General features: G+C 51.1%; 1 protein-coding gene across 1 annotated transcript; it reads left to right on the plus strand.

Moving 5' to 3' along the window:
• The first annotated feature begins 15332 nt into the window (after positions 1-15332).
• LOC142246835 (uncharacterized) lies at positions 15333-19737 on the plus strand. The gene is made up of 3 exons (XM_075319884.1): positions 15333-15338; positions 15406-15456; positions 16105-19737. The coding sequence occupies exons 1-3, from the start codon at positions 15333-15335 to the stop codon at positions 19060-19062; spliced, it is 3015 nt and encodes a 1004-aa protein (XP_075175999.1). The 3' UTR covers positions 19063-19737.
• Positions 19738-67099: the final 47362 nt, after the last annotated feature.

Genomic DNA, 67099 nt, shown 5'->3' on the forward strand with positions numbered 1-67099 from the left:
GGGTCCTGATCACCCCAGGACTGATATATATATATATATTATTGCTTAGATACTGGTCATCGTGTTTCATGACTTTAGATATAAATGTCCATCCGTCTCAAGAAGCAGCGCCACTGCTGTCTGCAGGCTGTGTCTGGTATTGCAGCTCAGGATCATTCATGCTGATTGTAATCCACCTGATATCAGGTCGCTTCATGTAATGTACTGTGTCTAATGGAGTTGGGGATCTTGTGATGCGGTGTTCATGTGGCAGGACTGAAAACTCCACTGCAAAAGCACCCACCATTACCCCTGGATTCACCGCACAAGAAAATTGTGTTCATCACTTGAGGATCCGTGACCAGGTGAAGACCCGAACTCATCCTCAGGTCTGCAACTTCTGACTGCAAGAAGTGCATTGACTTGATGCCAAATTGTGCCTATCCCTCTCCTAAACCCAACTCTCATCTCCTTGTTTTCCCCCCGCTTCTCTATGTTTTCCCCCTTCTTGTGTCGCCCTCTCTTCTCCTTGTTTCCCCCTTTCTTCTATTTGTTCCTCGCTCTTATCCTTGTTGCCTCTTTTCTCCCTTTTTCACCTTCCCTTCTCCTTGTTTCCACCTTTCTTTTATTTGTTCGCCGCTTTTCTCCTTGTTTCACCCTCTCCTCTCCTTGTTTCGACCAATCCTCTCCTTCTTCCCCCTCCCTTCTCCTTGTTTCACCCTCTTCTTCTTACGCCCTCCCTTTTTCTTGTTTCCCCTTCTATTCTCCTTGTTCCCCCTTTCTTCTCTTTGTTCCCCACTCTTCTCCTTGTTTTGCCCTCTCTTCTCCTTGATTCAACCTCTCTTCTCCTTGTTTCCCCCTTTCTTCTCCTTGTTCCCTTTTCTCCTTATTTCACCCTCCCTTCTCCTTGTTTCCCCCTCTAGTCATGTTTCTTCTTCTTGTTCTCCCTCTCTACTCCTTGTTTCGCCCTCTGTTCTCCTTATTTCGCCCTCTCTTCTCCTCGATTCACCCTCTCCTCTCCTTGTTTCACCCTCCCTTCTCTTTGTTGCCCCCTCTCTTCTCCTTGTTTCGACCTCTCTTCTCCTTCTTCCCCCTCTTCTTGTTTCGTCCTCTCTTCTTGTCCCCCCTTCTCCTTGTTTCCTCCTCTATTCATGTTTTTTCTTCTATTCTTCTTGTTTCCCCCTTTCTTCTCTTTCTTCCCCGCTCTTCTCCTTGTTTCGCCCTCCCTTTTCCTTGTTTTCCCCTCTCCTCTCCTTCTTTTCCCCTCTCCTCTCCTTGTTTTCCCCTCTCCTCTCCTTGTTTTCCCCTCTCCTCTCCTTGTTTTCCCCCTCTCCTCTCCTTGTTTTCCCCTCTCCTCTCCTTGTTTTCCCCCTCTCCTCTCCTTGTTTTCCCCCTCTCCTCTCCTTGTTTTCCCCCTCTCTTCTCCTTGTTTTCCCCCTCTCCTCTCCTTGTTTTCCCCCTCTCCTCTCCTTGTTTTCCCCCTCTCCTCTCCTTGTTTTCCCCCTCTCCTCTCCTTGTTTTCCCCTCTCCTCTCCTTGTTTTCCCCCTCTCCTCTCCTTGTTTTCCCCCTCTCCTCTCCTTGTTTTCCCCCTTTCCTCTCCTTGTTTTCACCCTCTCCTCTCCTTGTTTTCCCCCTCTCCTCTCCTTGTTTTCCCCCTCTCCTCTCCTTGTTTTCCCCCTCTCCTCTCCTTGTTTTCCCCCTCTCCTCTCCTCGTTTTCCCCCTCTCCTCTCCTTGTTCCCCCTCTCCTCTCCTTGTTTTCCCCTCTCCTCTCCTTGTTTTCCCCCTCTCCTCTCCTTGTTTTCCCCCTCTCCTCTCCTTGTTTTCCCCCTCTCCTCTCCTTGTTTTCCCCCTTTCCTCTCCTTGTTTTCCCCCTCTCCTCTCCTTGTTTTCCCCTCTCCTCTCCTTGTTTTCCCCCTCTCCTCTCCTTGTTTTCCCCCTCTCCTCTCCTTGTTTTCCCCCTCTCCTCTCCTTGTTTTCCCCCTCTCCTCTCCTTGTTTTCCCCCTCTCCTCTCCTTGTTTTCCCCCTCTCCTCTCATTGTTTTCCCCCTCTCCTCTCCTTGTTTTCCCCCTCTCCTCTCCTTGTTTTCCCCCTCTCCTCTCCTTGTTTTCCCCCTCTCCTCTTCTTGCTTCGCCCTCTCCTCTCCTTGTTTTCCCCCTCTCCTCTCCTTGTTTTCCCCCTCTCCTCTCCTTGTTTTCCCCCTCTCCTCTTCTTGCTTCGCCCTCTCCTCTCCTTGTTTTCCCCCTCTCCTCTCCTTGTTTTCCCCCTCTCCTCTCCTTGTTTCGCCCTTTCTTCTCCTTGTTTTCCCCCTCTCCTCTCCTTGTTTTCCCCCTTTCCTCTCCTTGTTTTCCCCCTCTCCTCTCCTTGTTTTCCCCCTTTCCTCTCCTTGTTTTCCCCCTCTTCTCTCCTTGTTTTCCCCCTCTCCTCTCCTCATTTTCCTCCTCTCCTTGTTTTCCCCCTCTCCTCTCCTTGTTTTCCCCCTCTCCTCTCCTTGTTTCCCCCTCTCCTCTCCTCGTTTTCCCCTTCTCCTCTCCTCGTTTTCCCCCTCTCCACTCCTTGTTTCCCCCTCTCCTCTCCTTGTTTCCCCCTCTCCTCTCCTTGTTTTTCCCCTCTCCTCTCCTTGTTTTCCCCCTCTTCTCTCCTTGTTTTTCCCCTCTCTCTTTCCATGATGCTCTCCATCTCTGTGAATGAAGAAACCTCCCGGAGTAATGGTCTACAGGAGATTTCGGGCAGTTCCTACAAGTTGCAGGAGATTTGCTGACTCTTCTGGGCGTCTGGAGGGTCTCATGTCCTCGGCACTGATCCACAACTTGCTCTGTCCATAGGGTGCGTGAGTCATAGCCATAGGGGTCAGGGCTGGTCTCTGTTGGGCCTGGTGGCTGGTAGAGTATGGAAGACATTGTAGAAGGTGTAAAATGATAGAACATCACTCAGACCCCCATTGCAGATGGAGAAAAGACCCCCTAGAATATCCGTACAGACTGAGCTGAGGAAATCCGGACACAGGAGAAGGAAGGACCCGAGCAACTGTGGAGGATATTTCCCTCCTTGGATATCTGTGATGAAGTCTCCATGAGGAATCGGCCAGCTGCAGAGGGCATCAGGGAGGAGAGGGCTCTGCGACGGCCGGAGGGAAAGTGATGATGGTGATGATGATGGTGAGTGTCAGGGATTCTGCTGTGTTTGGTAACACTATCTTTGTGGTTTCTAGAGCGGATTCACCTTATAGTGGAGGCCAAAGATCTGGAGGCCAAAGATCTGGAGGCCATAAGTCTGGAGGCCATAAGTCTGGAGGCCATAAGTCTGGAGGACAAGATCCAGGACGACGACACAGCATGGACACAAGAGCTGACTCTCTTTAAGAAAAGCACAGCGCTCCTCTGCGGAGTGAGAACCCCATGATGAGCCTTGGCCTGAGATCGCAGGAGTCCACGGTGTCCGAACCGGATGAAACAGGTGAGAAATGTAAACTGGAGGAAACTGGGGGCGCAGAGTGCAGACGGGTCCCCCCAATCAGCGCCGCTTCATCAGCCAGCGAGTCGTCTCTTAGTGGCCCCAGCTGCCTCACACACCAGCACCTGAAGCCTTCCTGCAGCGGGCGGAGAGGTGTGCACAGTGCCTGAAGCCTTCCTGCAGCGGGCGGAGAGGTGTGCACAGTGCCTGAAGCCTTCCTGCAGCGGGCGGAGAGGTGTGCACAGCGCCTGAAGCTTTCCTGCAGCGGGCGGAGAGGTGTGCACAGTGCCTGAAGCCTTCCTGCAGCGGGCGGAGAGGTGTGCACAGCGCCTGAAGCCTTCCTGCAGCGGGCGGAGAGGTGTGCACAGCACCTGAAGCTTTCCTGCAGCGGGAGGAGAGGTGTGCACAGCGCCTGAAGCCTTCCTGCAGCGGGCGGAGAGGTGTGCACAGCGCCTGAAGCCTTCCTGCAGCGGGCGGAGAGATGTGCACAGCGCCTGAAGCTTTCCTGCAGCGGGAGGAGAGGTGTGCACAGCGCCTGAAGCCTTCCTGCAGCGGGCGGAGAGGTGTGCACAGCACCTGAAGCTTGCCTGCAGCGGGCGGAGAGGTGTGCACAGCACCTGAAGCTTTCCTGCAGCGGGCGGAGAGGTGTGCACAGCACCTGAAGCTTTCCTGCAGCGGGCGGAGAGGTGTGCACAGCACCTGAAGCTTTCCTGCAGCGGGCGGAGAGGTGTGCACAGCACCTGAAGTCTTCCTGCAGCGGGCGGAGAGGTGTGCACAGCACCTGAAGCCTTCCTGCAGCGGGCGGAGAGGTGTGCACAGCGCCTGAAGCCTTCCTGCAGCGGGCGGAGAGGTGTGCACAGCGCCTGAAGCCTTCCTGCAGCGGGCGGAGAGGTGTGCACAACACCTGAAGCTTTCCTGCAGCGGGCGGAGAGGTGTGCACAGCGCCTGAAGCCTTCCTGCAGCGGGCGGAGAGGTGTGCACAGCACCTGAAGCCTTCCTGCAGCGGGCGGAGAGGTGTGCACAGCGCCTGAAGCCTTCCTGCAGCGGGCGGAGAGGTGTGCATAGCACCTGAAGCTTTCCTGCAGCGGGCGGAGAGGTGTGCACAGCGCCTGAAGCCTTCCTGCAGCGGGCGGAGAGGTGTGCACAGCGCCTGAAGGCTTCCTGCAGCGGGCGGAGAGGTGTGCACAGCGCCTGAAGCTTTCCTGCAGCGGGAGGAGAGGTGTGCACAGCGCCTGAAGCCTTCCTGCAGCGGGCGGAGATGTGTGCACAGTGCCTGAAGCCTTCCTGCAGCGGGCGGAGAGGTGTGCACAGCGCCTGAAGCTTTCCTGCAGCGGGAGGAGAGGTGTGCACAGCGCCTGAAGCTTTCCTGCAGCGGGAGGAGAGGTGTGCACAGCGCCTGAAGCTTTCCTGCAGCGGGCGGAGAGGTGTGCACAGCGCCTGAAGCCTTCCTGCAGCGGGCGGAGAGGTGTGCACAGCGCCTGAAGGCTTCCTGCAGCGGGCGGAGAGGTGTGCACAGCGCCTGAAGCTTTCCTGCAGCGGGAGGAGAGGTGTGCACAGCGCCTGAAGCCTTCCTGCAGCGGTTGGAGAGGTGTGCACAGCGCCTGAAGGCTTCCTGCAGCGGGCGGAGAGATGTGCACAGCGCCTGAAGCTTTCCTGCAGCGGGAGGAGAGGTGTGCACAGCGCCTGAAGCCTTCCTGCAGCGGGCGGAGAGGTGTGCACAGCGCCTGAAGGCTTCCTGCAGCGGGCGGAGAGGTGTGCACAGCGCCTGAAGCCTTCCTGCAGCGGGCGGAGAGATGTGCACAGCGCCTGAAGCTTTCCTGCAGCGGGAGGAGAGGTGTGCACAGCACCTGAAGCTTTCCTGCAGCGGGAGGAGAGGTGTGCACAGCGCCTGAAGCTTTCCTGCAGCGGGCGGAGAGGTGTGCACAGCGCCTGAAGCTTTCCTGCAGCGGGAGGAGAGGTGTGCACAGCGCCTGAAGCCTTCCTGCAGCGGGCGGAGAGGTGTGCACAGCGCCTGAAGCCTTCCTGCAGCGGGCGGAGAGGTGTGCACAGCACCTGAAGCCTTCCTGCAGCGGGCGGAGAGGTGTGCACAGCGCCTGAAGCCTTCCTGCAGCGGGCGGAGAGGTGTGCACAGCGCCTGAAGCCTTCCTGCAGCGGGCGGAGAGGTGTGCACAGCGCCTGAAGTCCTCCTGCAGCGGGCGGAGAGGTGTGCACAGCGCCTGAAGCCTTCCTGCAGCGGGCGGAGAGGTGTGCACAGCGCCTGAAGTCCTCCTGCAGCGGGCGGAGAGGTGTGCACAGCGCCTGAAGTCTTCCTGCAGCGGGCGGAGAGGTGTGCACAGCGCCTGAAGCCTTCCTGCAGCGGGCGGAGAGGTGTGCACAGCGCCTGAAGGCTTCCTGCAGCGGGCGGAGAGGTGTGCACAGCGCCTGAAGGCTTCCTGCAGCGGGAGGAGAGGTGTGCACAGTGCCTGAAGCCTTCCTGCAGCGGGCGGAGAGGTGTGCACAGCGCCTGAAGCTTTCCTGCAGCGGGAGGAGAGGTGTGCACAGTGCCTGAAGCCTTCCTGCAGCGGGCGGAGAGGTGTGCACAGCGCCTGAAGCTTTCCTGCAGCGGGCGGAGAGGTGTGCACAGCGCCTGAAGCTTTCCTGCAGCGGGAGGAGAGGTGTGCACAGCGCCTGAAGCTTTCCTGCAGCGGGAGGAGAGGTGTGCACAGCGCCTGAAGCTTTCCTGCAGCGGGAGGAGAGGTGTGCACAGTGCCTGAAGCCTTCCTGCAGCGGGCGGAGAGGTGTGCACAGCGCCTGAAGCTTTCCTGCAGCGGGCGGAGAGGTGTGCACAGCGCCTGAAGTCTTCCTGCAGCGGGCGGAGAGGTGTGCACAGCGCCTGAAGCCTTCCTGCAGCGGGCGGAGAGGTGTGCACAGCGCCTGAAGGCTTCCTGCAGCGGGCGGAGAGGTGTGCACAGCGCCTGAAGGCTTCCTGCAGCGGGAGGAGAGGTGTGCACAGTGCCTGAAGCCTTCCTGCAGCGGGCGGAGAGGTGTGCACAGCGCCTGAATCACTGTCTGGTGCACAGGAGCTGACTATTCATCCAGTCTATTCTCTCATCTGTGGCACAGGGAGAAGAGCCACATCAGAATTAGCACTGGGTGTATTGTCGGGTAACATAAATACAGCTGTATATATCACAGGGTCCACCATTCACAACAGGTGATGTCACAGCTCACCTCCTCCTCCTGTAGAATGACTGATAACACCTCTATATACAGCTGATAACACAGGGTCCACCATTCACAACAGGTGATGTCACAGCGCACCTCCTCCCAACTCCTGCTCAAACAGTAGATAACACAGGATTGACCATTCTCAATAGGTGATCTCCCAGCTCACCTCTTCCTCCTGTACAATGACTGATAACCCCTCTATATACAGCAGATAACACAGGAACCACCATTCACAATAGGTGATGTCACAGCTCACCTCCTCCTCCTGTATAATGACTGATAACCCCTCTATATACAGCAGATAACACAGGAACCACCATTCACAATAGGTGATGTCACAGCTCACCTTCTCCTCCTATACAATGACTGATAATCCCTCTATATACAGTAGATAACACAGGATCCACCATTCACAATAGGTGGTGTCACAGCTCACCTCCTCCTCCTTTATGACTTTTACACTCGCTCATTAGATGCTTCTTTACAAATGATAGGGTCAGTGTCCGTTCATTGCTGCTAATCTATCGGTAAGTAACAGGAAGTTCTAGTCTAATAAATCTACAGCGGCCGGGGGGAGATTTTTTATTTTTTAAAATAAAGATTGTAATATAAAATAAAATATTACGGAAGAAGCAAAGAAATGTGAACGGGCGGCAGCCAGCATCAGCGCACTGCAAACACACAATAAAGAGCACAAAACCAGAAATAAAACCCCAAAGAAAAGCACTCATCATTCATCACTCATCATTCACCATTCATCATTCATCACAAATCATTCATCACTCATCATTCATCACTCATCATTCATCACTCATCATTCATCACTCATCATTCATCATTCATCACAAATCATTCATCACTCATCATTCATCATTCATCACTCATCATTCATCATTCATCACTCATCATTCATCACTCATCATTCATCATTCATCATTCATCACTCATCATTCATCACTCATCATTCATCATTCATCACTCATCATTCATCACTATATCATTCATCACTCATCATTCATCATTCATCACTCATCATTCATCACTATATCATTCATCACTCATCATTCATCCCTCATCAATCATCACTCATCATTCATCACTATATCATTCATCATTCATCACTCATCATTCATCACTCATCATTCATCATTCATCACTCATCATTCATCACTATATCATTCATCACTCATCATTCATCATTCATCACTCATCATTCATCACTATATCATTCATCACTCATCATTCATCACTCATCATTCATCACTCATCATTCATCACTATATCATTCATCATTCATCACTCATCATTCATCACTCATCATTCATCATTCATCACTCATCATTCATCACTCATCATTCATCACTCATCATTCATCACTATATCATTCATCATTCATCACTCATCATTCATCACTATATCATTCATCACTCATCACTCACCATTCATCACTCACCATTCATCATTCATCACTCATCATTCATCACTCATCATTCATCACTCACCATTCATCACTCACCATTCATCACTCATCATTCATCACTCACCATTCATCACTCACCATTCATCATTCATCACTCATCATTCATCACTCATCATTCATCACTCATCACTCATCATTCATCACTCATCATTCATCACTCATCACTATATCATTCATCAATCATAACTCACCATTCATCACTCACCATTCATCATTCATCACACATCATTCATCACTCATCACTCACCATTCATCACTCCCCATTCATCACTCACCATTTATCACTCACCATTCATCACTCATCATTCATCACTCACCATTCATCACTCACCATTCATCACTCATCATTCATCACTCATCATTCATCACTCATCACTCATCTCTCACTATTCATCACTTACCATTCACCTTTCATCACTCATCATTCACCACTCATCACTCATCTCTCACTATTCATCACTTACCATTCACCTTTCATCACTCATCATTCACCATTCATCACTCACCATTCATCACTCATCATTCATCATTCATCACTCATCTCTCACTATTCATCACTTACCATTCACCTTTCATCACTCATCATTCACCATTCATCACTCATCATTCATCACTTAACATTCATCCCTCATCATTCATCACTCATCATTCATCACTCACTATTCGTCACTCATAATTCATCACTCACCATTCATCACTTATCATTCATCACTCACCATTCATCACTTATCATTCATCACTCACCATTCATCACTCATCATTCATCACTCACCATTCATCACTCACCATAATCACTCACCATTCATCACTCATCATTCATCACTCACCAATCATCACTCATCACTCACCATTCATCATTCATCACTCATCACTCACCATTCATCACTCATCATTCATCACTCACCATTCATCACTCATCATTCATCACTCACCATTCATCACTCATCATTCATCACTCACCATTCATCACTCATCATTCATCACTCACCATTCATCACTCATCATTCATCACTCACCAATCATCACTCATCACTCACCATTCATCATTCATCACTCATCACTCACCATTCATCACTCATCATTCATCACTCATCATTCATCATTCATCACTCATCATTCATCATTCATCACTCATCTCTCACTATTCATCACTTACCATTCACCTTTCATCACTCATCATTCACTATTCATCACTCATCATTCATCACTTAACATTCATCCCTCATCATTCATCACTCATCATTCATCACTCACTATTCATCACTCATAATTCATCACTCATCACCCATCACTCACCATTCATCACTCATCATTCATCACTCACCATTCATCACTCGTCATCATTCATCACTCACCATTCATCACGCACCATAATCACTCATCATTCATCACTCACCATTCATCACTCATCATTCATCACTCACCATTCATCACTCATCATTCATCACTCACCATTCATCACTCATCATTCATCACTCACCAATCATCACTCATCACTCACCATTCATCACTCATCATTCATCACTCATCATTCATCGCTCACCATTCATCACTCATCATTCATCACTCACCATAATCACTCATCATTCATCACTCATCATTCATCACTCACCATTTATCACTCATCATTCATCACTCACCATTCATCACTCAAATGTTGCGCCCTATGTTGCGCCCTATGTTGGGCCCTGTTATGCCCCATGTTGTGCCAAATGTTGCGCCCTATGTTGCATCCTATGTTGTACCCAATGTTGGGCCCTATGTTGCAGCCTATGTTGTATCCTATATGGTGCCCATTGTTGTGCCTTATATTGTACCCTATGTTGTGCCCTATGTTGCGCCCATTGTTGTGCCTTATATTGTACCCTATGTTGCGCCCTATGTTGTGCCCTATGTTGCGCCCTATGTTGTGTCCTATGTTGCGCCCTATGTTGTGTCCTATGTTGCGCCCTATGTTGTGCCCTATGTTGTGTCCTATGTTGCGCCCTATGTTGTGTCCTATGTTGCGCCCTATGTTGTGTCCTATGTTGCGCCCTATGTTGTGCCCTATGTTGTGTCCTATGTTGTGTCCTATGTTGCGCCCTATGTTGCGCCCTATGTTGTGTCCTATGTTGCGCCCTATGTTGTGCCCTATGTTGTGTCCTATGTTGTGTCCTATGTTGCGCCCTATGTTGTGTCCTATGTTGCGCCCTATGTTGCGCCCTATGTTGTGTCCTATGTTGTGTCCTATGTTGCGCCCTATGTTGTGCCCTATGTTGTGCCCTATGTTGCGCCTTATATTGTACCCTATGTTGCGCCCTATGTTGCGCCCTATGTTGTGTCCTATGTTGTGCCCTATGTTGCGCCCTATGTTGTGCCTTATATTGTACCCTATGTTGCGCCTTATATTGTACCCTATGTTGCGCCCTATGTTGCGCCCTATGTTGCGCCCTATGTTGTGTCCTATGTTGTGCTCTATGTTGCGCCCTATGTTGTGCCTTATATTGTACCCTATGTTGCGCCCTATGTTGCGCCCTATGTTGTGTCCTATGTTGTGCCCTATGTTGCGCCCTATGTTGTGCCTTATATTGTACCCTATGTTGCGCCCTATGTTGCGCCCTATGTTGCACCCTATGTTGCACCCTATGTTGCGCCCTATGTTGCACCATATGTTGTGCCTTATATTGTACCCTATGTTGCGCCCTAGGTTGCAGTTCTCCAGCCGCTGCCCAAGTCCTCTAAAGTCTGCTGTGTGCACTGATTATACTAAGATCACATTTCCCATCTGTTTTCGCAGGATCCAGAGCAGGATCCGCTGGAGCCTCGGATGATCTCATTACAAGCACCTCCAGCAATGAGCGAACGGAGAGAGCAAAAACAAATATCCCGCAGGTATCCACAGGCTCCATAATATAATCCACTGTCTCTGTCGCGGGCGGAGGAGGGGACGCTGCGCTCTCCCACTGCTCGGGTCCGGCCACTGCTGCTGCTGCGGCTGCCGCTGCTCGGTGGTGGCTCGAGCTGTGGGCCGGATCCCGGGGACTCGAGCGGCGCTCCTCGCCCGTGAGTGAAAAGGGGGGAATTGATTGTGGGAGTTTTTAGATATTGTTCGTGACGCCACCCACGGTTGTGGTGATATTGGTGACACCACCGCTGCTCTGGACGGGGATCCCGGGAGCGGTGACAGGGAGCAGCTTTGTTGTTAGTTCTCCCCTCCGTGGGTAGGGGGTTGGTTGTCCCGGGGCCCGGTGATGGGGTAGGGATGGATGACAGGTGGGTTACAGGGCCTGGTGAGGTGCAGGGTCGCGGGGGCAGCGCTGTGCCGCAGGGCACGGTGGTACTCACTCAGCCAATGATGAGGACACAGTTGTCGGTAAAACACACGGCTGGATGGACGGGTCCCACAGACGGCTGCGGTGCTGTTTCTCCCTGCAGGTTGGTGGTGACTGCCTTTCCCTGCACCCATGCACATTTGATGGTTCCAATGGGTTCCCACCGGTAACCCGCTCCCCGGCTTGGATATGGGCCGGAGAAGCCCCTTTTGCCCGCAGGCGCTGGCCCTGGGAAACGGTTGCCTTGGCGGTGGCGGTGTCTCCCTCACACGGTTGGACTGTTGCCTTCTGTCGGGACTTGTTTGCTGGGGAACCCAGGAGGTCCCCTTCGCTAACGAATTCGGCAAATTCACGGCGACTCCTAGCCTTGCCGGGGTCTGTAAGCCCCTGCCAATGGTGCTGGCTTCTCCTTGTGTACCGGTCCGGTACCGCCGGGCCACCGCCCGTCCACTCTCCTTACGGTAAACTCCGATAGGCCACTCCTGCAGACGGTCACCACCGTCTGCCAACCTTGCTGCTCCGTCCGGGCCACACACCCAGACTAACTTCAGGCTGCTCAACTGCTACTTCACTTGCTCTCACTTACTACTCCAAACTAGACTCTGACTGTTTTCCCTCCTCCAGGACCGTGAACTCCTCGGTGGGTGGAGACCAACCGCCTGGCTCCACCCCCTGGTGTGGACATCAGCCCCTGAAGGAAGGCAACAAGGGTTTTGTGTCTGACCTTGATGTGCCTGCTGGGAGTGTGGGGTGTATTGGTGTTGTTTTCTGTAACCCTGGCTGGTCCAGGGCGCCACATCTCCATCCTGTGCATCTTCAGCTGTAGATAAACTATAATCCCCACCCTGCAGATGTCAGGACCTGATGGGAGTTTCTCAATCACTGGAGACCACAGATGGAGATATTTACAGGCAAAGTGAAGGTGGAGCATGAATGTCACACATGATCGAGGGCGCACCTGGGGATTGGTGGTGTGCGGTCGGCCCTACCATCAGATCTCACACACAAGGAGAACATAGAAATCGAGGGTGCACCTGGGGATCTGTGGTGTGTGGTCAGCCCTACCATCAGATCTCACACACAAGGAGAACAGAGAAATCGAGGGCGCACCTGGGGATCGGTGGTGTGTGGTCGGCTCTACCGTCAGTTCTCACACACAGGGAGAACATAGAAATCGAGGGCGCACCTGGGGATCTGTGGTGTGTGGTCAGCCCTACCATCAGATCTCACACACAAGGAGAACATAGAAATCGAGGGTGCACCTGGGGATCTGTGGTATGTGGTTGGCCCTACCATCAGTTCCCACACATAGGGAGAACATAGAAATCGAGGGTGCACCTGGGGATCTGTGGTGTGTGGTCGGGCCTACCATCAGATCTCACACACAAGGAGAACATAGAAATCGAGGGTGCACCTGGGGATCTGTGGTGTGTGGTCAGCCCTACCATCAGTTCTCACACACAGGAGAACATAGAAATCGAGGGCGCACCTGTGGTGTGTGGTGTGTGGTCGGCCCTACCGTCAGTTCTCACACACAGGGAGAACATAGAAATCGAGGGTGCACCTGGGGATCTGTGGTGTTTGGTGGGCCCTACCATCAGTTGTCACACACAAGGAGAACATAGAAATCGAGGGTGCACCTGGGGATCTGTGGTGTGTGGTCAGCCCTACCATCAGATCTCACACACAAGGAGAACAGAGAAATCGAGGGCGCACCTGGGGATCGGTGGTGTGTGGTCGGCTCTACCGTCAGTTCTCACACACAGGGAGAACATAGAAATCGAGGGCGCACCTGGGGATCTGTGGTGTGTGGTCAGCCCTACCATCAGATCTCACACACAAGGAGAACATAGAAATCGAGGGTGCACCTGGGGATCTGTGGTATGTGGTTGGCCCTACCATCAGTTCCCACACATAGGGAGAACATAGAAATCGAGGGTGCACCTGGGGATCTGTGGTGTGTGGTCGGGCCTACCATCAGATCTCACACACAAGGAGAACATAGAAATCGAGGGTGCACCTGGGGATCTGTGGTGTGTGGTCAGCCCTACCATCAGTTCTCACACACAGGAGAACATAGAAATCGAGGGCGCACATGTGGTGTGTGGTGTGTGGTCGGCCCTACCGTCAGTTCTCACACACAGGGAGAACATAGAAATCGAGGGTGCACCTGGGGATCTGTGGTGTTTGGTGGGCCCTACCATCAGTTCTCACACACAAGGAGAACATAGAAATCGAGGGTGCACCTGGGGATCTGTGGTGTGTGGTCAGCCCTACCATCAGTTCTCACACACAGGGAGAACATAGAAATCGGGGGTGCACCTGGGGATCTGTGGTGCGTGTTCGGCCCAACTGTCAGTTCTCACACACAGGGGGAGAACATAGAAATCGAGGGTGCACCTGGGGATCTGTGGTGTGTGGTCGGCCCTACCGTCAGTTCTCACACACAGGAGAACATAGAAATCGAGGGTGCACCTGGGGTTCTGTGGTGTGTGGTTGGCCCTACCATCAGTTCCCACACATAGGGAGAACATAGAAATCAAGGGTGCACCTGGGTATCTGTGGTGTGTGGTCGGGCCTACCGTCAGTTCTCACACACAGGGAGAACATAGAAATCGGGGGTGCACCTGGGGATCTGTGGTGTGTGGTCGGGCCTACCGTCAGTTCTCACACACAGGAAGAACATAGAAATCGGGGGTGCACCTGCGGATCTGTGGTGTGTGGTCGGCCCTACCATCAGATCTCACACACACAAGGAGAACATAGAAATCGAGGGTGCACCTGGGGATCTGTGGTGCGTGTTCGGCCCAACCGTCAGTTCTCACACACAGGGGGAGAACATAGAAATCGAGGGTGCACCTGGGGATCTGTGGTGTGTGGTCGGGCCTACCGTCAGTTCTCACACACAGGGAGAACATAGAAATCGGGGGTGCACCTGCGGATCTGTGGTGTGTGGTCGGCCCTACCATCAGATCTCACACACACAAGGAGAACATAGAAATCGAGGGCGCACCTGGGGATCTGTGGTGTGTGTTCGGCCCTACCGTCAGTTCTCACACACAAGGAGAACATAGAAATCGAGGGTGCACCTGGGGATCTGTGGTGTGTGGTTGGCCCTACCTTCAGCTCTCACACACAGGGAGAACATAGAAATCTAGGGCGCACCTGGGGATCTGTGGTGTGTGGTTGGCCATACCTTCAGCTCTCACACACAGGGAGAACATAGAAATCTAGGGCGCACCTGGGGATCTGTGGTGTGTGGTCGGCCCTACCGTCAGTTCTCACACACAAGAAGAACATAGAAATCGAAGGTGCACCTGGGTATCGGTGGTGTGTGGTCAGCTCTAGCATCAGTTCTCTCACACACAGGGAGAACATAGAACTCGAGTGCGCACCTGGGTATCAGTGGTGTGCGGTCGGCCCTACCATCAGTTCTCACACACAAGGAGAACATAGAAAATGAGGGTGCACCTGGGTATTGGTGGTGTTTGGTGGACCCAACCATCAGTTCTCACACACAGGGGGAGAACATAGAAATTGAGGGTGCACCTGGGGATCGGTGGTGTGTGGTGGGCCCTACCGTCAGTTCTCACACACAAGGAGAACATAGAAAACAAGGACGCACCTGGGGATCGGTAGTGTTTGGTGGGTTCAACCGTCAGTTCTCACACATACAGAGAGAACATAGAAAACGAGGGCGCACCTGGGGATTGGTGGTGTGTGGTCGGCCCTACCGTCAGTTCTCACACACAAGAAGAACATAGAAATCGAGGGCGCACCTGGGGATTGGTGGTGTTTGGTGAGCCCAACCATCAGTTCTCACACACAGGGTACACCTGGGGATCTGTAGTGTTTGGTGGGCCCAACCGTCAGTTCTCACACACAGAGGGAGAACATAGAAGATGAGGGTGCACCTGGGGATCGGTGGTGTGTGGTTGACCCATCAGTTCTCACAGACTTTCTTCTGCTTCATAGGACGACATTGAAAGTTTTCTAGAAGACAAAATAAAGAAGACCTTCCTTCAGGTAGGTGCCTTCATGTCTCTGGGCGTAGGAAGAATAAGAAAGTCTATAAAAGGGAGCATTTTCAGCAAATGATGCCGATCCGGTGATCACCACATGGCCGGGAGAAAGTCTCAGCCAGATGATGGAAACCGAGGCTGTTCCCATTTACTGACATAAAGCAGAGATCCTAGAAATAATCTCCAGTGGGCAAAGTCTATACATTCCCATTCGCCTCCTCTCTTCAGTGCTCACGACTCTCCTCCATTCCTCTTCTCTGGAGGGATGATGTTGTCCATGCTGGGCAGCAGATCATACAGTGTCAGTGAGTGGCAGGAGCGCAGCGTCTCTGCAGAGTCTCCACAGCAGAGTCTGTGCTACGTGAAGACAAGGAGGAGTAAACGCCGTCCTACCTCACAGTCAGTGATGGCAGGGTATGTGGCAGCTGTAAGTACAGCAATGTCTGAGGAGGAGAACCCTAAATCTGGTCCCTGCACCCCATAGTGTATGGCTGTGTATACACAGCGCAGGCGCAGAACATTTTGAGACCCCGTACGGCTAGGAGCTTCATGACTAGTAGGGTCGCGGCTCTTGTTTACTGGTCCAATAGTTTCATGACTGGTCTGTTACTAGGTCACAGATTTACTTCCATCTTTTCAATCTTTTTCACAGAAGTTCGGGTATTGGCTGACGATCCCGGTGATCTTACTGGTGGTGGTGATCATTTCAGGTCTGGGGGCAGTGGAGGTGGCAAATAGAGGAAAGAGCGAAAATGTCACATCACCTCCTGCCACTCCCAGCCACTATCCGGTGAACAGCACGGGATCTGTAGGGATCAGCCGGACGGAGACTTCAGCAACCCTCCATACATCCTATAATACCACCACACAGGGCAAGTTCTCATCTAGTCCGAACCCATCAACATTACTTCCGGAAGCTTCCACTCAATATCCAGATTACAGCACAGGAGCTGTAGGGATCAGCCGGACAGAGTCCTCAGCAACCCTCCATACATCCCATAATATCACCACACAGGGCAAGTTCTCATCTAGTCCAAACCCGTCAACATTACTTCCAGAAGCTTCCACTCAATATCTGGAGTACGGCTCGGAATCTATAGGGATCAGCCGGACAGAGTCCTCCCCAGCCCTTCATACGACCCATAATACCACCACACAGGGCAAGTTCTCACCGAGTCTGAACTCACCAACATTACTTCCAGAAGCTTCCAGTCAATACCCAGAGTACAACACAGGAACTGATGGGATCAGCCAGAGAGTATCCTCCACAACACATAATACTGCAATGACTGGAAATTCCTCGTCTAATGTAAACTCATCAACATTACTTCCGGAAGCTTCCACTCAATATCCGGAGTACAGCATAGGAGGTGTAGGGATCAGCCGGACAGAGTCCTCCGCAGCCCTCCATACAACCCATAATACCACCACACAGGGAAAGTCCTCACCTAGTCCGGACTCACCAACATTACTTCCAGAAGCTTCCACTCAATATCCGGAGTACAGCACAGGAGGTGTAGGGATCAGCCGGACAGAGTCCTCCGCAGCCCTCCATACAACCCATAATACCACCACACAGGGAAAGTCCTCACCTAGTCCGAACTCACCAACATTACTTCCAGAAGCTTCCACTCAATATCCGGAGTACAGCACAGGAGGTGTAGGGATCAGCCGGACAGAGTCCTCCGCAGCCCTCCATACAACCCATAATACCACCACACAGGGAAAGTCCTCACCTAGTCCGGACTCACCAACATTACTTCCAGAAGCTTCCAGCCATTATCTGGAGAAGAACACCACCACTATAGGGATCAGCCAGACAGAAGCGATCACAACCCATAATACCATGACACATGGATCTTCTAGTCTGAACTCCTCAACATTACTTGCAGAAGTTTCTAGCCATTATCCAGAGCACAACACCAGCACTGTAGGGATCAGCAAGACAGAAGCGACCACCACCCATAATACTGCAATGAATGGAAATTCCTCGTCTAGTCCAAAGTCACCAACATTACTTCCGGAAGCTTCCACACGATATCCAGAGTACAGCACAGGAGCTGTAGGGATCAGCTGGATGGAGTCTTCCACAGCCCTTCATACAACCACCACGCAGGTAAAGTCCTCACCGAGTCCGAACTCGCCAACATTACTTCCAGAGGCTTCCAGCCATTATCCAGAGTACAACACAGGAACTGTAGGGATCAGCCATACAGAAGCCTCCACAACGCATAATACTACAATGAATGGAAATTCTTCATCTAGTCAAAACTCGCCAACATTACTTACGGAAGCTTCCACTCAATATCCAGAGTACAGCACGGGATCTGTAGGGATCAGCCGGACTGAGTCCTCAGCAGTCCTTCAAACATCCCATAATAGCACCACACAGGGAAAGTCTTCACCTAGTCCAAACCCAGCAACATTGCTTCCAGAAGCTTCCAGCCAATACCCAGAGTACAACGCCAGCACTGTAGGAATCAGCCACACAGAAGTGACCACAACCCCTAGTGCCATGACTCATGGATCCTCTAGTCCGACCTCTCCAACATTACTTCCAGAAGCTTCCAGCCATGATCCAGAGTACAACACAGGAACTGTAGGGATCAGCTGGAAAGAGTCCTCCGCAGCCCTTCATACGACCTATAATACCACCACGCAGGGAAAGTCCTCACCCAGTCTGAACTCGCCAACATTACTTCCAGAGGCTTCCAGCCATTATCCAGAGAACAACATGAGCACTGTAGGGATCAGCAAGACAGAAGCCTCCACCACCCATAATACCATGACACATGGATCCTCTAGTCCGAACTCGCCAACATTACTTCCAGAAGCTTCCAGCCATTATCTGGGGAACAACACCAGCACTGTAGGGATCAGCAAGACAGAAGCGACCACCACCCATAATACCATGACACATGGATCCTCTAGTCCGAACTCGCCAACATTACTTCCAGAAGCTTCCAGCCATTATCCGGAGAACAACACCAGCACTGTAGGGATCAGCAGGACAGTTTCCTCCACAACACATAATACTGCAATGAATGGAAATTCTTTGTCTAGTCCAAAGTCACCAACATTACTTCCGGAAGCTTCCACTCAATATCCGGACTACAGCACAGGAGCTGTAGGGATCAGCTGGATGGAGTCCTCCACAGCCCTTCATACAACCCATAATACCACCAAGCAGGAAAAGTCCTCACCTAGTCTGAACTCACCAACATTACTTCCAGAAGCTTCCAGCCAATATCCAGAGTATACCACCATCACTGTAGGGATCAGCCACACAGAAGCCTCCACAACCAAAAATACCATAACACATGGATCCTCTAGTCCAAACTCATCAATCTTACTTCCAGAAGCTTCCAGCCATTATCCAGAGTACAACACAGGAACTGTAGGGATTAACCAGACAGAAGCCTCCACCACCCAATATACCACATCAAATGCAAATTCCATGGCTAGTGCCTTTGCATCAACATTACTTCCAGAAAGTTCCAGCCACTCCCCAGGACACAGCACCAACACTGTCGGGATGAACCAGACAGAAGCATCTACTCCATATCAGTATACAACCCATGATACCAAAACAGGAGAAGATTCCTCCTGAGACATGGTCTACACATCGAGCACCAGAGATAATGTGACCTCATTACCAGGAATAATTACTGAGGGATCAGATCCTAACACCATGACCCCGGTAACCATTCGTAGTGAGATGAGCACGCGAGATCCAGACAATAAAACTCTGACATCAACCACAGAAGAAAATGTCTTGTCTGCTCCTATAGTGACCAGTGTGGAAGGTTCTAGCAGCCTGCACCTGTTAGATTTACTTCCGGAAAGTTCCAGCCACTTCCCAGAGAACAACAACATTACGGTATGGATCAACCAGACAGAAGCTTCTCCACCAGATCGCACCACCCAGAGAACCACCACAAACCCCAGGTCCGCCCAATGAGATGCAGCTGGACGTTTCCATAGGGGCGGCCCCATGAGATGCGACCAGATTTTTCCAGAGCAGCTGCCCTATGAGATGTGGCCGGAAGTTTCCGGAGGGGCTGCCCAATGAGATGCGGCCGGACGTTTCCGCAGGGACTGCCCCATGAGATGCGGCCGGACGTTTCCGCAGGGACTGCCCCATGATATGCGGCCGGACGTTTCCGGAGGGACTGCCCCATGATATGCGGCCGGACGTTTCCGGAGGTTCCCCGATTAATCTGATGATAAATATCTGGTCAGGATGGGGGACAGCAAATCCATTTTGGTACAATTTTTTTTTAAAAATTCATTGCATTTTGCGAAATTGAAGAGTCGTCGATTTATTTTGGATGAATTGTGTAAACTGATGGCTGTCATGTTATAGATGGACATCACAGAGAAGAAGGATCACAGGACTCAGGAGTGGCCCCTTAATGTGGGCGGTGCGACTCCTGATGAGTTAGAGGAGAACAGTCAGGATTTGGACAGGGATGAAGCCGAGGATTATATGTAGGATGTAATGGAAATGTGTAGCTGTCCTTGTGGTGGTAGTGACACCCGAAGCCTCGGTCTTGCTGGTGGTAAGGACCAGTTATGGTGGTTCTGGTACTAAGACAAATCTAGAGGTGGCAACCATGAGGGTGAAGGAGCCTCTGACATGTCTAAAGTGTGAGGGATGATAATGATCTGCTACTACCGTGGTCAGCTCTGGAGTAAGGGGCCCTGTGCGATGTCGGTGGGATCAAATCGAAATGACGCACATCCGGCGTCGCTGTTGATATCATAGTGTGTAAAGCATTTTTGATACAATTAACGAGCACAAAAGCGTCGTAATCGTATCATCGGTGCAGCGTCTGTCATTTCCATGATTTGGGAAAGACCGATGTTACGATGTTGTTCCTTGTTCCTGTGGCAGCGCACATCGCTGTGTATGAAGCCGCAGGAGTGAGGAACATCTACCTGCCTCCACCGGCAATGCGGAAGGAAGGAGGTGGGAGGGATGTTTACGTCCCGATCATCTCCGCCCCCTTGCTTCTATTGGCCACCTGCCGTGTGACGTCGCTATGACGCCGCACGACCCGCCCCCTTAGGAAGGAGGCGGGTCACCGGCCAGAGCGACGTCGCAGGGCAGGTAAGTGCGTGTGAAGCTGCCGTAGTGATAATGTTCGCTACGGCAGCTATCACCATGATATCGCAGCTGCGACGGGGGCGGGGACTATCACGCTCGGCATCGCATGCATCGGCTTGCGATGTCGTAGTGTGCAAAGTACCCCTAAGATTTTATTGGTTACCAACAAGCAAAAACATATTGTGCATTCCCAGCAAGAATACAAAATGGTACAAGCATCAGAGTCTCACCCTTCCGCTGGCCTGCCAGGGATTAGAGTCTTCATGACTTTGGGGCTTCCAGGGCCACGATCCAAGTCCAGCAGCACTCAGCTTTTGCCGGTCACCCACTTCCACTCAGAAGAGATAACGTCAAACTTAGAAACCTGACCGAGCACAGCAAGGTATGTGGCCAGGTGACCGAGTAGTCCCAACCTGCGTTCTCCAAGCGATTTCGTGGGCTCAGTGTTGAGCAGTGAAGCAGTTCTGTTATCCTCACGCTGGAACCATGGATCCTATGCTGAATTCCTGTACAATATCCAAAGTGATGCAGTTCTATGTTTCCTTGGCTGGAACCAAAGCTCCTCGGCTGAGAAGAAAGGCCCTTTTATAGCACTCAGTTCTCAATTTAGGGCATTAGGTCCTACAGTATTGGTTGGAGAAGGCTACTCTCTCATCAGTCGCAAGTTCAATACGACTGCCTAATTTTCCACTGAACTATGTAGTAATAGGGGCTGAGAGAATCCACCTTTACAGACAATAGGGCTCCGATCAGTCTGGGAAGAGACAATAGTTAACTTCTTTTGATTTAACAAACAATGGGACCCATAATTCTGGCCTAATCAAGAACAGTTCACCCCCCACACACAATATACATACTATACAGTACAGTACATACAATATATATATATATATATATATATATATATATATATATATATATATATATATATATGAGTGTGTGTGTATATGCGTGTGAAAAATAGGTTGATCCAGCAAGTGCACAGCAAGTGCACAGTAACAATAGTAAAGAGTAAAGTCTCAGGCATAAATGGGATTAGGTTTTGTCTGAATAATATCACGGGGTAAATGAAGATGAAGAAAGGACAGGGGCCCCTAGGCTGGCTCTCAGACTTGAGTCCCTGTGCTGTCCCTTATCTCGGAGGTAGGTTTGATGGTAGCCAGGTCCAAACCCCCAGTGTGACCCTAACTCCTGTCCAAACCCTGATCTTACTCCCCCCTCTCCAACATCCTTGGGCCGGGTCAGAAAATACAAAGACCAAACCCCACAAAATGACATGGACAAGGGAGAACGGAAGCTCGTACACAGCGCTCATAACACAGAGGAGAGACAATGTCTACCGGGGAGCAACGAAAAAAGGGGGGACGTAACGCACAACAGGGGAACATTCACACCACTAAGAAGTGCAGCACGGGTCACCATTCACAGGAAAAGCGCCAAGTGCGGGATCGCTGGAGTAAAAACTGAAGTTATCATCGGCACCTCCTGGAATGAAGCCGTGCCTTAAAGGGAGGAGATAGCTGCACTTAGGAATCAGCAACCTGAGCTCTCAGCTCCTGCTCACCAGTCTGCAGGAATTAACTCCTGCAGAGCTGAACACCAGTGAACCTGAACCAGCCAATGAACCAGGGTGCTTGTCAGGCTCTGTGGTGTGAACAGCATCTGACAACGCCGTGCCAGCAGGTGTGTGCAGAGCCGAACATCACATGATTAAATAAGATGCAAACACTACAACGTTACAGATAAAAAATGCAGAGAATCAGAAGCTGGGGCTGTAAACACCAGGTGCAAGAAAACAGTAACAGCAGCAAAGGCACAGCCACATATAAACGTGAGTAGGTTTTATTGCAGGATAAAGTCAGATACAAACACTAAAACACTGTAAATTATAGTCGTACATTTAAATCTCATACGATACTTATAGATGAAAAATCCACAGAATCAGAAGCTGGGGCTGTAAACACCAGGTGCCAGAAAACAGTAACAGCAGCAGAGACACAGCCAGATATAAATGCGATGAGGTTTATTCTCAGGACAAAGTCAGATACAAACACTAAAACATTGTAAATTATAGTCGTACATTTAAATCTCATACGGTCCTTATAGATGAAAAAGCCACAGAATCAGAAGCTGGGGCTGTAAACAGCAGGTGCCAGAAAACAGTAACAGCAGCAAAGTCACAGCCAGATATAAATGCGATGAGGTTTATTCTCAGGACAAAGTCAGATACAAACACTAAAACACTGTAAATTATAGTCGTACATTTAAATCTCATACGGTCCTTATAGATGAAAACTCCAGAGAATCAGAAGCTGGGGCTGTAAACAGCAGGTGCCAGAAAACAGTAACAGCAGCAGAGACACAGCCAGATATAAATGTGATGAGGTTTATTCTCAGGACAAAGTCAGATACAAACACTAAAACATTGTAAATTATAGTCGTACATTTAAATCTCATACGGTCCTTATAGATGAAAACTCCAGAGAATCAGAAGCTGGGGCTGTAAACACCAGGTGCCAGAAAACAGTAACAGCAGCAAAGTCGCAGCCAGATATAAATGCGATGAGGTTTATTCTCAGGACAAAGTCAGATACAAACACTAAAACATTGTAAATTATAGTCGTACATTTAAATCTCATACGGTCCTTATAGATGAAAACTCCAGAGAATCAGAAGCTGGGGCTGTAAACACCAGGTGCCAGAAAACAGTAACAGCAGCAAAGTCGCAGCCAGATATAAATGCGATGAGGTTTATTCTCAGGACAAAGTCAGATACAAACACTAAAACATTGTAAATTATAGTCGTACATTTAAATCTCATACGGTCCTTATAGATGAAAACTCCAGAGAATCAGAAGCTGGGGCTGTAAACAGCAGGTGCCAGAAAACAGTAACAGCAGCAGAGACACAGCCAGATATAAATGTGATGAGGTTTATTCCCAGGATCTCGCTCGAAATCATCGGTAAAACTTGACTTTTATTAATTTTACATTTAATAAATAAAAAAAGAATCCACAGAAACCGAAGAAAAGGCAGAAATGCTGCAAATACGGACGGTCCCCACCATCACCACATCAGGACTCTGCCATTATACCAGTATACAGCGGCGGTGTACACACCGAGCACCGCCGCCATAAAGATGAAGAGCGCCTTCATGTGCGAGGACTTCTGCAAAAACAAGAAATCCACCATTATTAACCCTGCGGTGATCGGAGGAGTAGCCCATTATGCATGGATCCACCATAGATGAGTCATGGAGTGACCCCTTAGATCTCCACCATACACGCATCCAACAGAAATAGATTTCCCCGGGTGAGAAAAGTATGTGCCCCCTGCAGGAGATTATATGATGTCCTGGAGCCCCATTGCTTCTGAGGGGCTGCGTATGTGGCAGGATGTATACACATATTAAATACACAGTATATAACAAAAGTGAGTACACCCCTCATATATCTGTAGATAGTTTATTCTATCTCCTCCTGGGACCCTGTGATACAGGGTACAGTGTCAGTGTGCAGCATGTATACAATGTACAGTGTCAGTGTGCAGCTTGTATACAATGTACAGTGTCAGTGCGCAGCTTGTGTACAATGTACAGTGTCAGTGTGCAGCTTGTATACAATGTGCAGTGTCAGTGTGCAGCTTGTATACAATGTGCAGTGTCAGTGTGCAGCTTGTATACAATGTACAGTGTCAGTGTGCAGCTTGTACACAAAGTACAGTGTCAGTGTGCAGCATGTATACAATGTACAGTGTCAGTGTGCAGCTTGTATACAATGTACAGTGTCAGTGCGCAGCTTGTGTACAATGTACAGTGTCAGTGTGCAGCTTGTATACAATGTGCAGTGTCAGTGTGCAGCTTGTATACAATGTGCAGTGTCAGTGTGCAGCTTGTATACAATGTGCAGTGTCAGTGTGCAGCTTGTATACAATGTACAGTGTCAGTGTGCAGCTTGTACACAAAGTACAGTGTCAGTGTGCAGCATGTATACAATGTACAGTGTCAGTGTGCAGCTTGTATACAATGTACAGTGTCAGGGCGCAGCTTGTGTACAATGTACAGTGTCAGTGTGCAGCTTGTATACAATGTGCAGTGTCAGTGTGCAGCTTGTATACAATGTGCAGTGTCAGTGTGCAGCTTGTATACAATGTGCAGTGTCAGTGTGCAGCTTGTATACAATGTACAGTGTCAGTGTGCAGCTTGTACACAAAGTACAGTGTCAGTGTGCAGCTTGTATACAATGTGCAGTGTCAGTGTGCAGCTTGTATACAATGTGCAGTGTCAGTGTGCAGCTTGTATACAATGTGCAGTGTCAGTGTGCAGCTTGTATACAATGTACAGTGTCAGTGTGCAGCTTGTACACAAAGTACAGTGTCAGTGTGCAGCTTGTATACAATGTACAGTGTCAGTGTGCAGCTTGTATACAATGTGCAGTGTCAGTGCGCAGCTTGTATACAATGTGCAGTGTCAGTGCGCAGCTTGTATACAATGTACAGTGTCAGTGCGCAGCTTGTATACAATGTACAGTGTCAGTGTGCAGCTTGTATACAATGTACAGTGTCAGTGTGCAGCATGTATACAATGTACAGTGTCAGTGTGCAGCTTGTATACAATGTACAGTGTCAGTGCGCAGCTTGTGTACAATGTACAGTGTCAGTGTGCAGCATGTATACAATGTACAGTGTCAGTGTGCAGCTTGTATACAATGTACAGTGTCAGTGCGCAGCTTGTATAACAGTGTAAATAACTCAGCACAGACATTAAAGTCTAAACCACTGACAGCAAAAGAGAGCACACCCCTAAGTGAGAATGCCAAATGTGATACTCTTCATCCTCCATGACGACATCCCGGAGCCAGTGGATGTTACAAACCTTGCGCTCCTCCACCTTCTGTTTGAGGAGGCTCCGCAGATGCTCCATAGGGTTTAGGTCTGGAGACACTTGGCAGGTCCAGCACCTTTACCCTCAGTTTCTGTAGTGAGGCAGTGGTGGTCTTGGAGGTGTTTGGGGTCATTATGATGGAGTATGAATGGAGAGGATCCTGCTGTGGTTCAGTGTGTCCCAGGACATGTTGGCATTCATGGTTCCCTCAATGATCTGTAGCCCCTAAAGCCAGAAGCACTCACAGCCCCAAACCAGGACCATCCACTACCATGCCTGACTGTAGGCAGGGCACACTTGTCTGTGTCCTCCTAACCTGGAGCCGCAGAACACGATCACACCATCTGACAAAAATATGTTTATCTTGGTCACATCAGACACAGGACGGCTCCAGTAATCCATGCCTTAAGTCTGCTTGTCTGCAGCAAAGTGCGGCTTTTTTGTGCATCATCTTTAGAAGAGGCTTCCTTCTGGGATGACAGCTATGCAGACCAATGTGACGCAGTGTGCGATGTATGGTTTGAGCACTGACAGGCAAACCCCCCCACGCCTGTAACCTCTGTTCTGTGTGCGGCGTATGGTCTGAACACTGACAGAGGACAGGTCTAGGAGGAGGAGCACAGAGTAATGTAGAAGGCAGAGGACAGGTCTAGGAGGAGGAGCACAGAGTAATGTAGAAGGCAGAGGACAGGTCTAGGAGGAGGAGCACAGAGTAATGTAGAAGGCAGAGGACAGGTCTAGGAGGAGGAGCACAGAGTAATGTAGAAGGCAGAGGATAGGTCTAGGAGGAGGAGCACAGAGTAATGTAGAAGGCAGAGGACAGGTCTAGGAGGAGGAGCACAGAGTAATGTAGAAGACAGAGGACAGGTCTAGGAGGAGGAGCACAGAGTAATGTAGAAGGCAGAGGATAGGTCTAGGAGGAGGAGCACAGAGTAATGTAGAAGGCAGAGGACAGGTCTAGGAGGAGGAGCACAGAGTAATGTAGAAGGCAGAGGACAGGTCTAGGAGGAGGAGCACAGAGTAATGTAGAAGGCAGAGGACAGGTCTAGGAGGAGGAGCACAGAGTAATGTAGAAGGCAGAGGACAGGTCTAGGAGGAGGAGCACAGAGTAATGTAGAAGGCAGAGGATAGGTCTAGGAGGAGGAGTACAGAGTAATGTAGAAGGCAGAGGATAGGTCTAGGAGGAGGAGCACAGAGTAATGTAGAAGGCAGAGGACAGGTCTAGGAGGAGGAGCACAGAGTAATGTAGAAGGCAGAGGATAGGTCTAGGAGGAGGAGCACAGAGTAATGTAGAAGGCAGAGGACAGGTCTAGGAGGAGGAGCACAGAGTAATGTAGAAGGCAGAGGATAGGTCTAGGAGGAGGAGCACAGAGTAATGTAGAAGGCAGAGGACAGGTCCAGGAGGAGGAGGACAGAGTAATGTAGAAGGCAGAGGACAGGTCTAGGAGGAGGAGCACAGAGTAATGTAGAAGGCAGAGGACAGGTCTAGGAGGAGGAGCACAGAGTAATGTAGAAGGCAGAGGATAGGTCTAGGAGGAGGAGCACAGAGTAATGTAGAAGGCAGAGGACAGGTCTAGGAGGAGGAGCACAGAGTAATGTAGAAGGCAGAGGATAGGTCTAGGAGGAGGAGCACATAGTAATGTAGAAGGCAGAGGACAGGTCTAGGAGGAGGAGCACAGAGTAATGTAGAAGGCAGAGGATAGGTCTAGGAGGAGGAGCACAGAGTAATGTAGAAGGCAGAGGACAGGTCTAGGAGGAGGAGCACAGAGTAATGTAGAAGGCAGAGGACAGGTCTAGGAGGAGGAGCACAGAGAAATGTAGAAGGCAGAGGATAGGTCTAGGAGGAGGATGAGCACAGAGTAATGTAGAAGGCAGAGGATAGGTCTAGGAGGAGGAGCACAGAGTAATGTAGAAGGCAGAGGACAGGTCTAGGAGGTGGAGCACAGAGTAATGTAGAAGGCAGAGGACAGGTCTAGGAGGAGGAGCACAGAGTAATGTAGAAGGCAGAGAACAGGTCTAGGAGGAGGAGCACAGAGTAATGTAGAAGGCAGAGGACAGGTCTAGGAGGAGGAGCACAGAGTAATGTAGAAGGCAGAGGACAGGTCTAGGAGGAGGAGCACAGAGTAATGTAGAAGGCAGAGGACAGGTCTAGGAGGAGGAGCACAGAGTAATGTAGAAGGCAGAGGATAGGTCTAGGAGGAGGAGCACAGAGTAATGTAGAAGGCAGAGGATAGGTCTAGGAGGAGGAGCACAGAGTAATGTAGAAGGCAGAGGACAGGTCTAGGAGGAGGAGCACAGAGTAATGTAGAAGGCAGAGGATAGGTCTAGGAGGAGGAGCACAGAGTAATGTAGAAGGCAGAGGACAGGTCTAGGAGGAGGAGCACAGAGTAATGTAGAAGGCAGAGGACAGGTCTAGGAGGAGGAGCACAGAGTAATGTAGAAGGCAGAGGATAGGTTTAGGAGGAGGAGCACAGAGTAATGTAGAAGGCAGAGGACAGGTCTAGAAGGAGGAGCACAGAGTAATGTAGAAGGCAGAGGACAGGTCTAGAAGGAGGATGAGCACAGAGTAATGTAGAAAGCAGAGGACAGGTCTAGGAGGAGGAGCACAGAGTAATGTAGAAGGCAGAGGACAGGTCTAGGAGGAGGAGCACAGAGTAATGTAGAAGGCAGAGGACAGGTCTAGGAGGAGGAGCACAGAGTAATGTAGAAGGCAGAGGACAGGTCTAGAAGGAGGAGCACAGAGTAATGTAGAAGGCAGAGGACAGGTCTAGGAGGAGGAGCACAGAGTAATGTAGAAGGCAGGGCACAGGTCTAGAAGGAGGAGCACAGAGTAATGTAGAAGGCAGAGGACAGGTCTAGAAGGAGGAGCACAGAGAAATGTAGAAGGCAGAGGACAGGTCTAGGAGGAGGAGCACAGAGTAATGTAGAAGGCAGAGGACAGGTCTAGGAGGAGGAGCACAGAGTAATGTAGAAGGTAGAGAACAGGTCTAGGAGGAGGAGCACAGAGCAATGTAGAAGGCAGAGGACAGGTCTAGGAGGAGGAGCACAGAGTAATGTAGAAGGCAGAGGACAGGTCTAGGAGGAGGAGCACAGAGTAATGTAGAAGGCAGAGGACAGGTCTAGGAGGAGGAGCACAGAGTAATGTAGAAGGCAGAGGACAGGTCTAGGAGGAGGAGCACAGAGTAATGTAGAAGGCAGAGGACAGGTCTAGGAGGAGGAGCACAGAGCAATGTAGAAGGCAGAGGACAGGTCTAGGAGGAGGAGCACAGAGTAATGTAGAAGGCAGAGGACAGGTCTAGGAGGAGGAGCACAGAGTAATGTAGAAGACAGAGGACAGGTCTAGGAGGAGGAGCACAGAGTAATGTAGAAGGCAGAGGACAGGTCTAGAAGGAGGAGCACAGAGTAATGTAGAAGGCAGAGGACAGGTCTAGGAGGAGGAGCACAGAGTAATGTAGAAGGCAGAGGACAGGTCTAGGAGGAGGAGGACAGACTAATGTAGAAGGCAGAGGGCAGGTCTAGAAGGAGGAGCACAGAGTAATGTAGAAGGCAGAGGACAGGTCTAGGAGGAGGAGGACAGAGTAATGTAGAAGGCAGAGGACAGGTCTAGGAGGAGGCGGACAGAGTAATGTAGAAGGCAGAGGACAGGTCTAGGAGGAGGAGCACAGAGTAATGTAGAAGGGAGAGGACAGGTCTAGGAGGAGGAGGACAGAGTAATGTAGAAGGCAGAGGACAGGTCTAGGAGGAGGAGCACAGAGTAATGTAGAAGGGAGAGAACAGGTCTAGGAGGAGGAGCACAGAGTAATATAGAAGGCAGAGGACAGGTCTAGGAGGAGGAGCACAGAGTAATGTAGAAGGCAGAGGACAGGTCTAGGAGGAGGAGCACAGAGTAATGTAGAAGGCAGAGGACAGGTCTAGGAGGAGGAGCACAGAGTAATGTAGAAGGCAGAGGACAGGTCTAGGAGGAGGAGGACAGAGTAATGTAGAAGGCAGAGGGCAGGTCTAGGAGGAGGAGCACAGAGTAATGTAGAAGGCAGAGGACAGGTCTAGGAGGAGGCGGACAGAGTAATGTAGAAGGCAGAGGACAGGTCTAGAAGGAGGAGCACAGAGTAATGTAGAAGGCAGAGGACAGGTCTAGGAGGAGGAGGACAGAGTAATGTAGAAGGCAGAGGACAGGTCTAGGAGGAGGAGCACAGAGTAATGTAGAAGGGAGAGAACAGGTCTAGGAGGAGGAGCACAGAGTAATATAGAAGGCAGAGGACAGGTCTAGGAGGAGGAGCACAGAGTAATGTAGAAGGCAGAGGACAGGTCTAGGAGGAGGAGCACAGAGTAATGTAGAAGGCAGAGGACAGGTCTAGGAGGAGGAGCACAGAGTAATGTAGAAGGCAGAGGACAGGTCTAGGAGGAGGAGGACAGAGTTATGTAGAAGGCAGAGGGCAGGTCTAGAAGGAGGAGCACAGAGTAATGTAGAAGGCAGAGGACAGGTCTAGGAGGAGGAGCACAGAGTAATGTAGAAGGCAGAGGACAGGTCTAGGAGGAGGAGCACAGAGTAATGTAGAAGGCAGAGGACAGGTCTAGGAGGAGGAGCACAGAGTAATGTAGAAGGCAGAGGACAGGTCTAGGAGGAGGAGCACAGAGTAATGTAGAAGGCAGAGGACAGGTCTAGGAGGAGGAGCACAGAGTAATGTAGAAGGCAGAGGACAGGTCTAGGAGGAGGAGCACAGAGTAATGTAGAAGGCAGAGGACAGGTCTAGGAGGAGGAGCACAGAGTAATGTAGAAGGCAGAGGACAGGTCTAGAAGGAGGAGCACAGAGTAATATAGAAGGCAGAGGACAGGTCTAGGAGGAGGAGCACAGAGTAATGTAGAAGGCAGAGGACAGGTCTAGGAGGAGGAGCACAGAGTAATGTAGAAGGCAGAGGACAGGTCCAGGAGGAGGAGCACAGAGTAATGTAGAAGGCAGAGGAAAGGTCTAGGAGGAGGAGCACAGAGTAATGTAGAAGGCAGAGGACAGGTCTAGGAGGAGGAGCACAGAGTAATGTAGAAGGCAGAGGACAGGTCTAGGAGGAGGAGCACAGAGTAATGTAGAAGGCAGAGGACAGGTCTAGGAGGAGGAGCACAGAGTAATGTAGAAGGCAGAGGACAGGTCCAGGAGGAGGAGCACAGAGTAATGTAGAAGGCAGAGGAAAGGTCTAGAAGGAGGAGCACAGAGTAATGTAGAAGGCAGAGGACAGGTCTAGAAGGAGGAGCACAGAGTAATGTAGAAGGGAGAGGACAGGTCTAGGAGGAGGAGCACAGAGTAATGTAGAAGGCAGAGGACAGGTCTAGAAGGAGTAGCACAGAGTAATGTAGAAGGCAGAGGACAGGTCTAGGAGGAAGAGCACAGAGTAATGTAGAGGGCAGAGGACAGGTCTAGAAGGAGGAGCACAGAGTAATGTAGAAGGGAGAGGACAGGTCCAGGAGGAGGAGCACAGAGTAATGTAGAAGGCAGAGGACAGGTCTAGGAGGAGGAGCACAGAGTAATGTAGAAGGCAGAGGACAGGTCTAGGAGGAAGAGCACAGAGTAATGTAGAAGGCAGAGGACAGGTCTAGAAGGAGGAGCACAGAGTAATGTAGAAGGCAGTGGACAGGTCTAGGAGGAGGAGCACAGAGTAATGTAGAAGGGAGAGGACAGGTCTAGGAGGAGGAGCACAGAGTAATGTAGAAGGCAGAGGACAGGTCTAGAAGGAGGAGCACAGAGTAATGTAGAAGGCAGAGGACAGGTCTAGAAGGAGGAGGACAGAGTAATGTAGAAGGCAGAGGACAGGTCTAGAAGGAGGAGCACAGAGTAATGTAGAAGGCAGAGGATAGGACTAGGAGGAGGAGCACAGAGTAATGTAGAGGGCAGAGGACAGGTCTAGAAGAAGCAGCACAGAGTAATGTAGAAAGTAGAGGACAGGTCTAGAAGGAGGAGCACAGAGTAATGTAGAAGGCAGAGGACAGGTCTAGAAGAAGCAGCACAGAGTAATGTAGAAGGCAGAGGACAGGTCTAGGAGGAGGAGGACAGAGTAATGTAGAAGGCAGAGAACAGGTCTAGGAGTAGAAGCACAGAGTAATGTAGAAGGCAGAGGACAGGTCTAGGAGGAGGAGGACAGAGTAATGTAGAAGGCAGAGGACAGGTCTAGAAGGAGGAGCACAGTGTAATGTAGAAGGCAGAGGACAGGTCTAGGAGGAGGAGCACAGAGTAATGTAGAAGGCAGAGGACAGGTGTAGGAGGAGGAGCACAGAGTAATGTAGAAGGCAGAGGACAGGTCTAGGAGGAGGAGCACAGAGTAATGTAGAAGGCAGAGGACAGGTCTAGGAGGAGGAGCACAGAGTAATGTAGAATTCAGAGGACAGGTCTAGAAGAAGCAGCACAGAGTAAAGTAGAAGGCAGAGGACAGGTCTAGGAGGAGGAGGACAGAGTAATGTAGAAGGCAGAGGACAGGTCTAGGAGGAAGAGCACAGAGTAATGTAGAGGGCAGAGGACAGGTCTAGAAGGAGGAGCGCAGAGTAATGTAGAAGGGAGAGGACAGGTCCAGGAGGAGGAGCACAGAGTAATGTAGAAGGCAGAGGACAGGTCTAGGAGGAGGAGCACAGAGTAATGTAGAAGGCAGAGGACAGGTCTAGGAGGAAGAGCACAGAGTAATGTAGAAGGCAGAGGACAGGTCTAGAAGGAGGAGCACAGAGTAATGTAGAAGGCAGTGGACAGGTCTAGGAGGAGGAGCACAGAGTAATGTAGAAGGGAGAGGACAGGTCTAGGAGGAGGAGCACAGAGTAATGTAGAAGGCAGAGGACAGGTCTAGAAGGAGGAGCACAGAGTAATGTAGAAGGCAGAGGACAGGTCTAGAAGGAGGAGGACAGAGTAATGAAGAAGGCAGAGGACAGGTCTAGAAGGAGGAGCACAGAGTAATGTAGAAGGCAGAGGATAGGACTAGGAGGAGGAGCACAGAGTAATGTAGAGGGCAGAGGACAGGTCTAGAAGAAGCAGCACAGAGTAATGTAGAAAGTAGAGGACAGGTCTAGAAGGAGGAGCACAGAGTAATGTAGAAGGCAGAGGACAGGTCTAGAAGAAGCAGCACAGAGTAATGTAGAACGCAGAGGACAGGTCTAGGAGGAGGAGGACAGAGTAATGTAGAAGGCAGAGAACAGGTCTAGGAGTAGAAGCACAGAGTAATGTAGAAGGCAGAGGACAGGTCTAGGAGGAGGAGGACAGAGTAATGTAGAAGGCAGAGGACAGGTCTAGAAGGAGGAGCACAGTGTAATGTAGAAGGCAGAGGACAGGTCTAGGAGGAGGAGCACAGAGTAATGTAGAAGGCAGAGGACAGGTCTAGGAGGAGGAGCACAGAGTAATGTAGAATTCAGAGGACAGGTCTAGAAGAAGCAGCACAGAGTAAAGTAGAAGGCAGAGGACAGGTCTAGGAGGAGGAGGACAGAGTAATGTAGAAGGCAGAGGACAGGTCCAGGAGGAGGAGGACAGAGTAATGTAGAAGGCAGAAGACAGGTCTAGGAGGAGGAGCACAAAGTAATGTAGAAGGCAGAGGACAGGTCTAGGAGGAGGAGCACAGAGTAATGTAGAAGGCAGAGGACAGGTCTAGAAGGAGGAGCACAGAGTAATGTAGAAGGCAGAGGACAGGTCCAGGAGGAGGAGCACAGAGTAATGTAGAAGGCAGAGGACAGGTCTAGGAGGAGGAGCACAGAGTAATGTAGAAGGCAGAGGACAGGTCTAGAAAAAGCAGCACAGAGAAATGTAGAAGGCAGAGGACAGGTCCAGGAGGAGGGAGTACAGAGTAATGTAGAAGGCAGAGGACAGGTCTAGGAGGAGGAGCACAGAGTAATGTAGAAGGCAGAGGACAGGTCTAGGAGGAGGAGCACAGTGTAATGTAGAAGGCAGAGGACAGGTCTAGAAGAAGCAGCACAGAGTAATGTAGAAGGCAGAGGACAGGTCTAGGAGGAGGAGCACAGAGTAATGTAGAAGGCAGAGGACAGGTCTAGGAGGAGGAGCACAGAGTAATGTAGAAGGTAGAGGACAGGTCTAGGAGGAGGAGCACAGAGTAATGTAGAAGGCAGAGGACAGGTCTAGGAGGAGGAGGAGCACAGAGTAATGTAGAAGGCAGAGGACAGGTCTAGGAGGAGGAGCACAGAGTAATGTAGAAGGCAGAGGACAGGTCTAGGAGGAGGAGCACAGAGTAATGTAGAAGGCAGAGGACAGGTCTAGGAGGAGGAGCACAGAGTAATGTAGAAGGCAGAGGACAGGTCTAGGAGGAGGAGCACAGAGTAATGTAGAAGGAAGAGGACAGATCTAAAAGGAGGAGCACAGAGTAATGTCGAAGGCAGAGGACAGGTCTAGGAGGAGAAGCACAGAGTAATGTAGAAGGCAGAGGACAGGTCTAGGAGGAGGAGGACAGAGTAATGTAGAAGGCAGAGGACAGGTCCAGGAGGAGGAGCACAGAGTAATGTAGAAGGCAGAGGACAGGTCTAAGAGGAGGAGCACAGAGTAATGTAGAAGGCAGAGGATAGGTCTAGGAGGAGGAGCACAGAGTAATGTAGAAGGCAGAGGACAGGCCTAGGAGGAGGAGCACAGAGTAATGTAGAAGGCAGAGGACAGGTCTAGGAGGAGGAGCACAGAGGAATGTAGAAGGCAGAGGATAGGTTTAGGAGGAGGAGCACAGAGTAATGTAGAAGGCAGAGGACAGGTCTAGAAGGAGAAGCACAGAGTAATGTAGAAGGCAGAGGACAGGTCTAGAAGGAGGAGCACAGAGTAATGTAGAAGGCAGAGGACAGGTCTAGGAGGAGGAGCACAGAGTAATGTAGAAGGCAGAGGACAGGTCTAGGAGGAGGAGCACAGAGTAATGTAGAAGGCAGAGGACAGGTCTAGAAGGAGGAGCACAGAGTAATGTAGAAGGCAGAGGACAGGTCTAGGAGGAGGAGCACAGAGTAATGTAGAAGGCAGGGCACAGGTCTAGAAGGAGGAGCGCAGAGTAATGTAGAAGGCAGAGGACAGGTCTAGAAGGAGGAGCACAGAGAAATGTAGAAGGCAGAGGACAGGTCTAGGAGGAGGAGCACAGAGTAATGTAGAAGGCAGAGGACAGGTCTAGGAGGAGGAGCACAGAGTAATGTAGAAGGTAGAGGACAGGTCTAGGAGGAGGAGCACAGAGCAATGTAGAAGGCAGAGGACAGGTCTAGGAGGAGGAGCACAGAGTAATGTAGAAGGCAGAGGACAGGTCTAGGAGGAGGAGCACAGAGTAATGTAGAAGACAGAGGACAGGTCTAGGAGGAGGAGCACAGAGTAATGTAGAAGGCAGAGGACAGGTCTAGAAGGAGGAGCACAGAGTAATGTAGAAGGCAGAGGACAGGTCTAGGAGGAGGAGCACAGAGTAATGTAGAAGGCAGAGGACAGGTCTAGGAGGAGGAGGACAGACTAATGTAGAAGGCAGAGGGCAGGTCTAGAAGGAGGAGCACAGAGTAATGTAGAAGGCAGAGGACAGGTCTAGGAGGAGGAGCACAGAGTAATGTAGAAGGCAGAGGACAGGTCTAGGAGGAGGAGCACAGAGTAATGTAGAAGGCAGAGGACAGGTCTAGGAGGAGGAGGACAGAGTAATGTAGAAAGCAGAGGGCAGGTCTAGAAGGAGGAGCACAGAGTAATGTAGAAGGCAGAGGACAGGTCTAGGAGGAGGAGCACAGAGTAATGTAGAAGGCAGAGGACAGGTCTAGGAGGAGGAGCACAGAGTAATGTAGAAGGCAGAGGACAGGTCTAGGAGGAGGAGCACAGAGTAATGTAGAAGGCAGAGGACAGGTCTAGGAGAAGGAGCACAGAGTAATGTAGAAGGCAGAGGACAGGTCTAGGAGGAGGAGCACAGAGTAATGTAGAAGGCAGAGGACAGGTCTAGGAGGAGGAGAACAGAGTAATGTAAAAGGCAGAGGACAGGTCTAGGAGGAGGAGCACAGAGTAATGTAGAAGGCAGAGGACAGGTCTAGAAGGAGGAGCACAGAGTAATATAGAAGGCAGAGGACAGGTCTAGGAGGAGGAGCACAGAGTAATGTAGAAGGCAGAGGACAGGTCTAGGAGGAGGAGCACAGAGTAATGTAGAAGGCAGAGGACAGGTCCAGGAGGAGGAGCACAGAGTAATGTAGAAGGCAGAGGAAAGGTCTAGGAGGAGGAGCACAGAGTAATGTAGAAGGCAGAGGACAGGTCTAGGAGGAGGAGCACAGAGTAATGTAGAAGGCAGAGGACAGGTCTAGGAGGAGGAGCACAGAGTAATGTAGAAGGCAGAGGACAGGTCTAGGAGGAGGAGCACAGAGTAATGTAGAAGGCAGAGGACAGGTCCAGGAGGAGGAGCACAGAGTAATGTAGAAGGCAGAGGAAAGGTCTAGAAGGAGGAGCACAGAGTAATGTAGAAGGCAGAGGACAGGTCTAGAAGGAGGAGCACAGAGTAATGTAGAAGGGAGAGGACAGGTCTAGGAGGAGGAGCACAGAGTAATGTAGAAGGCAGAGGACAGGTCTAGGAGGAAGAGCACAGAGTAATGTAGAGGGCAGAGGACAGGTCTAGAAGGAGGAGCACAGAGTAATGTAGAAGGGAGAGGACAGGTCCAGGAGGAGGAGCACAGAGTAATGTAGAAGGCAGAGGACAGGTCTAGGAGGAGGAGCACAGAGTAATGTAGAAGGCAGAGGACAGGTCTAGGAGGAAGAGCACAGAGTAATGTAGAAGGCAGAGGACAGGTCTAGAAGGAGGAGCACAGAGTAATGTAGAAGGCAGTGGACAGGTCTAGGAGGAGGAGCACAGAGTAATGTAGAAGGGAGAGGACAGGTCTAGGAGGAGGAGCACAGAGTAATGTAGAAGGGAGAGGACAGGTCTAGGAGGAGGAGCACAGAGTAATGTAGAAGGGAGAGGACAGGTCTAGGAGGAGGAGCACAGAGTAATGTAGAAGGCAGAGGACAGGTCTAGAAGGAGGAGCACAGAGTAATGTAGAAGGCAAAGGACAGGTCTAGAAGGAGGAGGACAGAGTAATGTAGAAGGCAGAGGACAGGTCTAGAAGGAGGAGCACAGAGTAATGTAGAAGGCAGAGGATAGGACTAGGAGGAGGAGCACAGAGTAATGTAGAGGGCAGAGGACAGGTCTAGAAGAAGCAGCACAGAGTAATGTAGAAAGTAGAGGACAGGTCTAGAAGGAGGAGCACAGAGTAATGTAGAAGGCAGAGGACAGGTCTAGAAGAAGCAGCACAGAGTAATGTAGAAGGCAGAGGACAGGTCTAGGAGGAGGAGGACAGAGTAATGCAGAAGGCAGAGAACAGGTCTAGGAGTAGAAGCACAGAGTAATGTAGAAGGCAGAGGACAGGTCTAGGAGGAGGAGCACAGAGTAATGTAGAAGGCAGAGGACAGGTCTAGAAGGAGGAGCACAGTGTAATGTAGAAGGCAGAGGACAGGTCTAGGAGGAGGAGCACAGAGTAATGTAGAAGGCAGAGGACAGGTGTAGGAGGAGGAGCACAGAGTAATGTAGAAGGCAGAGGACAGGTCTAGGAGGAGGAGCACAGAGTAATGTAGAAGGCAGAGGACAGGTCTAGGAGGAGGAGCACAGAGTAATGTAGAATTCAGAGGACAGGTCTAGAAGAAGCAGCACAGAGTAAAATAGAAGGCAGAGGACAGGTCTAGGAGGAGGAGGACAGAGTAATGTAGAAGGCAGAGGACAGGTCTAGGAGGAAGAGCACAGAGTAATGTAGAGGGCAGAGGACAGGTCTAGAAGGAGGAGCACAGAGTAATGTAGAAGGGAGAGGACAGGTCCAGGAGGAGGAGCACAGAGTAATGTAGAAGGCAGAGGACAGGTCTAGGAGGAGGAGCACAGAGTAATGTAGAAGGCAGAGGACAGGTCTAGGAGGAAGAGCACAGAGTAATGTAGAAGGCAGAGGACAGGTCTAGAAGGAGGAGCACAGAGTAATGTAGAAGGCAGTGGACAGGTCTAGGAGGAGGAGCACAGAGTAATGTAGAAGGGAGAGGACAGGTCTAGGAGGAGGAGCACAGAGTAATGTAGAAGGCAGAGGACAGGTCTAGAAGGAGGAGCACAGAGTAATGTAGAAGGCAGAGGACAGGTCTAGAAGGAGGAGGACAGAGTAATGAAGAAGGCAGAGGACAGGTCTAGAAGGAGGAGCACAGAGTAATGTAGAAGGCAGAGGATAGGACTAGGAGGAGGAGCACAGAGTAATGTAGAGGGCAGAGGACAGGTCTAGAAGAAGCAGCACAGAGTAATGTAGAAAGAAGAGGACAGGTCTAGAAGGAGGAGCACAGAGTAATGTAGAAGGCAGAGGACAGGTCTAGAAGAAGCAGCACAGAGTAATGTAGAAGGCAGAGGACAGGTCTAGGAGGAGGAGCACAGAGTAATGTAGAAGGCAGAGGACAGGTCTAGGAGGAGGAGCACAGAGTAATGTAGAAGGCAGAGGACAGGTCTAGGAGGAGGAGGACAGAGTAATGTAGAAGGCAGAGGACAGGTCTAGAAGAAGCAGCACAGAGTAATGTAGAAGGCAGAGGACAGGTCTAGGAGGAGGAGCACAGAGTAATGTAGAAGGCAGAGGACAGGTCTAGAAGAAGCAGCACAGAGTAATGTAGAAGGCAGAGGACAGGTCTAGGAGGAGGAGGACAGAGTAATGTAGAAGGCAGAGGACAGGTCTAGGAGGAGGACAGAGTAATGTAGAAGGCAGAGAACAGGTCTAGGAGTAGAAGCACAGAGTAATGTAGAAGGCAGAGGACAGGTCTAGGAGGAGGAGGACAGAGTAATGTAGAAGGCAGAGGACAGGTCTAGAAGGAGGAGCACAGTGTAATGTAGAAGGCAGAGGACAGGTCTAGGAGGAGGAGCACAGAGTAATGTAGAAGGCAGGGGACAGGTCTAGGAGGAGGAGCACAGAGTAATGTAGAATTCAGAGGACAGGTCTAGAAGAAGCAGCACAGAGTAAAGTAGAAGGCAGAGGACAGGTCTAGGAGGAGGAGGACAGAGTAATGTAGAAGGCAGAGGACAGGTCCAGGAGGAGGAGGACAGAGTAATGTAGAAGGCAGAGGACAGGTCTAGGAGGAGGAGCACAGAGTAATGTAGAAGGCAGAGGACAGGTCTAGAAGGAGGAGCACAGAGTAATGTAGAAGGCAGAGGACAGGTCCAGGAGGAGGAGCACAGAGTAATGTAGAAGGCAGAGGACAGGTCTAGGAGGAGGAGCACAGAGTAATGTAGAAGGCAGAGGACAGGTCCAGGAGGAGGAGCACAGAGTAATGTAGAAGGCAGAGGACAGGTCCAGGAGGAGGAGCACAGAGTAATGTAGAAGGCAGAGGACAGGTCTAGGAGGTGGAGCACAGAGTAATGTAGAAGGCAGAGGACAGGTCTAGAAAAAGCAGCACAGAGAAATGTAGAAGGCAAAGGACAGGTCCAGGAGGAGGGAGTACAGAGTAATGTAGAAGGCAGAGGACAGGTCTAGGAGGAGGAGCACAGAGTAATGTAGAAGGCAGAGGACAGGTCTAGGAGGAGGAGCACAGAGTAACGTAGAAGGCAGAGGACAGGTCTAGGAGGAGGAGGAGCACAGAGTAATGTAGAAGGCAGAGGACAGGTCTAGGAGGAGGAGCACAGAGTAATGTAGAAGGCAGAGGACAGGTCTAGGAGGAGGAGCACAGAGTAATGTAGAAGGCAGAGGACAGGTCTAGGAGGAGGAGCACAGAGTAATGTAGAAGGCAGAGGACAGGTCTAGGAGGAGGAGCACAGAGTAATGTAGAAGGAAGAGGACAGATCTAAAAGGAGGAGCACAGAGTAATGTCGAAGGCAGAGGACAGGTCTAGGAGGAGAAGCACAGAGTAATGTAGAAGGCAGAGGACAGGTCTAGAAGGAGGAGCACAGTGTAATGTAGAAGGCAGAGGACAAGTCTAGGAGGAGGAGCACAGAGTAATGTAGAAGGCAGAGGACAGGTCTAGGAGGAGCACAGAGCAATGTAGAAGGCAGAGGACAGGTCTAGGAGGAGGAGCACAGAGTAATGTAGAAGGCAGAGGACAGGTCTAGAAGAAGCAGCACAGAGTAATGTAGAAGGCAGAGGACAGGTCTAGGAGGAGGAGGACAGAGTAATGTAGAAGGCAGAGGACAGGTCCAGGAGGAGGAGCACAGAGTAATGTAGAAGGCAGAGGACAGGTCTAAGAGGAGGAGCACAGAGTAATGTAGAAGGCAGAGGACAGGTCTAGGAGGAGAAGCACAAAGTAATGTAGAAGGCAGAGGACAGGTCTAGGAGGAGGAGCACAGAGTAATGTAGAAGGCAGAGGACAGGTCTAGAAGGAGGAGCACAGAGTAATGTAGAAGGCAGTGGACAGGTCTAGGAGGAGGAGGACAGAGTAATGTAGAAGGCAGAGGACAGGTCTAGGAGGAGGAACACAGAGTAATGTAGAAGGCAGAGGAGAGGTCTAGGAGGAGGAGTACAGAGTAATGTAGAAGGCAGAGGATAGGACTAGGAGGAGGAGCACAGAGTAATGTAGAAGGCAGAGGACAGGTCTAGGAGGAGGAGTACAGAGTAATGTAGAAGGCAGAGGATAGGACTAGGAGGAGGAGCACAGAGTAATGTAGAAGGCAGAGGACAGGTCCAGGAGGAGGAGTACAGAGTAATGTAGAAGGCAGAGGATAGGACTAGGAGGAGGAGCACAGAGTAATGTAGAAGGCAGAGGACAGGTCTAGGAGGAGGAGCACAGAGTAATGTAGAAGGCAGAGGACAGGTCTAGGAGGAGGAGCACAGAGTAATGTAGAAGGCAGAGGACAGGTCTAGGAGGAGGAGCACAGAGTAATGTAGAAGGCAGAGGACAGGTCTAGAAGGAGGAGCGCAGAGTAATGTAGAAGGCAGAGGACAGGTCTAGGAGGAGGAGGACAGAGTAATGTAGAAGGCAGAGGACAGGTCTAGGAGGAGGAACACAGAGTAATGTAGAAGGCAGAGGACAGGTCTAGGAGGAGGAGCACAGAGTAATGTAGAAGGCAGAGGACAGGTCTAGGAGGAGGAGCACAGGGTAATGTAGAAGGCAGAGGACAGGTCTAGGAGGAGGAGCACAGAGTAATGTAGAAGGCAGAGGACAGGTCTAGGAGGAGGAGCACAGAGTAATGTAGAAGGCAGAGGACAGGTCTAGGAGGAGGAGCACAGAGTAATGTAGAAAGCAGAGGACAGGTCTAGAAGAAGGAGCACAGAGTAATGTAGAAGGCAGAGGACAGGTCTAGGAGGAGGAGCACAGAGTAATGTAGAAGGCAGAGGACAGGTCTAGGAGGAGGAGCACAGAGTAATGTAGAAGGCAGAGGACAGGTCTAGGAGGAGGAGCACAGAGTAATGTAGAAGGCAGGGGACAGGTCTAGGAGGAGGAGCACAGAGTAATGTAGAAGGCAGGGGACAGGTCTAGGAGGAGGAGCACAGAGTAATGTAGAAGGCAGAGGACAGGTCTAGGAGGAGGAGCACAGAGTAATGTAGAAGGCAGAGGACAGGTCTAGGAGGAGGAGCACAGTGTAATGTAGAAGGCAGAGGACAAGTCTAGGAGGAGGAGCACAGAGTAATGTAGAAGGCAGAGGACAGGTCTAGGAGGAGCACAGAGCAATGTAGAAGGCAGAGGACAGGTCTAGGAGGAGGAGCACAGAGTAATGTAGAAGGCAGAGGACAGGTCTAGAAGAAGCAGCACAGAGTAATGTAGAAGGCAGAGGACAGGTCTAGGAGGAGGAGGACAGAGTAATGTAGAAGGCAGAGGACAGGTCCAGGAGGAGGAGCACAGAGTAATGTAGAAGGCAGAGGACAGGTCTAAGAGGAGGAGCACAGAGTAATGTAGAAGGCAGAGGACAGGTCTAGGAGGAGGAGCACAGAGTAATGTAGAAGGCAGAGGACAGGTCTAGGAGGAGGAGCACAGAGTAATGTAGAAGGGAGAGGACAGGTCTAGGAGGAGGAGCACAGAGTAATGTAGAAGGCAGAGGACAGGTCTAGGAGGAGGAGCACAGAGTAATGTAGAAGGCAGAGGACAGGTCTAGGAGGAGGAGCACAGAGTAATGTAGAAGGCAGAGGACAGGTCTAGGAGGAGGAGCACAGAGTAATGTAGAAGGCAGAGGACAGGTCTAGGAGGAGGAGCAGAGAGAAATGTAGAAGGCAGAGGACAGGTCTAGGAGGAGGAGCACAGAGTAATGTAGAAGGGAGAGGACAGGTCTAGGAGGAGGAGCACAGAGTAATGTAGAAGGCAGAGGACAGGTCTAGGAGGAGGAGCACAGAGTAATGTAGAAGGCAGAGGACAGGTCTAGGAGGAGGAGCACAGAGTAATGTAGAAGGCAGAGGACAGGTCTAGGAGGAGAAGCACAGAGTAATGTAGAAGGCAGAGGACAGGTCTAGGAGGAGGAGCACAGAGTAATGTAGAAGGCAGAGAACAGGTCTAGGAGGAGGAGCACAGGGTAATGTAGAAGGCAGAGGACAGGTCTAGGAGGAGGAGCACAGAGTATTGTAGAAGGCAGAGGACAGGTCTAGGAGGAGGAACACAGAGTAATGTAGAAGGCAGAGGACAGGTCTAGGAGGAGGAGCACAGAGTAATGTAGAAGGCAGAGGACAGGTCTAGGAGGAGGAGCACAGAGTAATGTAGAAGGCAGAGGACAGGTCTAGGAGGAGGAGCGCAGAGTAATGTAGAAGGCAGAGAACAGGTCTAGGAGGAGGAGCACAGAGTAATGTAGAAGGCAGAGGACAGGTCTAGGAGGAGGAGCACAGAGTAATGTAGAAGGGAGAGGACAGGTCTAGGAGGAGGAGCACAGAGTAATGTAGAAGGGAGAGGACAGGTCTAGGAGGAGGAGCACAGAGTAATGTAGAAGGCAGAGGACAGGTCTAGGAGGAGGAGCACAGAGTAATGTAGAAGGCAGAGGACAGGTCTAGGAGGAGGAGCACAGAGTAATGTAGAAGGCAGAGGACAGGTCTAGGAGGAGGAGCACAGAGTAATGTAGAAGGCAGAGGACAGGTCTAGGAGGAGAAGCACAGAGTAATGTAGAAGGGAGAGGACAGGTCTAGGAGGAGGAGCACAGAGTAATGTAGAAGGGAGAGGACAGGTCTAGGAGGAGGAGCACAGAGTAATGTAGAAGGGAGAGGACAGGTCTAGGAGGAGGAGCACAGAGTAATGTAGAAGGCAGAGGACAGGTCTAGGAGGAGGAGCACAGAGTAATGTAGAAGGCAGAGGACAGGTCTAGGAGGAGGAGCACAGAGTAATGTAGAAGGCAGAGGACAGGTCTAGGAGGAGGAGCACAGAGTAATGTAGAAGGGAGAGGACAGGTCTAGGAGGAGGAGCACAGAGTAATGTAGAAGGCAGAGGACAGGTCTAGGAGGAGGAGCACAGAGTAATGTAGAAGGCAGAGGACAGGTCTAGGAGGAGGAGCACAGAGTAATGTAGAAGAAAGAGGACAGGTCTAGGAGGAGGAGCACAGAGTAATGTAGAAGAAAGAGGACAGGTCTAGGAGGAGGAGCACAGAGTAATGTAGAAGGCAGAGAACAGGTCTAGGAGGAGGAGCACAGGGTAATGTAGAACGCAGAGGACAGGACTAGGAGGAGGAGCACAGAGTAATGTAGAAGGCAGAGGACAGGTCTAGGAGGAGGAGCGCAGAGTAATGTAGAAGGCAGAGGACAGGTCTAGGAGGAGGACCACAGAGTAATGTAGAAGGCAGAGGACAGGTCTAGGAGGAGGAGCACAGAGTAATGTAGAAGGCAGAGGACAGGTCTAGGAGGAGGAGCACAGAGTAATGTAGAAGGCAGAGGACAGGTCTAGGAGGAGGAGCACAGAGTAATGTAGAAGGCAGAGGACAGGTCTAGGAGGAGGAGCACAAAGTAATGTAGAAGGCAGAGGACAGGTCTAGGAGGAGGAGCGCAGAGTAATGTAGAAGGCAGAGGACAGGTCTAGGAGGAGGAGCACAGAGTAATGTAGAAGGCAGAGGACAGGTCTAGGAGGAGGAGCACAGAGTAATGTAGAAGGCAGAGGACAGGTCTAGGAGGAGGAGCACAGAGTAATGTAGAAGGGAGAGGACAGGTCTAGGAGGAGGAGCACAGAGTAATGTAGAAGGGAGAGGACAGGTCTAGGAGGAGGAGCACAGAGTAATGTAGAAGGCAGAGGACAGGTCTAGGAGGAGGAGCACAGAGTAATGTAGAAGGCAGAGGACAGGTCTAGAAGAAGCAGCACAGAGTAAAGTAGAAGGCAGAGGACAGGTCTAGGAGGAGGAGGACAGAGTAATGTAGAAGGCAGAGGACAGGTCAGGAGGAGGAGGACAGAGTAATGTAGAAGGCAGAAGACAGGTCTAGGAGGAGGAGCACAAAGTAATGTAGAAGGCAGAGGACAGGTCTAGGAGGAGGAGCACAGAGTAATGTAGAAGGCAGAGGACAGGTCTAGAAGGAGGAGCACAGAGTAATGTAGAAGGCAGAGGACAGGTCCAGGAGGAGGAGCACAGAGTAATGTAGAAGGCAGAGGACAGGTCTAGGAGGAGGAGCACAGAGTAATGTAGAAGGCAGAGGACAGGTCTAGAAAAAGCAGCACAGAGAAATGTAGAAGGCAGAGGACAGGTCCAGGAGGAGGGAGTACAGAGTAATGTAGAAGGCAGAGGACAGGTCTAGGAGGAGGAGCACAGAGTAATGTAGAAGGCAGAGGACAGGTCTAGGAGGAGGAGCACAGTGTAATGTAGAAGGCAGAGGACAGGTCTAGGAGGAGGAGGAGCACAGAGTAATGTAGAAGGCAGAGGACAGGTCTAGGAGGAGGAGCACAGAGTAATGTAGAAGGCAGAGGACAGGTCTAGGAGGAGGAGCACAGAGTAATGTAGAAGGCAGAGGACAGGTCTAGGAGGAGGAGCACAGAGTAATGTAGAAGGCAGAGGACAGGTCTAGGAGGAGGAGCACAGAGTAATGTAGAAGGCAGAGGACAGGTCTAGGAGGAGGAGCACAGAGTAATGTAGAAGGCAGAGGACAGGTCTAGAAGGAGGAGCACAGAGTAATGTAGAAGGCAGAGGACAGGTCTAGGAGGAGGAGCACAGAGTAATGTAGAAGGCAGAGGACAGGTCTAGGAGGTGGAGCACAGAGTAATGTAGAAGGCAGAGGACAGGTCTAGGAGGAGGAGCACAGAGTAATGTAGAAGGAAGAGGACAGATCTAAAAGGAGGAGCACAGAGTAATGTCGAAGGCAGAGGACAGGTCTAGGAGGAGAAGCACAGAGTAATGTAGAAGGCAGAGGACAGGTCTAGGAGGAGGAGCACAGAGTAATGTAGAAGGCAGAGGACAGGTCTAGGAGGAGCACAGAGCAATGTAGAAGGCAGAGGACAGGTCTAGGAGGAGGAGCACAGAGTAATGTAGAAGGCAGAGGACAGGTCTAGAAGAAGCAGCACAGAGTAATGTAGAAGGCAGAGGACAGGTCTAGGAGGAGGAGGACAGAGTAATGTAGAAGGCAGAGGACAGGTCCAGGAGGAGGAGCACAGAGTAATGTAGAAGGCAGAGGACAGGTCTAAGAGGAGGAGCACAGAGTAATGTAGAAGGCAGAGGACAGGTCTAGGAGGAGAAGCACAAAGTAATTTAGAAGGCAGAGGACAGGTCTAGGAGGAGGAGCACAGAGTAATGTAGAAGGCAGAGGACAGGTCTAGAAGGAGGAGCACAGAGTAATGTAGAAGGCAAAGAACAGGTCTAGGAGGAGGAGCACAGAGTAATGTAGAAGGCAGAGGACAGGTCTAGGAGGAGGAGCACAGAGTAATGTAGAAGGAAGAGGACAGGTCTAGGAGGAGGAGGACAGAGTAATGTAGAAGGCAGAGGACAGGTCTAGGAGGAGGAACACAGAGTAATGTAGAAGGCAGAGAACAGGTCTAGGAGGAGGAGCACAGAGTAATGTAGAAGGCAGAGGACAGGTCTAGGAGGAGGAGCACAGAGTAATGTAGAAGGCAGAGGACAGGTCTAGGAGGAGGAGCACAGAGTAATGTAGAAGGCAGAGGACAGGTCTAGAAGGAGGAGCACAGAGTAATGTAGAAGGCAAAGAACAGGTCTAGAAGGAGGAGCACAGAGTAATGTAGAAGGCAGAGGACAGGTCTAGGAGGAGGAGGACAGAGTAATGTAGAAGGCAGAGGACAGGTCTAGGAGGAGGAATACAGAGTAATGTAGAAGGCAGAGGACAGGTCTAGGAGGAGGAGCACAGAGTAATGTAGAAGGCAGAGGACAGGTCTAGGAGGAGGAGCACAGAGTAATGTAGAAGGCAGAGGACAGGTCTAGGAGGAGGAGCACAGAGTAATGGAGAAGGCAGAGGACAGGTCTAGGAGGAGGAGCACAGAGTAATGTAGAAGGCAGAGGACAGGTCTAGGAGGAGGAGCACAGAGTAATGTAGAAAGCAGAGGACAGGTCTAGAAGAAGGAGCACAGAGTAATGTAGAAGGCAGAGGACAGGTCTAGGAGGAGGAGCACAGAGTAATGTAGAAGGCAGAGGACAGGTCTAGGAGGAGGAGCACAGAGTAATGTAGAAGGCAGGGGACAGGTCTAGGAGGAGGAGCACAGAGTAATGTAGAAGGCAGGGGACAGGTCTAGGAGGAGGAGCACAGAGTAATGTAGAAGGCAGAGGACAGGTCTAGGAGGAGGAGCACAGAGTAATGTAGAAGGCAGGGGACAGGTCTAGGAGGAGGAGCACAGAGTAATGTAGAAGGCAGAGGACAGGTCTAGGAGGAGCACAGAGCAATGTAGAAGGCAGAGGACAGGTCTAGGAGGAGGAGCACAGAGTAATGTAGAAGGCAGAGGACAGGTCTAGAAGAAGCAGCACAGAGTAATGTAGAAGGCAGAGGACAGGTCTAGGAGGAGGAGGACAGAGTAATGTAGAAGGCAGAGGACAGGTCCAGGAGGAGGAGCACAGAGTAATGTAGAAGGCAGAGGACAGGTCTAAGAGGAGGAGCACAGAGTAATGTAGAAGGCAGAGGACAGGTCTAGGAGGAGGAGCACAGAGTAATGTAGAAGGCAGAGGACAGGTCTAGGAGGAGGAGCACAGAGTAATGTAGAAGGGAGAGGACAGGTCTAGGAGGAGGAGCACAGAGTAATGTAGAAGGCAGAGGACAGGTCTAGGAGGAGGAGCACAGAGTAATGTAGAACGCAGAGGACAGGTCTAGGAGGAGGAGCACAGAGTAATGTAGAAGGCAGAGAACAGGTCTAGGAGGAGGAGCACAGGGTAATGTAGAACGCAGAGGACAGGTCTAGGAGGAGGAGCACAGAGTAATGTAGAAGGCAGAGGACAGGTCTAGGAGGAGGAGCACACAGTAATGTAGAAGGCAGAGGACAGGTCTAGGAGGAGGAGCACAGAGTAATGTAGAAGGCAGAGGACAGGTCTAGGAGGAGGAGCACAGAGTAATGTAGAAGGCAGAGGACAGGTCTAGGAGGAGGAACACAGAGTAATGTAGAAGGCAGAGGACAGGTCTAGGAGGAGGAGCACAGAGTAATGTAGAAGGCAGAGGACAGGTCTAGGAGGAGGAGCACAGAGTAATGTAGAAGGCAGAGGACAGGTCTAGGAGGAGGAGCACAGAGTAATGTAGAAGGCAGAGGACAGGTCTAGGAGGAGGAGCGCAGAGTAATGTAGAAGGCAGAGGACAGGTCTAGGAGGAGGAGCACAGAGTAATGTAGAAGGCAGAGGACAGGTCTAGGAGGAGGAGCACAGAGTAATGTAGAAGGGAGAGGACAGGTCTAGGAGGAGGAGCACAGAGTAATGTAGAAGGGAGAGGACAGGTCTAGGAGGAGGAGCACAGAGTAATGTAGAAGGCAGAGGACAGGTCTAGGAGGAGGAGCACAGAGTAATGCAGAAGGCAGAGGACAGGTCTAGGAGGAGGAGCACAGAGTAATGTAGAAGGCAGAGGACAGGTCTAGGAGGAGGAGCACAGAGTAATGTAGAAGGCAGAGGACAGGTCTAGGAGGAGGAGCACAGAGTAATGTAGAAGGCAGAGGACAGGTCTAGGAGGAGGAGCAGAGAGAAATGTAGAAGGCAGAGGACAGGTCTAGGAGGAGGAGCACAGAGTAATGTAGAAGGGAGAGGACAGGTCTAGGAGGAGGAGCACAGAGTAATGTAGAAGGCAGAGGACAGGTCTAGGAGGAGGAGCACAGAGTAATGTAGAAGGCAGAGGACAGGTCTAGGAGGAGGAGCACAGAGTAATGTAGAAGGCAGAGGACAGGTCTAGGAGGAGGAGCACAGAGTAATGTAGAAGGGAGAGGACAGGTCTAGGAGGAGGAGCACAGAGTAATGTAGAAGGCAGAGGACAGGTCTAGGAGGAGGAGCACAGAGTAATGTAGAAGGCAGAGGACAGGTCTAGGAGGAGGAGCACAGAGTAATGTAGAAGGCAGAGGACAGGTCTAGGAGGAGGAGCACAGAGTAATGTAGAAGGCAGAGGACAGGTCTAGGAGGAGGAGCACAGAGTAATGTAGAAGGCAGAGGACAGGTCTAGGAGGAGGAGCACAGAGTAATGTAGAAGACAGAGGACAGGTCTAGGAGGAGGAGCACAGAGTAATGTAGAAGAAAGAGGACAGGTCTAGGAGGAGGAGCACAGAGTAATGTAGAAGGCAGAGAACAGGTCTAGGAGGAGGAGCACAGGGTAATGTAGAACGCAGAGGACAGGTCTAGGAGGAGGAGCACAGAGTAATGTAGAAGGCAGAGGACAGGTCTAGGAGGAGGAGCGCAGAGTAATGTAGAAGGCAGAGGACAGGTCTAGGAGGAGGAGCACAGAGTAATGTAGAAGGCAGAGGACAGGTCTAGGAGGAGGAGCACAGAGTAATGTAGAAGGCAGAGGACAGGTCTAGGAGGAGGAGCACAGAGTAATGTAGAAGGCAGAGGACAGGTCTAGGAGGAGGAGCACAGAGTAATGTAGAAGGCAGAGGACAGGTCTAGGAGGAGGAGCACAGAGTAATGTAGAAGGCAGAGGACAGGTCTAGGAGGAGGAGCGCAGAGTAATGTAGAAGGCAGAGGACAGGTCTAGGAGGAGGAGCACAGAGTAATGTAGAAGGCAGAGGACAGGTCTAGGAGGAGGAGCACAGAGTAATGTAGAAGGCAGAGGACAGGTCTAGGAGGAGGAGCACAGAGTAATGTAGAAGGGAGAGGACAGGTCTAGGAGGAGGAGCACAGAGTAATGTAGAAGGGAGAGGACAGGTCTAGGAGGAGGAGCACAGAGTAATGTAGAAGGCAGAGGACAGGTCTAGGAGGAGGAGCACAGAGTAATGTAGAGGGCAGAGGACAGGTCTAGGAGGAGGAGCACAGAGTAATGTAGAAGGCAGAGGACAGGTCTAGAAGAAGCAGCACAGAGTAAAGTAGAAGGCAGAGGACAGGTCTAGGAGGAGGAGGACAGAGTAATGTAGAAGGCAGAGGACAGGTCCAGGAGGAGGAGGACAGAGTAATGTAGAAGGCAGAAGACAGGTCTAGGAGGAGGAGCACAAAGTAATGTAGAAGGCAGAGGACAGGTCTAGGAGGAGGAGCACAGAGTAATGTAGAAGGCAGAGGACAGGTCTAGAAGGAGGAGCACAGAGTAATGTAGAAGGCAGAGGACAGGTCCAGGAGGAGGAGCACAGAGTAATGTAGAAGGCAGAGGACAGGTCTAGGAGGAGGAGCACAGAGTAATGTAGAAGGCAGAGGACAGGTCTAGAAAAAGCAGCACAGAAAAATGTAGAAGGCAGAGGACAGGTCCAGGAGGAGGGAGTACAGAGTAATGTAGAAGGCAGAGGACAGGTCTAGGAGGAGGAGCACAGAGTAATGTAGAAGGCAGAGGACAGGTCTAGGAGGAGGAGCACAGTGTAATGTAGAAGGCAGAGGACAGGTCTAGGAGGAGGAGGAGCACAGAGTAATGTAGAAGGCAGAGGACAGGTCTAGGAGGAGGAGCACAGAGTAATGTAGAAGGCAGAGGACAGGTCTAGGAGGAGGAGCACAGAGTAATGTAGAAGGCAGAGGACAGGTCTAGGAGGAGGAGCACAGAGTAATGTAGAAGACAGAGGACAGGTCTAGGAGGAGGAGCACAGAGTAATGTAGAAGGCAGAGGACAGGTCTAGGAGGAGGAGCACAGAGTAATGTAGAAGGCAGAGGACAGGTCTAGGAGGAGGAGCACAGAGTAATGTAGAAGGCAGAGGACAGGTCTAGGAGGAGGAGCACAGAGTAATGTAGAAGGCAGAGGACAAGTCTAGGAGGAGGAGCACAGAGTAATGTAGAAGGAAGAGGACAGATCTAAAAGGAGGAGCACAGAGTAATGTCGAAGGCAGAGGACAGGTCTAGGAGGAGAAGCACAGAGTAATGTAGAAGGCAGAGGACAGGTCTAGAAGGAGGAGCACAGTGTAATGTAGAAGGCAGAGGACAAGTCTAGGAGGAGGAGCACAGAGTAATGTAGAAGGCAGAGGACAGGTCTAGGAGGAGCACAGAGCAATGTAGAAGGCAGAGGACAGGTCTAGGAGGAGGAGCACAGAGTAATGTAGAAGGCAGAGGACAGGTCTAGAAGAAGCAGCACAGAGTAATGTAGAAGGCAGAGGACAGGTCTAGGAGGAGGAGGACAGAGTAATGTAGAAGGCAGAGGACAGGTCCAGGAGGAGGAGCACAGAGTAATGTAGAAGGCAGAGGACAGGTCTAAGAGGAGGAGCACAGAGTAATGTAGAAGGCAGAGGACAGGTCTAGGAGGAGAAGCACAAAGTAATGTAGAAGGCAGAGGACAGGTCTAGGAGGAGGAGCACAGAGTAATGTAGAAGGCAGAGGACAGGTCTAGAAGGAGGAGCACAGAGTAATGTAGAAGGCAGAGGACAGGTCTAGGAGGAGGAGGACAGAGTAATGTAGAAGGCAGAGGACAGGTCTAGGAGGAGGAACACAGAGTAATGTAGAAGGCAGAGGACAGGTCTAGGAGGAGGAGCACAGAGTAATGTAGAAGGCAGAGGACAGGTCTAGGAGGAGGAGCACAGAGTAATGTAGAAGGCAGAGGACAGGTCTAGGAGGAGGAGCACAGAGTAATGTAGAAGGCAGAGGACAGGTCTAGAAGGAGGAGCACAGAGTAATGTAGAAGGCAAAGAACAGGTCTAGAAGGAGGAGCACAGAGTAATGTAGAAGGCAGAGGACAGGTCTAGGAGGAGGAGGACAGAGTAATGTAGAAGGCAGAGGACAGGTCTAGGAGGAGGAACACAGAGTAATGTAGAAGGCAGAGGACAGGTCTAGGAGGAGGAGCACAAAGTAATGTAGAAGGCAGAGGACAGGTCTAGGAGGAGGAGCACAGAGTAATGTAGAAGGCAGAGGACAGGTCTAGGAGGAGGAGCACAGAGTAATGTAGAAGGCAGAGGACAGGTCTAGGAGGAGGAGCACAGAGTAATGTAGAAGGCAGAGGACAGGTCTAGGAGGAGGAGCACAGAGTAATGTAGAAGGCAGAGGACAGGTCTAGGAGGAGGAGCACAGAGTAATGTAGAAGGCAGAGGACAGGTCTAGGAGGAGGAGCACAGAGTAATGTAGAAGGCAGAGGACAGGTCTAGGAGGAGGAGCACAGAGTAATGTAGAAAGCAGAGGACAGGTCTAGAAGAAGGAGCACAGAGTAATGTAGAAGGCAGAGGACAGGTCTAGGAGGAGGAGCACAGAGTAATGTAGAAGGCAGAGGACAGGTCTAGGAGGAGGAGCACAGAGTAATGTAGAAGGCAGAGGACAGGTCTAGGAGGAGGAGCACAGAGTAATGTAGAAGGCAGAGGACAGGTCTAGGAGGAGGAGCACAGTGTAATGTAGAAGGCAGAGGACAGGTCTAGGAGGAGGAGCACAGAGTAATGTAGAAGGCAGGGGACAGGTCTAGGAGGAGGAGCACAGAGTAATGTAGAAGGCAGAGGACAGGTCTAGGAGGAGGAGCACAGAGTAATGTAGAAGGCAGAGGACAGGTCTAGGAGGAGGAGCACAGAGTAATGTAGAAGGCAGGGGACAGGTCTAGGAGGAGGAGCACAGAGTAATGTAGAAGGCAGAGGACAGGTCTAGGAGGAGGAGCACAGAGTAATGTAGAAGGCAGAGGACAGGTCTAGGAGGAGGAGCACAGAGTAATGTAGAAGGCAGAGGACAGGTCTAGGAGGAGGAGCACAGAGTAATGTAGAAAGCAGAGGACAGGTCTAGAAGAAGGAGCACAGAGTAATGTAGAAGGCAGAGGACAGGTCTAGGAGGAGGAGCACAGAGTAATGTAGAAGGCAGAGGACAGGTCTAGGAGGAGGAGCACAGAGTAATGTAGAAGGCAGAGGACAGGTCTAGGAGGAGGAGCACAGAGTAATGTAGAAGGCAGAGGACAGGTCTAGGAGGAGGAGCACAGTGTAATGTAGAAGGCAGAGGACAAGTCTAGGAGGAGGAGCACAGAGTAATGTAGAAGGCAGAGGACAGGTCTAGGAGGAGCACAGAGCAATGTAGAAGGCAGAGGACAGGTCTAGGAGGAGGAGCACAGAGTAATGTAGAAGGCAGAGGACAGGTCTAGAAGAAGCAGCACAGAGTAATGTAGAAGGCAGAGGACAGGTCTAGGAGGAGGAGGACAGAGTAATGTAGAAGGCAGAGGACAGGTCCAGGAGGAGGAGCACAGAGTAATGTAGAAGGCAGAGGACAGGTCTAAGAGGAGGAGCACAGAGTAATGTAGAAGGCAGAGGACAGGTCTAGGAGGAGGAGCACAGAGTAATGTAGAAGGCAGAGGACAGGTCTAGGAGGAGGAGCACAGAGTAATGTAGAAGGGAGAGGACAGGTCTAGGAGGAGGAGCACAGAGTAATGTAGAAGGCAGAGGACAGGTCTAGGAGGAGGAGCACAGAGTAATGTAGAAGGCAGAGGACAGGTCTAGGAGGAGGAGCACAGAGTAATGTAGAAGGCAGAGGACAGGTCTAGGAGGAGGAGCACAGAGTAATGTAGAAGGCAGAGGACAGGTCTAGGAGGAGGAGCAGAGAGAAATGTAGAAGGCAGAGGACAGGTCTAGGAGGAGGAGCACAGAGTAATGTAGAAGGCAGGGGACAGGTCTAGGAGGAGGAGCACAGAGTAATGTAGAAGGCAGAGGACAGGTCTAGGAGGAGGAGCACAGAGTAATGTAGAAGGCAGAGGACAGGTCTAGGAGGAGGAGCACAGTGTAATGTAGAAGGCAGAGGACAAGTCTAGGAGGAGGAGCACAGAGTAATGTAGAAGGCAGAGGACAGGTCTAGGAGGAGCACAGAGCAATGTAGAAGGCAGAGGACAGGTCTAGGAGGAGGAGCACAGAGTAATGTAGAAGGCAGAGGACAGGTCTAGAAGAAGCAGCACAGAGTAATGTAGAAGGCAGAGGACAGGTCTAGGAGGAGGAGGACAGAGTAATGTAGAAGGCAGAGGACAGGTCCAGGAGGAGGAGCACAGAGTAATGTAGAAGGCAGAGGACAGGTCTAAGAGGAGGAGCACAGAGTAATGTAGAAGGCAGAGGACAGGTCTAGGAGGAGGAGCACAGAGTAATGTAGAAGGCAGAGGACAGGTCTAGGAGGAGGAGCACAGAGTAATGTAGAAGGGAGAGGACAGGTCTAGGAGGAGGAGCACAGAGTAATGTAGAAGGCAGAGGACAGGTCTAGGAGGAGGAGCACAGAGTAATGTAGAAGGCAGAGGACAGGTCTAGGAGGAGGAGCACAGAGTAATGTAGAAGGCAGAGGACAGGTCTAGGAGGAGGAGCACAGAGTAATGTAGAAGGCAGAGGACAGGTCTAGGAGGAGGAGCAGAGAGAAATGTAGAAGGCAGAGGACAGGTCTAGGAGGAGGAGCACAGAGTAATATAGAAGGCAGAGGACAGGTCTAGGAGGAGGAGCACAGAGTAATGTAGAAGGGAGAGGACAGGTCTAGGAGGAGGAGCACAGAGTAATGTAGAAGGCAGAGGACAGGTCTAGGAGGAGGAGCACAGAGTAATGTAGAAGGCAGAGGACAGGTCTAGGAGGAGGAGCACAGAGTAATGTAGAAGGCAGAGGACAGGTCTAGGAGGAGGAGGACAGAGTAATGTAGAAGGCAGAGGACAGGTCTAGGAGGAGGAGCACAGAGTAATGTAGAAGGCAGAGGACAGGTCTAGGAGGAGAAGCACAGAGTAATGTAGAAGGCAGAGGACAGGTCTAGGAGGAGGAGCACAGAGTAATGTAGAAGGCAGAGGACAGGTCTAGGAGGAGAAGCACAGAGTAATGTAGAAGGCAGAGGATAGGTCTAGGAGGAGGAGCACAGAGTAATGTAGAAGGCAGAGAACAGGTCTAGGAGGAGGAGCACAGGGTAATGTAGAACGCAGGGGACAGGTCTAGGAGGAGGAGCACAGAGTAATGTAGAAGGCAGAGGACAGGTCTAGGAGGAGAAGCACAGAGTAATGTAGAAGGCAGAGGACAGGTCTAGGAGGAGGAGTACAGAGTAATGTAGAAGGCAGAGGACAGGTCTAGGAGGAGAAGCACAGAGTAATGTAGAAGGCAGAGGACAGGTCTAGGAGGAGGAGCACAGAGTAATGTAGAACGCAGAGGACAGGTCTAGGAGGAGGAGCACAGAGTAATGTAGAAGGCAGAGGACAGGTCTAGGAGGAGGAGCACACAGTAATGTAGAAGGCAGAGGACAGGTCTAGGAGGAGGAGCACACAGTAATGTAGAAGGCAGAGGACAGGTCTAGGAGGAGGAGCACAGAGTAATGTAGAAGGCAGAGGACAGGTCTAGGAGGAGGAGCACACAGTAATGTAGAAGGCAGAGGACAGGTCTAGGAGGAGGAGCACAGAGTAATGTAGAAGGAAGAGGACAGATCTAAAAGGAGGAGCACAGAGTAATGTCGAAGGCAGAGGACAGGTCTAGGAGGAGAAGCACAGAGTAATGTAGAAGGCAGAGGACAGGTCTAGGAGGAGGAGCACAGAGTAATGTAGAAGGCAGAGGACAGGTCTAGGAGGAGCACAGAGCAATGTAGAAGGCAGAGGACAGGTCTAGGAGGAGGAGCACAGAGTAATGTAGAAGGCAGAGGACAGGTCTAGAAGAAGCAGCACAGAGTAATGTAGAAGGCAGAGGACAGGTCTAGGAGGAGGAGGACAGAGTAATGTAGAAGGCAGAGGACAGGTCCAGGAGGAGGAGCACAGAGTAATGTAGAAGGCAGAGGACAGGTCTAAGAGGAGGAGCACAGAGTAATGTAGAAGGCAGAGGACAGGTCTAGGAGGAGGAGCACAGAGTAATGTAGAAGGCAGAGGACAGGTCTAGAAGGAGGAGCACAGAGTAATGTAGAAGGCAAAGAACAGGTCTAGAAGGAGGAGCACAGAGTAATGTAGAAGGCAGTGGACAGGTCTAGGAGGAGGAGGACAGAGTAATGTAGAAGGCAGAGGACAGGTCTAGGAGGAGGAACACAGAGTAATGTAGAAGGCAGAGGACAGGTCTAGGAGGAGGAGCACAGAGTAATGTAGAAGGCAGAGGACAGGTCTAGGAGGAGGAGCACAGAGTAATGTAGAAGGCAGAGGACAGGTCTAGGAGGAGGAGCACAGAGTAATGTAGAAGGCAGAGGACAGGTCTAGAAGGAGGAGCACAGAGTAATGTAGAAGGTAGAGGACAGGTCTAGGAGGAGGAGCACAGAGTAATGTAGAAGGCAAAGAACAGGTCTAGAAGGAGGAGCACAGAGTAATGTAGAAGGCAGAGGACAGGTCTAGGAGGAGGAGCACAGAGTAATGTAGAAGGCAGAGGACAGGTCTAGGAGGAGGAGCACAGAGTAATGTAGAAAGCAGAGGACAGGTCTAGAAGAAGGAGCACAGAGTAATGTAGAAGGCAGAGGACAGGTCTAGGAGGAGGAGCACAGAGTAATGTAGAAGGCAGAGGACAGGTCTAGGAGGAGGAGCACAGAGTAATGTAGAAGGCAGAGGACAGGTCTAGGAGGAGGAGCACAGAGTAATGTAGAAGGCAAAGAACAGGTCTAGAAGGAGGAGCACAGAGTAATGTAGAAGGCAGAGGACAGGTCTAGGAGGAGGAGGACAGAGTAATGTAGAAGGCAGAGGACAGGTCTAGGAGGAGGAACACAGAGTAATGTAGAAGGCAGAGGACAGGTCTAGGAGGAGGAGCACAGAGTAATGTAGAAGGCAGAGGACAGGTCTAGGAGGAGGAGCACAGAGTAATGTAGAAGGCAGAGGACAGGTCTAGGAGGAGGAGCACAGAGTAATGTAGAAGGCAGAGGACAGGTCTAGGAGGAGGAGCACAGAGTAATGTAGAAGGCAGAGGACAGGTCTAGGAGGAGGAGCACAGAGTAATGTAGAAAGCAGAGGACAGGTCTAGAAGAAGGAGCACAGAGTAATGTAGAAGGCAGAGGACAGGTCTAGGAGGAGGAGCACAGAGTAATGTAGAAGGCAGAGGACAGGTCTAGGAGGAGGAGCACAGAGTAATGTAGAAGGCAGAGGACAGGTCTAGGAGGAGGAGCACAGAGTAATGTAGAAGGCAGGGGACAGGTCTAGGAGGAGGAGCACAGAGTAATGTAGAAGGCAGAGGACAGGTCTAGGAGGAGGAGCACAGAGTAATGTAGAAGGCAGAGGACAGGTCTAGGAGGAGGAGCACAGTGTAATGTAGAAGGCAGAGGACAAGTCTAGGAGGAGGAGCACAGAGTAATGTAGAAGGCAGAGGACAGGTCTAGGAGGAGCACAGAGCAATGTAGAAGGCAGAGGACAGGTCTAGGAGGAGGAGCACAGAGTAATGTAGAAGGCAGAGGACAGGTCTTGAAGAAGCAGCACAGAGTAATGTAGAAGGCAGAGGACAGGTCTAGGAGGAGGAGGACAGAGTAATGTAGAAGGCAGAGGACAGGTCCAGGAGGAGGAGCACAGAGTAATGTAGAAGGCAGAGAACAGGTCTAAGAGGAGGAGCACAGAGTAATGTAGAAGGCAGAGGACAGGTCTAGGAGGAGGAGCACAGAGTAATGTAGAAGGCAGAGGACAGGTCTAGGAGGAGGAGCACAGAGTAATGTAGAAGGGAGAGGACAGGTCTAGGAGGAGGAGCACAGAGTAATGTAGAAGGCAGAGGACAGGTCTAGAAGAAGGAGCACAGAGTAATGTAGAAGGCAGAGTACAGGTCTAGGAGGAGGAGCACAGAGTAATGTAGAAGGCAGAGGACAGGTCTAGGAGGAGGAGCACAGAGTAATGTAGAAGGGAGAGGACAGGTCTAGGAGGAGGAACACAGAGTAATGTAGAAGGCAGAGGACAGGTCTAGGAGGAGGAGCACAGAGTAATGTAGAAGGCAGAGTACAGGTCTAGGAGGAGGAGCACAGAGTAATGTAGAAGGCAGAGGACAGGTCTAGGAGGAGGAGCACAGAGTAATGTAGAAGGCAGAGGACAGGTCTAGGAGGAGGAGCACAGAGTAATGTAGAAGGCAGAGGACAGGTCTAGGAGGAGGAGCACAGAGTAATGTAGAAGGCAGAGGACAGGTCTAGGAGGAGGAGCACAGAGTAATGTAGAAGGCAGAGGACAGGTCTAGAAGAAGGAGCACAGAGTAATGTAGAAGGCAGAGTACAGGTCTAGGAGGAGGAGCACAGAGTAATGTAGAACGCAGAGGACAGGTCTAGGAGGAGGAGCACAGAGTAATGTAGAAGGCAGAGTACAGGTCTAGGAGGAGGAGCACAGAGTAATGTAGAACGCAGAGGACAGGTCTAGGAGGTGGAGCACAGAGTAATGTAGAAGGCAGAGTACAGGTCTAGGAGGAGGAGCACAGAGTAATGTAGAAGGCAGAGGACAGGTCTAGGAGGAGGAGCACAGAGTAATGTAGAAGGCAGAGGACAGGTCTAGGAGGAGGAGCACAGAGTAATGTAGAAGGCAGAGGACAGGTCTAGAAGAAGGAGCACAGAGTAATGTAGAAGGCAGAGTACAGGTCTAGGAGGAGGAGCACAGAGTAATGTAGAACGCAGAGGACAGGTCTAGGAGGAGGAGCACAGAGTAATGTAGAAGGCAGAGAACAGGTCTAGGAGGAGGAGCACAGGGTAATGTAGAACGCAGAGGACAGGTCTAGGAGGAGGAGCACAGAGTAATGTAGAAGGCAGAGGACAGGTCTAGGAGGAGGAGCACACAGTAATGTAGAAGGCAGAGGACAGGTCTAGGAGGAGGAGCACAGAGTAATGTAGAAGGCAGAGGACAGGTCTAGGAGGAGGAGCACAGAGTAATGTAGAAGGCAGAGGACAGGTCTAGGAGGAGGAACACAGAGTAATGTAGAAGGCAGAGGACAGGTCTAGGAGGAGGAGCACAGAGTAATGTAGAAGGCAGAGGACAGGTCTAGGAGGAGCACAGAGTAATGTAGAAGGCAGAGGACAGGTCTAGGAGGAGGAGCACAGAGTAATGTAGAAGGCAGGGGACAGGTCTAGGAGGAGGAGCACAGAGTAATGTAGAAGGCAGAGGACAGGTCTAGGAGGAGCACAGAGTGATGTAGAAGGCAGAGGACAGGTCTAGGAGGAGGAGCACAGAGTAATGTAGAAGGCAGGGGACAGGTCTAGGAGGAGGAGCACAGAGTAATGTAGAAGGCAGAGGACAGGTCTAGGAGGAGGAGCACAGAGTAATGTAGAAGGCAGAGGACAGGTCTAGGAGGAGGAGCACAGAGTAATGTAGAAGGGAGAGGACAGGTCTAGGAGGAGGAGCACAGAGTAATGTAGAAGGCAGAGGACAGGTCTAGGAGGAGGAGCACAGAGTAATGTAGAAGGCAGAGGACAGGTCTAGGAGGAGGAGCGCAGAGTAATGTAGAAGGCAGAGGACAGGTCTAGGAGGAGGAGCACAGAGTAATGTAGAAGGCAGAGGACAGGTCTAGGAGGAGGAGCACAGAGTAATGTAGAAGGGAGAGGACAGGTCTAGGAGGAGGAGCACAGAGTAATGTAGAAGGGCAGAGGACAGGTCTAGGAGGAGGAGCACAGAGTAATGTAGAAGGCAGAGGACAGGTCTAGGAGGAGGAGCACAGAGTAATGTAGAAGGCAGAGGACAGGTCTAGGAGGAGGAGCACAGAGTAATGTAGAAGGCAGAGGACAGGTCTAGGAGGAGGAGCAGAGAGTAATGTAGAAGGCAGAGGACAGGTCTAGGAGGAGGAGCACAGAGTAATGTAGAAGGGAGAGGACAGGTCTAGGAGGAGGAGCACAGAGTAATGTAGAAGGCAGAGGACAGGTCTAGGAGGAGGAGCACAGAGTAATGTAGAAGGCAGAGGACAGGTCTAGGAGGAGGAGCACAGAGTAATGTAGAAGGCAGAGGACAGGTCTAGGAGGAGGAGCACAGAGTAATGTAGAAGGGAGAGGACAGGTCTAGGAGGAGGAGCACAGAGTAATGTAGAAGGCAGAGGACAGGTCTAGGAGGAGGAGCACAGAGTAATGTAGAAGGCAGAGGACAGGTCTAGGAGGAGGAGCACAGAGTAATGTAGAAGGCAGAGGACAGGTCTAGGAGGAGGAGCACAGAGTAATGTAGAAGGCAGAGGACAGGTCTAGGAGGAGGAGCACAGAGTAATGTAGAAGGCAGAGGACAGGTCTAGGAGGAGGAGCACAGAGTAATGTAGAAGACAGAGGACAGGTCTAGGAGGAGGAGCACAGAGTAATGTAGAAGAAAGAGGACAGGTCTAGGAGGAGGAGCACAGAGTAATGTAGAAGGCAGAGAACAGGTCTAGGAGGAGGAGCACAGGGTAATGTAGAACGCAGAGGACAGGTCTAGGAGGAGGAGCACAGAGTAATGTAGAAGGCAGAGGACAGGTCTAGGAGGAGGAGCGCAGAGTAATGTAGAAGGCAGAGGACAGGTCTAGGAGGAGGAGCACAGAGTAATGTAGAAGGCAGAGGACAGGTCTAGGAGGAGGAGCACAGAGTAATGTAGAAGGCAGAGGACAAATCTAGGAGGAGGAGCACAGAGTAATGTAGAAGGCAGAGGACAGGTCTAGGAGGAGGAGCACAGAGTAATGTAGAAGGCAGAGGACAGGTCTAGGAGGAGGAGCACAGAGTAATGTAGAAGGCAGAGGACAGGTCTAGGAGGAGGAGCGCAGAGTAATGTAGAAGGCAGAGGACAGGTCTAGGAGGAGGAGCACAGAGTAATGTAGAAGGCAGAGGACAGGTCTAGGAGGAGGAGCACAGAGTAATGTAGAAGGCAGAGAACAGGTCTAGGAGGAGGAGCACAGAGTAATGTAGAAGGGCAGAGGACAGGTCTAGGAGGAGGAGCACAGAGTAATGTAGAAGGGAGAGGACAGGTCTAGGAGGAGGAGCACAGAGTAATGTAGAAGGCAGAGGACAGGTCTAGGAGGAGGAGCACAGAGTAATGTAGAAGGCAGAGGACAGGTCTAGAAGAAGCAGCACAGAGTAAAGTAGAAGGCAGAGGACAGGTCTAGGAGGAGGAGGACAGAGTAATGTAGAAGGCAGAGGACAGGTCCAGGAGGAGGAGGACAGAGTAATGTAGAAGGCAGAAGACAGGTCTAGGAGGAGGAGCACAAAGTAATGTAGAAGGCAGAGGACAGGTCTAGGAGGAGGAGCACAGAGTAATGTAGAAGGCAGAGGACAGGTCTAGAAGGAGGAGCACAGAGTAATGTAGAAGGCAGAGGACAGGTCCAGGAGGAGGAGCACAGAGTAATGTAGAAGGCAGAGGACAGGTCTAGGAGGAGGAGCACAGAGTAATGTAGAAGGCAGAGGACAGGTCTAGAAAAGCAGCACAGAGAAATGTAGAAGGCAGAGGACAGGTCCAGGAGGAGGGAGTACAGAGTAATGTAGAAGGCAGAGGACAGGTCTAGGAGGAGGAGCACAGAGTAATGTAGAAGGCAGAGGACAGGTCTAGGAGGAGGAGCACAGTGTAATGTAGAAGGCAGAGGACAGGTCTAGGAGGAGGAGGAGCACAGAGTAATGTAGAAGGCAGAGGACAGGTCTAGGAGGAGGAGCACAGAGTAATGTAGAAGGCAGAGGACAGGTCTAGGAGGAGGAGCACAGAGTAATGTAGAAGGCAGAGGACAGGTCTAGGAGGAGGAGCACAGAGTAATGTAGAAGGCAGAGGACAGGTCTAGGAGGAGGAGCACAGAGTAATGTAGAAGGAAGAGGACAGATCTAAAAGGAGGAGCACAGAGTAATGTCGAAGGCAGAGGACAGGTCTAGGAGGAGAAGCACAGAGTAATGTAGAAGGCAGAGGACAGGTCTAGAAGGAGGAGCACAGTGTAATGTAGAAGGCAGAGGACAAGTCTAGGAGGAGGAGCACAGAGTAATGTAGAAGGCAGAGGACAGGTCTAGGAGGAGCACAGAGCAATGTAGAAGGCAGAGGACAGGTCTAGGAGGAGGAGCACAGAGTAATGTAGAAGGCAGAGGACAGGTCTAGAAGAAGCAGCACAGAGTAATGTAGAAGGCAGAGGACAGGTCTAGGAGGAGGAGGACAGAGTAATGTAGAAGGCAGAGGACAGGTCCAGGAGGAGGAGCACAGAGTAATGTAGAAGGCAGAGGACAGGTCTAAGAGGAGGAGCACAGAGTAATGTAGAAGGCAGAGGACAGGTCTAGGAGGAGAAGCACAAAGTAATGTAGAAGGCAGAGGACAGGTCTAGGAGGAGGAGCACAGAGTAATGTAGAAGGCAGAGGACAGGTCTAGAAGGAGGAGCACAGAGTAATGTAGAAGGCAGAGGACAGGTCTAGGAGGAGGAGGACAGAGTAATGTAGAAGGCAGAGGACAGGTCTAGGAGGAGGAACACAGAGTAATGTAGAAGGCAGAGGACAGGTCTAGGAGGAGGAGCACAGAGTAATGTAGAAGGCAGAGGACAGGTCTAGGAGGAGGAGCACAGAGTAATGTAGAAGGCAGAGGACAGGTCTAGGAGGAGGAGCACAGAGTAATGTAGAAGGCAGAGGACAGGTCTAGAAGGAGGAGCACAGAGTAATGTAGAAGGCAAAGAACAGGTCTAGAAGGAGGAGCACAGAGTAATGTAGAAGGCAGAGGACAGGTCTAGGAGGAGGAGGACAGAGTAATGTAGAAGGCAGAGGACAGGTCTAGGAGGAGGAACACAGAGTAATGTAGAAGGCAGAGGACAGGTCTAGGAGGAGGAGCACAGAGTAATGTAGAAGGCAGAGGACAGGTCTAGGAGGAGGAGCACAGAGTAATGTAGAAGGCAGAGGACAGGTCTAGGAGGAGGAGCACAGAGTAATGTAGAAGGCAGAGGACAGGTCTAGGAGGAGGAGCACAGAGTAATGTAGAAAGCAGAGGACAGGTCTAGAAGAAGGAGCACAGAGTAATGTAGAAGGCAGAGGACAGGTCTAGGAGGAGGAGCACAGAGTAATGTAGAAGGCAGAGGACAGGTCTAGGAGGAGGAGCACAGAGTAATGTAGAAGGCAGAGGACAGGTCTAGGAGGAGGAGCACAGAGTAATGTAGAAGGCAGGGGACAGGTCTAGGAGGAGGAGCACAGAGTAATGTAGAAGGCAGGGGACAGGTCTAGGAGGAGGAGCACAGAGTAATGTAGAAGGCAGAGGACAGGTCTAGGAGGAGGAGCACAGAGTAATGTAGAAGGCAGAGGACAGGTCTAGGAGGAGGAGCACAGTGTAATGTAGAAGGCAGAGGACAAGTCTAGGAGGAGGAGCACAGAGTAATGTAGAAGGCAGAGGACAGGTCTAGGAGGAGCACAGAGCAATGTAGAAGGCAGAGGACAGGTCTAGGAGGAGGAGAAACAGAGTAATGTAGAAGGCAGAGGACAGGTCTAGGAGGAGGAGCACAGAGTAATGTAGAAGGCAGAGGACAGGTCTAGGAGGAGGAGCACAGAGTAATGTAGAAGGCAGAGGACAGGTCTAGAAGAAGCAGCACAGAGTAATGTAGAAGGCAGAGGACAGGTCTAGGAGGAGGAGGACAGAGTAATGTAGAAGGCAGAGGACAGGTCCAGGAGGAGGAGCACAGAGTAATGTAGAAGGCAGAGGACAGGTCTAGGAGGAGGAGCACAGAGTAATGTAGAAGGCAGAGGACAGGTCTAGGAGGAGGAGCACAGAGTAATGTAGAAGGCAGAGGACAGGTCTAGGAGGAGGAGCAGAGAGAAATGTAGAAGGCAGAGGACAGGTCTAGGAGGAGGAGCACAGAGTAATGTAGAAGGGAGAGGACAGGTCTAGGAGGAGGAGCACAGAGTAATGTAGAAGGCAGAGGACAGGTCTAGGAGGAGGAGCACAGAGTAATGTAGAAGGCAGAGGACAGGTCTAGGAGGAGGAGCACAGAGTAATGTAGAAGGCAGAGGACAGGTCTAGGAGGAGAAGCACAGAGTAATGTAGAAGGCAGAGGACAGGTCTAGGAGGAGGAGCACAGAGTAATGTAGAAGGCAGAGGACAGGTCTAGGAGGAGAAGCACAGAGTAATGTAGAAGGCAGAGGACAGGTCTAGGAGGAGGAGCACAGAGTAATGTAGAACGCAGAGGACAGGTCTAGGAGGAGGAGCACAGAGTAATGTAGAAGGCAGAGAACAGGTCTAGGAGGAGGAGCACACAGTAATGTAGAAGGCAGAGGACAGGTCTAGGAGGAGGAGCACAGAGTAATGTAGAAGGCAGAGGACAGGTCTAGGAGGAGGAGCACAGAGTAATGTAGAAGGCAGAGGACAGGTCTAGGAGGAGGAGCACAGAGTAATGTAGAAGGCAGAGGACAGGTCTAGGAGGAGGAACACAGAGTAATGTAGAAGGCAGAGGACAGGTCTAGGAGGAGCACAGAGCAATGTAGAAGGCAGAGGACAGGTCTAGGAGGAGGAGCACAGAGTAATGTAGAAGGCAGAGGACAGGTCTAGAAGGAGGAGCACAGAGTAATGTAGAAGGCAGAGGACAGGTCTAGGAGGAGGAGGACAGAGTAATGTAGAAGGCAGAGGACAGGTCCAGGAGGAGGAGCACAGAGTAATGTAGAAGGCAGAGGACAGGTCTAGGAGGGGGAGCACAGAGTAATGTAGAAGGCAGAGGACAGGTCTAGAAGGAGGAGCACAGAGTAATGTAGAAGGCAAAGAACAGGTCTAGAAGGAGGAGCACAGAGTAATGTAGAAGGCAGAGGACAGGTCTAGGAGGAGGAGGACAGAGTAATGTAGAAGGCAGAGGACAGGTCTAGGAGGAGGAACACAGAGTAATGTAGAAGGCAGAGGACAGGTCTAGGAGGAGGAGCACAGAGTAATGTAGAAGGCAGAGGACAGGTCTAGGAGGAGGAGCACAGAGTAATGTAGAAGGCAGAGGACAGGTCTAGGAGGAGGAGCACAGAGTAATGTAGAAGGCAGAGGACAGGTCTAGGAGGAGGAGCACAGAGTAATGTAGAAGGCAGAGGACAGGTCTAGGAGGAGGAGCACAGAGTAATGTAGAAAGCAGAGGACAGGTCTAGAAGAAGGAGCACAGAGTAATGTAGAAGGCAGAGGACAGGTCTAGGAGGAGGAGCACAGAGTAATGTAGAAGGCAGAGGACAGGTCTAGGAGGAGGAGCACAGAGTAATGTAGAAGGCAGAGGACAGGTATAGGAGGAGGAGCACAGAGTAATGTAGAAGGCAGGGGACAGGTCTAGGAGGAGGAGCACAGAGTAATGTAGAATGCAGGGGACAGGTCTAGGAGGAGGAGCACAGAGTAATGTAGAAGGCAGAGGACAGGTCTAGGAGGAGGAGCACAGAGTAATGTAGAAGGCAGAGGACAGGTCTAGGAGGAGGAGCACAGTGTAATGTAGAAGGCAGAGGACAAGTCTAGGAGGAGGAGCACAGAGTAATGTAGAAGGCAGAGGACAGGTCTAGGAGGAGCACAGAGCAATGTAGAAGGCAGAGGACAGGTCTAGGAGGAGGAGCACAGAGTAATGTAGAAGGCAGAGGACAGGTCTAGAAGAAGCAGCACAGAGTAATGTAGAAGGCAGAGGACAGGTCTAGGAGGAGGAGGACAGAGTAATGTAGAAGGCAGAGGACAGGTCCAGGAGGAGGAGCACAGAGTAATGTAGAAGGCAGAGGACAGGTCTAAGAGGAGGAGCACAGAGTAATGTAGAAGGCAGAGGACAGGTCTAGGAGGAGGAGCACAGAGTAATGTAGAAGGCAGAGGACAGGTCTAGGAGGAGGAGCACAGAGTAATGTAGAAGGGAGAGGACAGGTCTAGGAGGAGGAGCACAGAGTAATGTAGAAGGCAGAGGACAGGTCTAGGAGGAGGAGCACAGAGTAATGTAGAAGGCAGAGGACAGGTCTAGGAGGAGGAGCACAGAGTAATGTAGAAGGCAGAGGACAGGTCTAGGAGGAGGAGCACAGAGTAATGTAGAAGGCAGAGGACAGGTCTAGGAGGAGGAGCAGAGAGAAATGTAGAAGGCAGAGGACAGGTCTAGGAGGAGGAGCACAGAGTAATGTAGAAGGGAGAGGACAGGTCTAGGAGGAGGAGCACAGAGTAATGTAGAAGGCAGAGGACAGGTCTAGGAGGAGGAGCACAGAGTAATGTAGAAGGCAGAGGACAGGTCTAGGAGGAGGAGCACAGAGTAATGTAGAAGGCAGAGGACAGGTCTAGGAGGAGAAGCACAGAGTAATGTAGAAGGCAGAGGACAGGTCTAGGAGGAGGAGCACAGAGTAATGTAGAAGGCAGAGGACAGGTCTAGGAGGAGAAGCACAGAGTAATGTAGAAGGCAGAGGACAGGTCTAGGAGGAGGAGCACAGAGTAATGTAGAACGCAGAGGACAGGTCTAGGAGGAGGAGCACAGAGTAATGTAGAAGGCAGAGAACAGGTCTAGGAGGAGGAGCACAGGGTAATGTAGAACGCAGAGGACAGGTCTAGGAGGAGGAGCACAGAGTAATGTAGAAGGCAGAGGACAGGTCTAGGAGGAGGAGCACACAGTAATGTAGAAGGCAGAGGACAGGTCTAGGAGGAGGAGCACAGAGTAATGTAGAAGGCAGAGGACAGGACTAGGAGGAGGAGCACAGAGTAATGTAGAAGACAGAGGACAGGTCTAGGAGGAGGAGCACAGAGTAATGTAGAAGGAAGAGGACAGGTCTAGAAGGAGGAGCACAGAGTAATGTAGAAGGCAGAGGACAGGTCTAGGAGGAGGAGGACAGAGTAATGTAGAAGACAGAGGACAGGTCTAGGAGGAGGAGCACAGAGTAATGTAGAAGGCAGAGGACAGGTCTAGGAGGAGGAGCACAGAGTAATGTAGAAGGCAGAGGACAGGTCTAGGAGGAGGAGCACAGAGTAATGTAGAAGGCAGAGGACAGGTCTAGGAGGAGGAACACAGAGTAATGTAGAAGGCAGAGGACAGGTCTAGGAGGAGGAGCACAGAGTAATGTAGAAGGCAGAGGACAGGTCTAGGAGGAGGAGCACAGAGTAATGTAGAAGGCAGAGGACAGGTCTAGGAGGAGGAGCGCAGAGTAATGTAGAAGGCAGAGGACAGGTCTAGGAGGAGGAGCACAGAGTAATGTAGAAGGCAGAGGACAGGTCTAGGAGGAGGAGCACAGAGTAATGTAGAAGGGAGAGGACAGGTCTAGGAGGAGGAGCACAGAGTAATGTAGAAGGGAGAGGACAGGTCTAGGAGGAGGAGCACAGAGTAATGTAGAAGGCAGAGGACAGGTCTAGGAGGAGGAGCACAGAGTAATGTAGAAGGCAGAGGACAGGTCTAGGAGGAGGAGCACAGAGTAATGTAGAAGGCAGAGGACAGGTCTAGGAGGAGGAGCAGAGAGAAATGTAGAAGGCAGAGGACAGGTCTAGGAGGAGGAGTACAGAGTAATGTAGAAGGGAGAGGACAGGTCTAGGAGGAGGAGCACAGAGTAATGTAGAAGGCAGAGGACAGGTCTAGGAGGAGGAGCACAGAGTAATGTAGAAGGCAGAGGACAGGTCTAGGAGGAGGAGCACAGAGTAATGTAGAAGGCAGAGGACAGGTCTAGGAGGAGGAGCACAGAGTAATGTAGAAGGCAGAGGACAGGTCTAGGAGGAGGAGCACAGAGTAATGTAGAAGGCAGAGGACAGGTCTAGGAGGAGGAGCACAGAGTAATGTAGAAGGCAGAGGACAGGTCTAGGAGGAGGAGCACAGAGTAATGTAGAAGGCAGAGGACAGGTCTAGGAGGAGGAGCACAGAGTAATGTAGAAGGCAGAGGACAGGTCTAGGAGGAGGAGCACAGAGTAATGTAGAAGGCAGAGGACAGGTCTAGGAGGAGGAGCACAGAGTAATGTAGAAGGCAGAGGACAGGTCTAGGAGGAGGAGCACAGAGTAATGTAGAAGACAGAGGACAGGTCTAGGAGGAGGAGCACAGAGTAATGTAGAAGACAGAGGACAGGTCTAGGAGGAGGAGCACAGAGTAATGTAGAAGGCAGAGAACAGGTCTAGGAGGAGGAGCACAGGGTAATGTAGAACGCAGAGGACAGGTCTAGGAGGAGGAGCACAGAGTAATGTAGAAGGCAGAGGACAGGTCTAGGAGGAGGAGCGCAGAGTAATGTAGAAGGCAGAGGACAGGTCTAGGAGGAGGAGCGCAGAGTAATGTAGAAGGCAGAGGACAGGTCTAGGAGGAGGAGCACAGAGTAATGTAGAAGGCAGAGGACAGGTCTAGGAGGAGGAGCACAGAGTAATGTAGAAGGCAGAGGACAGGTCTAGGAGGAGGAGCACAGAGTAATGTAGAAGGCAGAGGATAGGTCTAGGAGGAGGAGCACAGAGTAATGTAGAAGGCAGAGGACAGGTCTAGGAGGAGGAGCGCAGAGTAATGTAGAAGGCAGAGGACAGGTCTAGGAGGAGGAGCACAGAGTAATGTAGAAGGCAGAGGACAGGTCTAGGAGGAGGAGCACAGAGTAATGTAGAAGGCAGAGGACAGGTCTAGGAGGAGGAGGAGCGC

The sequence above is a fragment of the Anomaloglossus baeobatrachus genome, chromosome 7 (assembly GCF_048569485.1).
Source record: "Anomaloglossus baeobatrachus isolate aAnoBae1 chromosome 7, aAnoBae1.hap1, whole genome shotgun sequence".
NCBI lineage: Eukaryota > Metazoa > Chordata > Amphibia > Anura > Aromobatidae > Anomaloglossus > Anomaloglossus baeobatrachus.

What these genes read in the sequence shown, in the direction of transcription:
- LOC142246835 (XM_075319884.1), top strand. An exon ending in TAAAGAAGACCTTCCTTCAG is followed by an intron (nt 15,457 to 16,104) that starts GTAGGTGCCTTC and finishes TCTTTTTCACAG; the next exon opens with AAGTTCGGGTATTGGCTGAC.